Raw genomic sequence first — 72,089 nt, 5'->3', positions numbered from 1 at the left:
GAAAAACAATAATGAATTATCGAGTTTTTTAAAAATAAAAGTTATTGGTTTTTTTTTTGATGAAATAAATGTTTTTATTTGTAAAACTCCAAGTAATTTAGAGACGATGTGAACTTCATGCTGTCTGCTGAACGACTGACTATACACTTCTATAAGAAAATAAATTGAACCCTACTCTAACACATAAGTGATGATGAATAGAGTATGTCAGTCGCGTTAATCAATGAAAATAATTATAAATGCACAAGCACTATAATTATTATTCGTTTTCCGTAATTACGAATCATTATACAGTCCATGAATTAACAACTCTTATATCCACAATTCTTTTTAAGCTATTATATTTTTGCACGAAGTTCAGACAACGCTAAAAACAGTAGCACGCACAATGTAAAGAAGAACACATTTAATAATCTTAAATTTTATTTCTCAAATAAATAGTTATAATAAAAAAACAATGATTAAATTATTTTATTGTTAAATATATTGTTAAAACTTTGGATAAAACGTGTTTCAAATTTTTCTTTTTAAATATTTTTTAGTTTTAATAAAAAAATGAAATAAATGATAAAATTATGTTTGAATAAATATTTTTCAAAAAAAAATTTATTAGAAAATATAATTTCACATTAATTATACAATGGTTGCTGAATTTTCGTTTAAAATATTAACATTCTTAGGAGTGTGGAGGCCACAATCTTGGACTTCAAAATGGTCAATTCGCGTTTATAATACATGCAATTTTTTTATGTTAATTTTTGAATATTACTTTGCACTAACATTCTTAATAAGTTGTTTTCAAAATATTCACAATATGGAAAATCTTTTGCAAAACATATTTTTCTTCTCTTCAAATTTTATAATAGCATTTAAAGTGACGCATGTCACTATATTTCGTGAGGAAATAATTTCCTTTATAAATATGTTTTTGGATGAAAAGTGTTTACCTCGCAATAAGGATGAAATGGAAATTTACAAAATTCTTATTGACAAAGAAAGGTAAAATGTTTGTAATAAAAAATATTTACGACAGAATATTTATCTTTTAATTATTATTGAAGTAAAATTATAATCGAAGAATTTTTAATTATTGATGACTATTATAAATATTAATTTCTATAGTAATTTTTAGATTTAATTCGCGAATTTTTGTGATATCCGCGTTTCTTACAACTACTTTATATACGTCACTACCTCTAATATCATCAGGACCAGTGGTATCATTACCCTATATCAGTTGGATTCCTTTTGATATTAATTCTAGAAAAAAATTTTGGATTGCTTATTTGTATGAATGCATTGGGGTTTATTTAGCAACTCTTATATTTTCCGCTATGGAAACCCTTCCAGCTATTATGATGCAACAAATTTGTATACAATTGGAAATTCTAATGAGTCGTCTTCTTGAAATTCCAAAATTAAAACAAAAACAATATTTGTCTTCTACTGTTTATTATGATGAGTATCAGCTACTTAAGGATTGCATAGATTATCATGAATTTATTTTTTCGTAAGTTTAAAATAGTTCGTTGTAAAGAAAAATGTATTTATTACAAAAAAAATAGAAATAAAAATATTTTCTTTTAATGGGAAAAAGAAAACATGAAAATCAAATTTCATATAGAGTGTTTTATACTAAATTGACCAGATAGCACGGAAACTTGCAGCAAGCTTGCGGCAAGCTTACCGTGCAAGCTTGTCAAGCTTGTCTGCGCCATCGAAATGTCCCGCCCAGGGCAAGCTTGCCGTGAAAGCTTGCTGTAAGCTTTCCAGGAAAGGTTGCTGCAAGTATACTAAGCTTGCTACGTAAGGTTGCAGGAGAATTTTAACAAGCTTCTGGAAAGGTTGCTGTAATTTTAAAAAAATACATTTTAAATTAAAAAAAAAATTTATTTGTTTTCTAAATTTGAAAATCCTTGTGACGTTTATTATTATTAATTATGTTCTGTTTATTTTCAATAAGTATTTTCATATTTTAAATAAATTTCATAAAATATAACAATAATAACATTGATTAATTAACAAATAAAATAGAAAACAGAAAATTTCTATTTAAAAGCATTTTGAAAAAGCCCGCCGTTTTTCAACTGTTTTTCAACTCATAAAAACTGTCGAGGGTTAAGAGTAAGATTATTTTATTCTCTGATAGTTGGTCGAGTAGGTTCTCGGTTAGGGTCTTTGGTTAGTGTCTGTCGAACCCGGGTTCAATTCCGAGTCCCCTCAAATTTGTTTCAAAAATTTTCTCGTTAAGTTTCTAAATGAAAATAAACAGGACATAATTAATAATAATAAACTTCACAAGGATTTTTAAATTTTTGAAAACAAATAAATTTTTTTTTAATTTGAAATGTTGTTGAAATTCTCCTGCAACCTTACGTAGCAAGCTTACAGCAATCTTTCACGGCAAGCTTGCCGCAATCATTCTTAGTATGCTTGCAGCAATCTTGTAGCAATCTTTCATGGCAAGATTGCAGCAACCTTTCCTGGAAAGCTTACAGCAAGTTTTCACGGCAAGCTTGCCCTGGGTGGGACATTTCGCTAGCTCAGACAAGCTTGCAGCAAGCTTGCTGCAAGTTTCCGTGCTATCTGGATAAGGATATTGTTAAAATTTAATTTTCAGAATGGAGAAAAAGTTAAATAATATTTTTGGTTTTTTAATTGCCGTGCAATTTTTTGTTTCCACATTAAATTTGTGTACGTCTGGCTATTATATGACAAAAGTGAACGTTGATAACGCACATTTTTGGTTGGCGTTATTGATTTTAAGTACGTTTGTATTTCAAATCTTTTTGTATTGTTGGTTCGGGGAAGCGATGACTCAAAAAGTTTGTAACACTTAATACAATTTTTTTCTTTTTTAATGAATGAATAATAACATTTTGTACATTCTAACTAATGAGCATGTTTTTTATATTGCAGAGTTTAGCTGTTAGTGATGTAATATACAAAATGGATTGGAATTTGTTAGGCACACGAACAAGGCACACATTGTTAATAATAATGATGCGGGCAAAACGACCAATACAACTCACGGGATCGACAATAATTATAATGTCAATTGAAACTTTTTTGAAGGTATTATTTATAATAGTAGTAAATCATTAATTCCTAATAATAAATAGATGTTGATGTATATATCTACAATAAATAATTTTTTCTTAAAAATTATTAAGAAAATGTATACAATTTTTTATAATGAAAATTATGAATATAGTGAAATTTATTTTTATTTTAATGAAAATTATTTTCCCATGCATTTTAGATTTTAAAAAGTTCTTACTCAGCTTATAATTTAATAAGGAACTCAAGTTAAATTTTTGATTACTCTACGATGGATAATTTCATCAAAAGAGTCTTCAGTTTTGGATAATATGTCGACTACGAATATTTGATATTGATGAGTGGCCTTTATTAGTTTTTTAGGTGCTAAATGATATTAAATTTTATTATATATTCTATTTTATACATAATAATTATACTGTAAAATAGAATCTATCAACTCTTCTAGTCAAAAGGTGAACTTAAAAAAAAAACAAATTTTTAACGTTGCGACGGTAATACCGTCTTTTTTAGAACTGCAAATTTATTAAAACCTAAGTAGGATCAGATTTGGATAATCAAAAATTTGAATAATAGAAATTTCAAGTGTTTTTATATAATTAAAGTACACTGAAACAAAATATTCTTGATTTAAGAGGAATCCTCTTATTTTAATGCATTTTTCTCTCTAGAATATTGTGCAAAATGATTCCTCTTATTTTAAGAGGAATATTCTCTATTTAATAATATTCCTCTTAAAAGAAGAGAAAAATACTCTCCGACTAAGAGTAATATTCTTGATTTAAGAGGATTTTCGCAAGAGGAATTTTTCTCTATTTTCAAAAATATTTCTTTTCCGTGTACACGGAAAAAATGGAATTGCTTACTTAACTAATGTTTGCTATCAAATCTATCAAAATTAGTAACCACAGCTAAATTCTTTGCTATGACAACAAAAAAGTTTGCTATGATAAACAATATCAGTCTTAATTTTTAAAAATTTAATGCCACAGCAAACTTCTTTGACCTCACAGTAAATTTGTTCGCTGTCCCTATATTAGCTAACGTAATTTGATGTGACAGCAAATAATTCGCTGCCACAGAAAATTTTTTCTGTACGTGTAAAACAATGGAACAGTTAAACTATATATATACATGTGAAGTGATCTGAAGAAAGGGATCTTAGAAGAAAATTAATTTTAGGTTATGTTTACGACAGTTTTACTTGAACTAAAAGTTTATTTTTGTTTTTGTAAAACTGAAATAAATTTTTATTGAATATTTTGAATGTAATGAAGACCTATCATTAGTTTGCATTATGAGTTGAACGTCTTTGTCCATTTTTACTTAAAAATTTCAAAATCTAACCTATAATTTTTTGCTTCTAAGGTTCCATTCTTCAGATAAAGATAAAATAAAAAATAAATTAATTTTAAGATTCGAAAAGGCAAAAAAAGTTACGATAACAGAAGTTCGGATAAAGTGTCCCAGGTGGAATATTAACAGGAGTTTTGATAATTGAGGTTTCACTGTAAATTAATTTTATCATTGAGAACAATATGTCGAAGTTATATAACACCGTCCGACATGATTTTTGACACACAAAAAAATCAAACATTTTCGGAAACTAGGACCAAAAAAAAATACCCATTTCTGTCCGTTTTGCTTGAACAAATCGTTTGTGGGTTTTAGGGGTGAAAACAACCCCTAAATGAAAACTGACAAAATATCTTTTAAAAATTATTAATATTTTATAAAACTTGGTATCTGAGAGTTTTCGGGTATTTTTTTTTTTTTGGTCATTGTTCGACATATTGTTCTCAATGGTAAAATTAAGTTTTTAATGATTTTATAATTAAATATTTTTTTTTTGTATAATTTTCTAATTTTTATTAAATTTTCAGTTCTTAAGAGGGCGGTAGTACCTTCGAAATGTTAAACATTTTTTTTTAATATCACCTTATGATTCGGAAAAATTGATAGATTCTATTTTATAATATTATTAACCGAGTTACAATTTCATTATAATACATATTATATTATGTTATTTGGAATTATTTCGTTTTTGCTTCCTCGTAGGAAGCTTTATAGTGATGACAATTTTCGAACTTCTTAAAATCAATTATTTTAATAAATTTTTAACTAATATAGTTATATTTCGACATGAGGATAACAAATGTCCGGATGTGTGTGTATGGCACCGCTTCTTGTGTACAAATTATCTCAAACAAATGTTGACGGATCGCTATGAAATTTTGTATGCTAATTCTACTTACTAATACCAAAAATCGGACACAAGGATTTCCAAAAATATCCACGCAATTTTTTTTGGGACCATTTTTTCAAAAAGTCAAAAATACATTTTTTGATAAAAAAGCTTTTTATTATAAAAATTTCACTTTATTTATTTCGAAAACGTATTTTTTGCGTTAAAACGAATCTTCTAATCTATATTAAGTTCATATTTTACTTAAATTTATAAATGAAATAATAATTTTATTTTTTCAAAAAATTTAAATTTTTTGTTTTTGTAAAAAAAATTATTTTTTTTTTCTTAATAAAAAATTTCAAAAATTTTGTAAACGTAAATTGAATTAATATTTTCTGCGAGGAAGCATAATTTTCGTGAAATGAACATCACATTTATAAATGTCCGCCCCTTCTTGTTTAATTTTAGTACGAATTTAAAAAAAATAATAATTTACAGTGGGGATTACCGAGTATCAAATAATTCAAGTTCTTATTTATTAATTCTGTTCACAAAATGTAAATCATATTTTTAAATTTGAGATCACAAAAAATTGAAAATAATGGATCCAATATGCTGGATACGATAAACAAATATATTATTATTTTAAAACACATGTGAATATTTAAAACGATAAACTTATATAGCTTTAAGTTATATAGAATTTGAGTTTTAAAAGCTTAAAAAAATTTTTAATTAAAATTTAAAAATCACAAGTCCTATTAATTTTAAGCAAATAAATTTTGTAATACGAATATCTGATTTAAGGTTATTAAAATTTTAAGAAACTTAATATTTAACTTTTATTCCAATTTAACTAATTGTAAGTAAGTTTAATAAGAACGAAATGAACTCGGTGGAGGACAATAACAGATTGACTATACACTATTGTGGAAAAGAAAATCAACCTATATCCCTTTCCGTACAAATCGTTAAATATAATTACATATACCACTTTTTTCAGTTAAATGCAAGTTTCATTATGAATTCACAATTTCCACAGATATTACTTAAACCTGTAATTATGTATCATTATCATCTAAAACTAAAGAGACACTAATATTAAAAATTCTTTTTATAAAAATTTTTTGCAAGGAGAGTATAGCTGCAGCTATAGAGTTAGTATAAAGCACAACGTTTAGAAGGAAAGACAAAGTAAAGTCTAATCGAAATATTTTTCCTTTCCTTCGTGTACTAATTAAATTTAAGAATTTACAAGTTTTTCTTAAACAAAATGTTGAATTGGAAATTACATAAATTTTTATTTTAATACAATTTTTAGAATTTAAAATAAAATTAAATAAATAGGCAATTAAACAATTTTTTATTCTAAATAATACTTTATTTTATTGGGTGTATTAGAAATTTCATGATTTTCATAATTAAAATTTTGAAAACTCAACTGCTTAGATGAAATGTTATGCAACATTAATATAATACTCATTAAAGCTGTTTAATAAGTTGTGGAAAAATATTTTAAGAACAAAGTTTCGTGCATTTAAAATAATGCAAGATTTTGAAAATATTGAAATTGCCAAATTTTCTTTTAAGACAATGACTTATATTGGACTTTGGCGACCTAAAACCTTTAAATCAATATGGGCAATTAATGTTTATAATTTTTACACTATTATTGTGTTATTATATGAATTTTATTTTTCCATAACTTTTTTATTCAACCTTTATCAAAATAGACACAATTCAGCAATGGTTACAAATTATTTATTTTGCTTTACAAATACGTTTCTATTGGCATTTAAAATATCATATTTCACTTATCGTAAGCAAGATGTCAAAGTTTTAATGAACTTATTTCTACAAAAACAGCACCTCCCTCGTAATATTGAAGAAAATGTAATTTATAAAAAGTTTCAAGATAAAGAACGGTTAGTTGGTAATTGTATATGAATAAAAAAGTAATTACACAGTGGAACACTAAAAATTGGGTTAAGACTTGGACTATGATGGGATGAAAGTACAACCCCAGTAGAGTAAAATCCTTAAAGGGTTTTGAAAAGTTAGCGGCATTTTGGTTTCTATTGCAATTTTAAGTTTTCATAATTGAGTGATTTTTGGAAAAATCGCTCTAATCAGTATTTGGTCTGTAAATCATTCATTATTGACAATAGCTACTTACTTTCTTGAGTAAAATTGTAGCTTTTATTCTAATTAACAAATTTTATTAACAAACTATGCTTAAAAAATTACTTTCAGTTAATGATTTGGAGCAAATTATTCGATTTTTCTAAGTTTTTTGATGATAAGCCGCTAAATATTTCACTTTTAGGGTTCCGTACCCAAAGGGAGAACCCTATTAATGAGACTAGTAAAGCAAGGCATATGTGGCCCTAGCGGCCACACGAATTTATCTAGAGGGCTGAAATTTGTTACACATATGTATTTTGGCGTGTAGATTACAGAAAAATTATAACGAATCTCATAGGAATTGATTATCATAGCATTGTCAAGGAAAAACCATGAATTTTTACGAAAAATCCCTAAAAATGACTATGTACCCCCCCACCTGGTGGACACATTTTTTCTCAAATTTGGTACGCACTTATGTATTTTTAAGTGAAAATTACAGGAAAAATATAGAGAACACTATTTGACCAAGACAGTTCATATTTGGTATACATACGTATTTTTGCGTATAGGTTACAAAAAAATCCGGCAGCCCCCTACGGGGGCGGCCACATTCTCATCACGCGCTTCGCGCGTAGGGGCTCGCTTCGCTCGCAAGTTTGAGCGCGCCCTGGGGCGCGCGAAAGATGATTGTCCCACTTCGCGGTCCGATACTGGTACGCGCTTTACTTACTTTTTAACTACATTGTATGATTCAAAAATTTCTCAATTAAATTTAAAAATTGCATTAATTATTCTATTAGAAAGTAGTTGAATGACCGAAGAATCCATTTGGTAGAATGAGATTTTGTATTTGTTTCAGACTTTGTAGTTGTTTTAACTAAATTTTGAAGAAAAATGTGAGGAAGGAGGAAATTATTTTTATTAATTTTATTAAAAAGAGTTAAATTAATTACACGCAGAGTTAAAATAAGTACAAAAGTAATTACTTTAAAAGGGCAGTTTCATATAATCGACCTTTTTTGAAAACTTTATTAGAAACAATTTATAGTTTTTAATAAAATGCGTTAAATTAAATTATACAAATAGGTAAGGTATTAGAATAAATTTTTTATTGAGCAAAAAAAGAGAATGGCGGCAATGCAGCTGTTCCAACTTTGTTCCTTAATTTTGCGCCGTGGATTGTCCTGGTCTTTGTAATTAAAGAAAATCGACACACCAAATTATTTTAATAAAATAAGTTATTCCGTTTCTAACTAATTTCTATTGAGTAAAAGAAAAAATTAATTGAAAATTTTAAAATATTAAGAAAAAGAACTTTAAATTAAATGCATTTTTGAAGCAACAAATTTATTATATGAGTTTTGTCCCTCATGTTTTTATTCCTAAAAATTTTTTGTACAATTGATATAAGTTAAATTTTTGCTTTTTATTATAAATGAAATTTCATTTTCTTAAAGTACTTTGACTTTAAGGATAACATTCTCATCACGGCACTCGCGTTTCACGCTCGAAAATTAGAAACATACAATAGGAAAAGTAGGCTTGCATTAATCCATTAACGAAATTTTTACAGGTACTTTGAGGCTCTATCAAATGGCGTACTAAAAGAACCAAAAAATTTAAAATAAACAATTTACAAGCACTAAAAAATTTTTTTAGAATTTTTGTTCAGTTTTTATAATTTTTTCAAATCTTTATATCCTTTCAGAATACCTCTAAATGCTAAAAATATGACGTCAAAAATGTTTGAATACACCATTTTGAATTTTTAAAAACTAACTTCAGAATCGTAATGAGCGACCTAAAAAACCAAGGAGCAGAAAGATTTATTTAAACTTTCTAAAAAAAGATTGTTGAAAAATGAATTTTCTCTTAAAAATACTAATTTTTATACTTAGTTAATTTATAATCCTCTATAATTTTGACTGCTACACTTATTATTTTTGTTTCACTTCAGAATGTTTTCGTTATATCGGAAAAAATGTTTTATGGATACTGCTTTAAAAACTTTGAATCTAGAGAGGAAAGTTGCTAAAATAAAAGGTGGAAAAATAGATTAAAACTGTGCCGCAAAAAATTAATGAGTAAAATAATACATCAAAAATAATTAAAAATTTTTGTTACCTTAAATGTTATAGAACTCAAATAATACATACAAAACAATATAACTAACTCTAGTCATCAACATTTAATGGATAAATCGATCAAAACGAATACTTTCTCATTGATGATGAGAATATGAAAAATAAAAATTCTTTTTACGGTAAGAAGTAGAAATAAATGGATAGATTTATAAAAAAATAAAACGAGCGCTCTGTGATTTTCGGCCTACTTGTGACTGAAGTTATGTTGACTTTAATTCTATTACTTTAGTCTTTCAGGCAGTTACTACTTGGGTCTCTGGCTATCGTAGTCTTTTTTTCTTTCCTTGTAGAATTATCCAGTCACACCTTAATTTTTCAGAGCGCGTTAACGTCGATAACAGAATTGGACTTCATCCTCGGCTCCAACTCATTGTGCCTTTTGCACCAACTGAAGATGAATGTTGCAAAAGTAAAAAACTACTAGCTAAAGTGATTTGTGTCACTTTTAGTAGTTTTCTCGACAGATTGCGCGTTCGGTGCATTTTGCACTACGTAATTCAAATAATCGTTACAAAAAAAAGCTTTAGGGTGGAGTTACATGTAAATGCAGAATGCAAAACCGAAAAGAATGAGAGTGAAAAGGATAGTGATATATCCCTGTCCTTTTCACTCTCATTATTTTCGGTTTTGCATTCTGCATTTACATTAACATGTAAATTCAACCTTATCATTTATGATGAGAATGTAAAAAAACTAGTGTGTTAAAAAAGTTTGACAAAACGTAACATCGTGGAATAAAAGTACAAGAAGTGATATTTACATGCTCGGTGGTATTTATAACATCCTCTACTAAAAAACGCATTTTTTCTCAGATTTTCCATGCGTCAAAAGTTAGGCTTTTTTATGCAAGTATTACATAAATTATTTTTTTTATAAAAGAATATCATCGAAACCATATATAACACAGAAAATTAAAAGGCATTAAAATAAGTTGCAACGCTTATTATTTTAATCCAATTTTGCTTATTTTAATGCCTTTTAATTTTCTGTGAACAAAAATAAGTGAAGCTTTTGGAAAATAAATTCTGGTAAAGTGAATTTCTCATTTTTTTAAATTTAATTAAATGATAATTGATAACATTCTCATAAAGTTTTAAGGACATCATTTTAAAATCTTTATAACCCAATGGGAAATTGCCATTGGTTACGATTGGACAAATAATGGGCCAAGAATGGTTTCCAATCGTTTTTTTCTTGTCAAACTATTGGCACACAATATTGGACCGCGATTGGTAAAATCTTGGGATGATCACGATGTTGCCAATCATTGGTAGCCAATGTTGTTTCATCATTGGCTGCCAAGAAAAAAATCGGTTTCTAAAAAAAAAAAAGATTAAATTTATAATAAAATTAAATTTTCATGTTAATGAAATTAAAAATAGTAAATAATTTTTAAAAACAATTGAATTGAAAAATAAAATAATAATTAAAATTTGAAAGGTAAATTGCCAAGCAATTAGATTTTAATGTAATTGAAGTTAAACACAATTAAAATAGAAAATATTAAATTTATAAAATAGGTAATTGAATTTGCATAGAAATAAAATTAAAAGTAGTAATAAATTTTTATAAACATTTTAATTAAAAAAAAAGTAAATTTCAAAATACTTAGATTGTATTTCAAATGAATTTTAAACACAGTCAAATTAAAAAACTTGAATTTTAAAAATCAATAAATTTAATTAGTTTCAAAAAATTTTTAAATAATTAATTTTAAAATAAAATTTTTTTAAAACTAATTAAATTAAAAAGATATAATTTTTTAAATAACTGTGCTGTGATTTGATTTATGAAAAAATGAAATTTAAAATCAATAAATTTTTGATTCGTTTAATTAGATATTTAAATAAAAAGACTTTTTCAGCCCAAAAAAATTTTTGTCGGAAATATTTTAGGGCAATTTTAAATGTTGAAAAAATATTTTATGTATACATATAATAAAAAAATAATTAATATGTAAGTATATATTATATATATATATATATATATATTTGTGTTATTTTTTCGTTCATTTAATTAAATTAATTTTTTTTAATGTATTGTAATAAAAATTTATTACATCTTTCTTACAATGTTTCTAATGATATTTGAAAATTCCCGCGCTGCGCAAAAACATACGCGCATGGAAATAATTCCGACAAGTAACGTATAGGGTGTGCGGTAGTCGTTTCTGCTCACTAACAAGATGTTTCCTTAACACTATAAGAATAGCCTCCCTTGTCGTCAAGGATTCAGTTCAATTTTGTTCGCACTTTGCAAATATTCTTCCCTTTTTATTGGTTGAAGATATTTTAACTATCTTTTTTTGTAATGTGTGAAATTTATTTTTTTCTCGAACTATTGGTACCCAATACTGAACCACGATTAAAAAAATCTTGGGATGATCACGATGTTGCCAATCATTGGTAGCCAATGTTGTTTCATCATTGGCTGCCAAGAAAAAAATCGGTTTCTGAAAAGCTCGGTTATTAATTGGCTACCAAGATTGGACCATTATTGAAAACCAACGATCGGCTTCCAATAATGGTCCAATCTTGGTAGCCAATTAATAACCAAGCTTTTTAGAAACCGATTTTTTTCTTGGCAGCCAATGATGAAACAACATTGGCTACCAATGATTGGCAACATCGTGATCATCCCAAGATTTTACCAATCGCGGTCCAATATTGTGTGCCATCATTGCAACAATATTGGAACGAATGGCTCCCATTATTGGGCCATTATTAAACCAATCGTTTATTTCCCATTGGGAATTATTATCTTTTTAAAAAGTAGGTTCTTTTACTTTCAGTTCGGGTTTTTTTGTGTTATTAAAATTAAAAAATTAAGAATTTGAACCAACTTACCTGGAATAAAGTTCTTCAACTTTTTGTTTCTAAATTGAAATGTGAATTATATTATGTATCATGTAATCGCTATTTCAAAAATTTAAAATAGGATAGAAAGCATGAGTAATTTTGGTTAGGTAATAGGTATAACAGTACTGAGCAAATGGTATAAGGCCTAAGCAGAATAGATTCTTGAACGGGAACGCAATCGTAAACGGAAACGTAAGAATGAGTAAGAGAAGGATAGCAAATATATTTATTCTTCTCTCACCCATTCTTACGTTTCCATTCACGATTGCGTTCCCGTTCAAGAATATATTCTGCTTTGGCTCATAGGCCCAAGAACTTTGTTTTTCATTTTGTTTTGTGCTGCAATGAACACATCTTCTTTGTCAAGCGATTGGTTGGAGTATATGATTGGACTACCCTAATGAAAATTCTCATGTAGGATCTTATATTGGATCTCACATAAATTTATATATTAAAATCCACATAAAATTCTATGTGTCATGTAAGAAACAATATAGGATATTGGGTAAGAATTCCTGAAGTGGCCCCCTAATATTTTTTGTGTAATAGAAAAAAGTGATACCCACATATTTTGGTAGTCCATGATGTCACTAAAAAACCCCTGAAACGATTTTTCAAAATTCGCATTTTTTTAAAAGTTATAAACAATTAAACTTTTTTGCAACGTTTTGGAAAAAATTCTGTATCTTGAAATTGGCCGAACCGATTTTAATAAAAATTGGTTTGGAGAAAGATTAAGATACGTACTTTTGATAAATAAATAAATTATGAATAAAAAGTATAATTTGTTTAAACAAATTATATTGTTAATTTTTAACTTTATAAATTAACAATGTTCTCAGTCGATTTTTCCAATTTTTTTTATAGAATCATAAAAAGGGGCTTTTCACGATTCCATGACAAAAATAAAAAAGTGGGATTCTCAAAAACTTTAGAAGATACAGAATTTTTAGTCTTAACGCGCGCGAGTTTTCTGAGCAGCTCACGCATACGGCGCGGCATCTCCCGCGCGCCCCGCGCCAACCAAGACTCCATGAGAGTTCCCGATTATAATATTTTATTAACTCAATTAAACTAAACAGTTGTTTATATGTATTTTATTATTCATATCATTTTTGTTTATATTTAATAATTTTTATTATTTATAAAATTTCTGTTTATAATAAGTTTCTGATTATTTAATTTTAATGATAAATTTTCAACGATTTTTAATTGCTTTGTTTATGTATCAATGAATAATAAAATATATTATTGCGAATCCGTGTTTTATTTTTCTAGACCGCATTGTTTAACGTTTGCTGTCAAAATTTTAACAAATTTCACGTTTATGCGCACTGAATGAAAATTTGCGCGTTTTCACGTGAAAACAAAAGAATCGCGACAATCGTCTGGTCATTCACCTAACATGATAATTTCGTTTTTAGATCATAGTATTTTCTTTACGTATACATAAATGTAAGTCCGTGTTTGTTGTTTCGAATAGTATTTTTCACGTTGTATATTAAAAATTTTACTTTTTCGCGTATGTGCTATAAAAACAAATCTTAAAATATGCCAAAAGCAAATACTTGCTGCAACCCGTTGAAAAAAAACGAACATAAAGCAGTTTATAAAAATCTTGTGAAAGTGCCTAATTCGTGGAATTATAGATTTAAAAATTTAATAGGACAGTTCATTTGTTTTTCGTGCAAAGCAGCCATCAACACATTTAACAAAAACAATTAAAAAACGTTGAAAATTTATCATTAAAATTAAATAATCAGAAACTTATTATAAACAGAAATTTTATAAATAATAAAAATTATTAAATATAAACAAAAATGATATGAATAATAAAATACATATAAACAACTGTTTAGTTTAATTGAGTTAATAAAATATTATAATCGGGAACTCTCATGGAGTCTTGGTTGGCGCGGGGCGCGCGGGAGATGCCGCGCCGTATGCGTGAGCTGCTCAGAAAACTCGCGCGCGTTAAGACTAAAAATTCTGTATCTTCTAAAGTTTTTGAGAATCCCACTTTTTTATTTTTGTCATGGAATCGTGAAAAGCCCCTTTTTATGATTCTATAAAAAAAATTGGAAAAATCGACTGAGAACATTGTTAATTTATAAAGTTAAAAATTAACAATATAATTTGTTTAAACAAATTATACTTTTTATTCATAATTTATTTATTTATCAAAAGTACGTATCTTAATCTTTCTCCAAACCAATTTTTATTAAAATCGGTTCGGCCAATTTCAAGATACAGAATTTTTTCCAAAACGTTGCAAAAAAGTTTAATTGTTTATAACTTTTAAAAAAATGCGAATTTTGAAAAATCGTTTCAGGGGTTTTTTAGTGACATCATGGACTACCAAAATATGTGAGTATCACTTTTTTCTATTACACAAAAAATATTAGGGGGCCACTTCAGGAATTCTTACCCTATTATGAAAAATCATATAGGAACTTGAGACATAATTTGAAGTGGGATTCATTGTAAAATCTTATAAACGTATTCTTAGGTAATAAATTATGTAAATTCCTATGTGAAATCCTACAATTTTTTCCTTTCAATTTCTTATGTCAATTTCCTTCGTGTTTTCTCATTGAAAAACATACCAAAATTTATTGCTCAATCCTTAACCAGAAATTTTCCTATATCAAACCATACATCAAATCTTTTTTCGATTCTTGAATGAATAATTATTACAAAAAATCTGACATGAAATCATATTAAAAATCCTCACGTGGGATCATATATATGACTGATTTGAACGTAAGAAAATCATATTCATGTAGATTCTGAAATATCTATATTTAAGATTTTACATAGAATTATATAAAGGAAACAATATAAGATATCATATAGGAATTTTCAGTTGGCAGACGGCAGTTTATAAAAATTAAAAATCAAATAATATTACTGCAATTCATCAAAAAAGAAAAAAAAATGTGCTTTGCACACCTTCTGAATTAGAGTCTCAGCTTTTATAGTATTCAAGACTGATCTCAACTGTGAGAAAAAAAATTATCACCATCTGGCGGCGTAAGAGTGGAACTATGATACCAGCATTTATACTCGCATTTTATAGGTTTTGCTGGCATGTATTGTTTTATGCTACTACGATCTTTAAATTTAATCATAGATTCGTCTATGCTTTGGAACTTGCTTTGTTTCCAGTATTTCTTAAATTTTTCATTTAGTAGATTTAGAAAAGGTTGTATTTTATACAATTTATCATAAATTGGATCACCTCTCAGTGGGCACACTTGTTCCAAAGACATCTTGAAGATGTCTTTTTAAGGATGTCTTTTAGACTTTGATTAAAGACGTCTTTTGGACGTCTTAAAGGCGTTTTTAATTTGGCCTCGTATGGTATAACTTAACAATGTAAATATAATGTCTCAAAAACCGCCGAGTAAGGAGTTTCAAGTGTTTCCGATGAATTTTTAAAAAACTCATCTGCCCTATTAAATCCGCCATTTTGAATTTTTAATAACTAACTTAAGAAAAGTAATAAGAATTTTAAAAACCCAAAATGTAGAAATATTCATTTGCTAAAAAGTTTGTTCAAAAATGAATTTTCTCCAAAAAAATATCAAATTTTATACTTTGTTAACTTATAATTGTTTATAATTTTGCCTAAAACATTTATAATCATCATCATGTCTATTATTATAACCATTTTTGTTTCACTTCGCAATGATTTCTTTATAGTAGAAAAAATGTTGCATGGATAACACTGGGTTACAAAAAATGGTCAAGTCGCATTTATTTAAATTTTTTGTGCTTATTGAAAGTTAAGGTGTCACTGAACAAGAATATACGAAAAAAAAATTCCATTCGGTCAGTTCCGTAAAAAACGAGATTAAAGTGTCAAAAAATAGCTTTTTAGCATATTTTGAAGAACTGTAAAATGGAATCGCAACATGATAAAAATCTTCACGAGGGCTTAAATGAAAGCTTAAACATTTAACTTTAAGATCCAAAACTAAAAACTGAATGATAATCGCGCGGAAACTTGTTTATCATGTATTCGCTATCTCAAATAGTCAAAATAGCTGGGATAGAGAGCACTTGGTAAAAACCGATTTCCGTAACTGGATTTATTTTGAACTTGACACTTGGAAGTTCATAACGTATCTATTGACATATCTGAAAAATATTAGTGTTACCGAAAACTCCTGAGGACAAGAAGCAAAAAAATTCAATCCTTTTTCGAATATTTAGAACACCATTTTGATTTTTTTTAAATCAAACTTTCGATACGTCAATAAAAACGTAATGAACTTCCAAGTGACAAGATCCAAATATATCCGGTTACGGAAATCGATTTTTACCAAGTGCTCTCTATCCTAGCTATTTTGACTATTTGAAATAGCGATAACATGAAACATAAGTTTCCGCGCGATTATCGTTCAGTTATCGAACTTAAAGATAAAGGTTTAAGCTTTCATACAAGCCCGCATGGAGATTTTTATTATGTCAAGTTTCCAATTTACAGTACTTCAAAAAGTGCTAAAAAAGGGATTTTTTGACACTTTAATCTCGTTTTTTACGGAACTGACCGAATGAAAATAATTTAAAACTATTGTTACTTTCAATGTTATAAAACACAAATGATACATAAAAAAAACTACCTACAATCATAAAATTTAATAAAGTAAATCAAAATTCATTTTACGTCAAGAAATGGAAAAAAATGTCAGGACTTATAAAAAAAAAAAAAAAAAAAATTTGAGTTGATTTTTATTATTTTATGTTATTTAGATGTTATTCTAATAAGTATCTAAGTCAGAAAAAAATATATTTGATTTGTATTTTTGAATATTTTCTTCTATTTGCCATTGCTTCATCCACTATAAATTCAATTTTTTGTATTTTTTGATGTTAAAAAATTCGTAACTTTTTTATTGTAGCCTCTATTGAAAAGTGTTAAAGAAAAAAAATGTGTCTTTTTAGGAGTATTTTTAGGGAAAAATAGTAGAAAATTTAAAAAAAGAAAAATTGAAAAATTGAATTTTTTGAAAATTCAAAATTTGAATAATTTTTGAATTTTTGGGCGGATAAGTCTGTCCGACGAACTCAGGCTTCATTTTTACATGTTGAAAGAGTATACCAAATTTCAAAGCGATTCGTTAAGATTTGTTCAAGTTATCGTGGGGACAAAAAAGTGTCTACAGACAGACGACAGACTACAGACGACAGACGACAGACAGACGGACAGGTTTTCAAAACCTATTTTTTTGGCATCAGGAGGTCTCAAAACGTGGAGATTTACATGAATTAGAAGTTGGTCAAAATCAACCAAAACGAATACTTTCTCATTTATGATGAGAATGTAAAAACAAATTTTCAAAAATGTTAAAAAAAAAAAATGCTGAGTTGATTTTTATTATTTTATGTTATTTAGATGTTATTCTAATAAGTATCTAAGTCAGAAAAAAATATATTTGATTTGTATTTTTGAATATTTTCTTCTATTTGCCATTGCTTCATCCACTATAAATTCAATTTTTTGTATTTTTTGATGTTAAAAAATTCGTAACTTTTTTATTGTAGCCTCTATTGAAAAGTGTTAAAGAAAAAAAATGTGTCTTTTTAGGAGTATTTTTAGGGAAAAATAGTAGAAAATTTAAAAAAAGAAAAATTGAAAAATTTGAATTTTTTCAAAATTCAAAATTTGAATAACTTTTTTGTTTTAATTTCTATCGAAAAGTGTTGAAGGAAAAAAATGTTTATTTTTGGTAGTATTTTTATGGAAAATTAAGAAAAAAATTTTTTTTTTAAATTTGAGAAAAATTGAATTTTTTGAAAATTCAAAATTTGAATAATTTTTGAATTTTTGGGCGGATAAGTCTGTCCGACGAACTCAGGCTTCATTTTTACATGTTGAAAGAGTATACCAAATTTCAAAGCGATTCGTTAAGATTTGTTCAAGTTATCGTGGGGACAAAAAAGTGTCTACAGACAGACGACAGACAGACGGACAGGTTTTCAAAACCTATTTTTTTGGCATCAGGAGGTCTCAAAACGTGGAGATTTACATGAATTAGAAGTTGGTCAAAATCAACCAAAACGAATACTTTCTCATTTATGATGAGAATGTAAAAAATATAGCGAACAAGAGTGGAGTTGATGATCATATTGTTTTTAAGGAAAATTCATAGTTTTAGAAAAAATCATGGATTTTTCGAATAAATAAAGAAGAAAATTTTATCTTAAAGGATTCAAATTTATACACACTGAGAAAAAAGGTTTGAGCTGACAACCAAATATTTCATTTAATATATGTGCAACTAAAATTTTTTGGTTGACACAACTAAACTTTAGTTGACAACAACCAAAGTTTGTTTCAGATGACTAAATAAGAAAATGAAAAAGAATTTGGTAGTCTCAACCAAACTTTGGTTGATGTCAACTAAAGTTTAGTTGTGTCAACCAAAAAATTTTAGTTGTACATATATTAAATGAAATATTTGGTTGTCAGCTCAAACCTTTTTTCTCAGTGCATTTTTACGTATTTTTACGTGTAGATTACAAAAAAAATATAGCGAGAACGATTGGAGTTAAACTGATAATTTTCAATAAAAATCATGAATTTTCTTCAAAAAACGAAAAAAAAATTATCTAAAGGGCTTCAAATTCACACTTTAACCCCCTTAAATTTTAGGTTTAAGGGTCGGTTTTAATGCGAGTGTAACTCGCACTTGTCCGATTTTTTTTAATTTGAATCTTCACTGAAATGTTATTTAATTAAAATTTAAATACCCATTCTTTTGAATATTTAAACAAAAAAAATTTTACTCAGGTCAGATTAGTGGTTATAAATTCCGTTTTGAGAACTAAAATATCAAAGTTTTCATGTTTTTGGCCTATTAGAAGAAAAATTGCATTATATATTTTTATTTAACTTTATCACTTGACATTAAAGTCAACTTTTTATTTTAATAACGTATATAATTAAAGTGACGTTATTTCGAAACTGATTTTTTAAGTTCTTTTGTTTTAGATTAAAATTATTTTTATTCTCCGCTTGGTGGCGATCTTTATTATTTCCGCTGAACGTTAATGATTTGTGTTTACATTTTGCAACATAACCTTACAAAATTACTTTTATAAAAAAATAGAACACGATTTACGAACCAAAAACTGATTAGAGCGATTTCTCAAAAAATCACAGAATTATCAAAACTTAAATTTGCAATAAAAACCAAACGGTCGCTAACTAAAACCCTTTGGGGATTTTACTCTACTGGGGTAGTTCTTTCATCCCATAATAGTCAAGTCTTAACAAAAAAAAATTTTCTAAAATTGTTCCACTGTGTTATTGACAATGAAATTTAAAAAAAATGAAATATTAATTACAACAATTAATTATTTCTTTTAATCTTATAAGCCTAATTTTGCAGACTGATTGAACGTATTTTTGTGACTTCTAGTATATTTACAGTGACATTATATTTATTTTTGCCAACAATAAATAGCAAACCAATTTCCTTACCAATGAATAGATGGACTCCGTATTCCATTAACTCAAGAAAAATATTTTGGTTTACCTACATAAATGATATCATAATTTGTAATGTTATGGGTTTAACATACGCATCATTGGAATCGATTTTAACAATTTCTATGCAACAAATAAACACCCATCTTGATCTTCTCATTAATCGTTTATTGAAATTGCAGAATATTAGACAAAACAATATTGAGAAAATAGATATTTATCAACAGGAGTGTAACATCGTAAAAGATTGCGTTAATTATCATGTTTGTATTTTTTCGTAAGTTTATTAATACTTATTTAATTTTTTTTTATTACTTATTATAAATTTAAGGATATTGTTTCTGTTCGTTTCCCCTGGAACTGAAAATATTTCAAAGAGACCTTTTACTGCGGCCCTGCAAGCAGAAATAATGGTATTTTTTTCCAAAAAAAGGATTTACTACTATTTACTGAATAATTATAATAAAGTTTTGTGAATTAAAGTAAAAAATGTGATTTTTTTAGTGTTAAAAATGATTTATAATAAATTTTAGTTATTTATTGAAACGGTTTTCGAGAGCGCGAAAAAATCAGTTTTATAAGTACATAAGAAATCATTTTATGCAAAAAATACTCACGGTTTTGTTAAAAATGAGAGGTCAAGAGCAAATTATCAAATTATGAACGTTTTCTTTTGTTCATTTTATAATATTCCGAAATGAAGGCGTAATATTTGGCCTAAAAGTTGTATATTTTAACAAAATTTCCCACCCAGCACCAATAATTTCCTGAAGCTTCACTGAATGTTTTTAGGTTAATTTGGGAAAGTTCCATCTCCGCGTTCAGAAAAGATGGTTTAAATCATAAAATGTCCGCATGTGAGCAAATGTTTAAGGCGAAACTTGACTGAATATGTAAATTACATTTTCGTGGAAGGTTCAAAATGAAACTTGACTGAATATGTAAATTACGTTTTCGTTGAAGGTTCATAATGAAAGTAGACTTAATATATGAACCACTTTTACACTGGGAAGAAATGTTTTTTTAAAAAATTTAATTACTGTTGAAATCATAGTCTTTACATATAAAAAGGGATAAAATAAAATAAATAAAAATAATATAAAATAAAAAAATACATTCTATATAAATGTTTTTATATGTAATATATTTGTGCCAATAAATGGATGATAATAATTAAATGTTTACCCACACAGCATCCAAAATTCCCTGAAACTTGAAAAAACCTCACACGGCGAGGTTAGGAAACTTCAGTGGCAAGGTTCATACAAGTTTGTGTCGATGTTTAAATGTCCGCATGAAAAGAATATTTACACAAAACTTTGAGGGAATATTACACTATAAATATTCTCGTGCAATGTTCAGTCAATGTTGTGTCAATATTCACCTATACTTATTATATTCGTAAACGAAATTATAACTAGGCGAAAATGTAATGTCAATATTGACACAACATTGACTGAACATTGCACGTGAATATTTATAGTGTAATATTCCCTCAAAGTTTCGTGTAAATATTCATTTCATGTGGACATTTAAACATCGACACAAACTTGTATATGAACCTTGCCCTAAATTTTCCTAACCTCGCCGTGTGAGGATTTGTCAAGTTTCAGGGAATTTTGGGTGCTGTGTGGGTACTTATAAAACTGATTTTTTCGCGCTCTCGAAAACCATTTTAATAAATAACTAAAATTTATTATAAATATTTTCAGTTCTAGGGGAAACGAACAGAAACAATATCAATTCTCTAACGTCCTTAAGTTTATTCTTTAATATTAATAAATTGTTAAATAATTACTGGTTTTTGGATATTACGTTTTTAATTGCAGAATGGAAGAGAAATTAAATGACCTTTTTAGTCTCCAGATATTTTTACAGTTTTTTGTCTCTATATTAACTATATGCTCCGTTTGCTTTTCTTTATCAAAAGCAAAAGTAAGTAATGGATATTTTTGGTTGTTAATAATGATGGTGGTTTGTTTTACTTTACAAATATATATTTATTGCTTTATGGGTGAAGAACTGACAAGAAAGGTAAAATGTATGTTTTATAATCAGAATATTTTAGATAGGTTTATAGATCAAAGAAAATTATTCTTATTATTGCAGAGTTTAACTATTTCCGATGAAATATATAAAATGGATTGGACTTCATTAAATTTACAAACGAAAGAAAAATTAATATTGATTATGATAAGGTCAAACCGACCCATACAATTTACTGGCGCTTCAATAATTTTATTATCTATAGACACATTTTTAAAAGTAAGAATTGTAAATTTATCACTCGGTCGTATTCAAATGATAAAATATAAAAGTATTGCGCTCACTTCGAGTCAAGAAAAAATAAAAATTATTTTACATGTTTTAGCATCACAGATTTTTTTAGAAATTATAAACTTATTCAAAAAATGGTTGTTTTTCAATTTTTTTTAATAAAAATACATTTTTACACAAAAATTTCATTAAACTGTATACCTAGATAGCACGTAAGCTTGCGTCATGTTTGCCGCGCAATATTCACAACTTTGTACGAAAAACTTGCCGCAATCTTCAAATGTCCCACCTGACCCAAGCTTGCATAGTAAGCTTACCGAAAGATTGCAGTGCAAGGTTACTGCAAGACTGAACAATAAGATTATCGCAAGATTGCTCAGTAAGCTTGCACGGTAAGCTTGTAGCAAGGTTGGTGCAAGGTTCCATTGCAAGAACGCTTCGTACATAATTGCAATATTTTGGGTGTCTCAACCCTGAATCACGCGTCGTTTAACGTCATATCACACACAAAATAAACACGTGATACAAACACCAAATTACGGACTACATTTTCATTTAACATCTTAATGAACAATTTTAGTCAACTTACTTTGTCTTTGACACATTTTTTCTGCACTTAATTGTCTTCTTTTAAAACAACAAAAAAGTTTTTTGTTAATATTTAATAAAATATTAATGAAATAAATATTTAATGAATAACCTAAAATAAAGTAATATTTATGATAAATGTTGTAATTTTAATCTTCAAAACATAAGTTATTTATTAAATTCTTAATGAAAAACGTACCTTTCATTTACTTTCACTAATATTTATTATTTCACAATATTTATTTTATTATTTATTTATTACACAATATTTTATCAAAACCACTTCGTGATCAAAACACTTTTGCTGTCAACTACAGTTGTTTACGCGATAGCAGACGACATATTTTGATTCCGATTTATCTCAGTAGAGGCGCTACAAGAGCATTATTCGAAAATCTTAGTAACTCTAGGACACGCATTTGGGGTTGCTTTGAATGCATGGCGTTACGTCTCCTTATACTACTTCGTGATTCGCACACTTCACTGCAACACATGCGTGAAAAGTTCGCTGACATTGCTAACAAGTACTTACATACATAGACAGATGGCGCTAGTCTGATAAAACAAAATAAACGTTATGGCTCAAATCAGACCACTGTCCAACCCTGACTACTCTCCCTTACTAATTGAGACTAGGTTTCATGATTTTTCCAAAAAAAAATTTAGTAAGCCATTTTCGAAATATGAATTTTTCAAAATTTCAGAATTTTAATTACTTTAATTTTGAATATTCAACTCTTCCTAAAAATGTATCAAAATAAAAAAAATGCCTAAATTTGTATTTTTAAACGTATTTTTCAAAAAAAAATTGAAATTTTTTTTAAAACGATATTACTATCAAATTTTTAAGTTTTAAAAATAAAAAGTCATTTTTCTCAATTGACGAACTGATCAATTTTTTAAAAAAAATTTTCAAAAAAAACTACTTCCTTTTACGAAAATTTTAAGCCTAGTCAGATTGTGGGCAAACAATTTTTTCAATATTTTCGGAATTTTTTAAAATTTTCGAAATTTTGAATTTTATAAAAATATCTCTGGTTTTTTAAACTACGTACATTTATTTATTTTGGTGCGCTGATTACGAAAATGATAGTGTCAATACCTGAAAATTTAATTTTATGCATTTCTTTAATTTTGCATATGATCATATTATATATTATGTTATATAATATATTAGTAATATTTATAGTACATAATAATATGCCCCAAATTATGATGTATGCGCCTTGTATAATACGGACCTATGTTTTGGTTAAGGGGGCGCTGTTAGTCAACTGGCGGGTTCTCCGGTCCCGAACAACCGGCGGTAAGCGGGGTTCTACTGTATATGATTTTCTTAATCAGTGCAGAAAAACCTCTGATTTGGCTTGGAATACGTAATAAATAAATTCATTTTTCAAGGTAGAATATTTTCTACAAAGAAAAATTGTTAAAAACGCAATAATAAGAGGACAAATAACAAAAAGATACCTTTATATTTTATTATTTTTAAAAATAATTTATCTTTTAAATATAAGTGAAAGATAAATTAAATATTCTCTTCTTTTAATAGCATAAAAATTCTACAATTAATTTTTAATAAATAAAAAATCACCTTATTTAATTTTAAAATTTACAATTTTTCTATTTTCAGATTGTAAAAGCATCTTACTCGTCTTTTCATTTACTAAGACAAACCAATTAAACAACAGTAATACTAGATCAATAAATAAAAATTGATGTTAAATAATTAAAGTAAAAATATATGCTTAGGCTCAGATCGAAAATACTATTTAACATGTTCATTTTTATTTTAATTCGCTTAATCTGTCAAGTAGTTTCAAAAATGTAAATAAAATAACAGGAATCATAGTCTAACATTATCTGACAATGTTGTAAACTATTCAAAATTTATTGAAACTATAATATAATAAGAATGCCGATGTATGAAGAAAACTATATTTTTACCTTTAATTTTTGTTAATTCTGAATTTGTTTCTAAAAATTGTTCATGATTTTGTTGAATAAATTTTGATGAGAGTCAATCTATTATATTTCGACCAAAGTCATTGCCGACTAATTTTAAAAATTATGATACTATGCCACAGGTGTTTGGAAAGAAAAAAAAGTTTGCCTACGATGCCAAGAAAAATCATTGTTACCTAGTGGTTCCTTAGCACCCCCTGAAACGAGAAAACTTAACCCGAAAATTGTAGCTGTTCATTTAGAGAAGTTTCGAAATTTTTTCAAAAAACTTCTTTTCTAAGGGTCAGAGATAAGTTTTAAATTATGTTAATAATTTTTATTTATTTGGGTGTGTTTGTAGGATCTCATTTTCTAGGTACAAGTGATTAAAAATTTTTTTAATAAAAAAGAACTCGATTTCGTAACTTTTCTTTTATGTAGGTGACGATTTTGGATGATTTAATTAGTAAATAAATAAATCATGTTAATGAATTTATATGTATAGAGCGATATTCCACCACGAAGTGTTGTTAGGTTTTCTCAAAAACTACCTGTAGGAGAGGGAAGGAGTTGGATTTTTTGAAAAATTTAAACAGTGAATTTTGATTTTTTTGAGAAGTTAAAAATGTGTATTTTTACTACAAAAAATATTGAGATGTCCTTGTTTGTTTCCTATTTAACGTTATCAAAAGATAAAATATTTTGTATACAAATACAGTTATCGTAATTCTGACGTTACCAATTGAAAGCTACCGTAATTCCGCATCCAATGAGTCCTATATGAAGAATTTTGGATTAGTAGATTGTTAATAAATAATCGCATAACATTGCAATTGTTTATAAAAATCCCTCTAATTCAAAATAGTTCATATTAGTCTCGTTGGATGCGGAATTACGTCAGCTTTCAATTAGTAACGTTAAATTGCGATAACATTATTTGTTTAAAAAATATTGCATTTTTTATTAACATTAAATAATTCATTAATTAATATCTCGAAAATAACAAAAAAGGACATTTCAATATTTTTTGTATTGAAAATACACATTTTTAACTTTCCAAAAAATCAAAATTCACTGTTAATTAAATTATTAAAAATTGTCACCTATATAAAACTGTTACGTCTCAAATAGAGAAATAACTAAAGAAATAACATTTTATTTTATTTGTGGCCGCTGGGTGATTCAGTGAATACCTGTTTCATTTACAGAGCAGAAGGCTCTGAGCTAAGGGTACAGGAAAGAAAGAGAATAGTGATTTTTAATGACAAGGTTACAAATTTATTTAGACAAACATTTAGAGTTATAAAATTGATCTTTGAGAGAGAGTATCCTGAAGCAACCATTCTTGAAATAAGGGGAAGTCAGCATTCCACTGCAACAAGGAATGTAAAGGTTACTACAAATTTTTATAAGGAATTAGGAAGGATTTAGATAAAAAGTATTACAACTTACCTTGAAAATTTAGATGTAAGATGTATGAAAAAGGACCACTGCTGTGTCCTAATTATGATAGGAACTTCTGGTACCAGATATAGTTTGAGAGCTCACAGGAAGGTTGACGGGCCTTGGTGATGACCACAGGTCCGGAGTTCAGTTGATTGAATCAGCTCTTCTGGACGTAGAAACTTTTAACACTTGACACAGAGATTCTTCTAAGTCGAACTTGAGTATGAAATCGAGCAGAGTAACAACGCTTGTACTAGATTTCGTATGTGAACTGGTACCAAATATGAAGTAGAAGTAACGTGTATGATGAAAAGTTCTGAACTGAACTCTCCGTAAAAATGTAGTCCTTTTATACTGAATTTTCGTAAGAGAATAGATATAATTGTGCTATATATTTTTCACCCTTATTTTGGAAGCCGAAGTTGAGTCCTTCTATACTAAATATTCGTAAGAGAATAGTGCTATATATTTTTCACCCTTATTTTGGAAGCCAAAGTTGAGTCCTTCTATACTGAATATTCGTAAGAGAATAGTGCTATATATTTTTCACCCTTATTTTAGAAGCCGAAGTTGAGTCCTTCTCTCTCAGTTAAACGTTAAAGAAGAGGGTTGTACCGTTCTAATACAGAATAGAAAGAGTACAACTACGGTTATTCGCAACTGTAGAAGAGCGTCTGTGCTCTTCTAATGCGGTGATACCACAGGTGTTCGTTACATGGGGAAAATTAAAAGATTTCTCGCTTTTATTTCTATGTTTTAGAAATACAGTACATAGACGTAGGAAGATACAAAACGCAAGGGTCATTTATACATAAAAGAAAGATGTTCAGTCGCGCGACAATGGGGCGGGAGTTTTCATAAGAGAAAGGCATTTAAATGCGTAACAAAAGCACGGGTGTTTGTCGCAGAGACATACAATTCGGTATTGATTAAAAGAATTCTTATAATTATGAATGTAAAAGTTACGGTGACGTGACAAAAACAAAAGTTACGAATTCTAGTTTTTTTAATAAAAAATTTTTTAATGGCTTGTATCTAGAAAATGAGGTCCTACAAACACATTGACGTAAATAAAAATCATTAACAGAATTTAAAACTTATTTCTGACCCTTAAAAAACAATTTTTTTGGAAAAATTTCAAAATCACCCCTAGGAAGGGGTGAAACTTCTCTAAATGAACAGCTACGATTTTTGGGTTAAGTTTTCTCGTTTCAGGGGGTGCTAAGGAACCACCCGGTAACAATGATTTTTCTTGGCATCGTAGACAAACTTTTTTTACTTTCTAGACACCTGTGTATGCAAGAATGATCTCAAAAGTTATCAAGATTAAAAAATGAAAAGAGTTTTAATAAAATATTTATTCGCATGTGCATTTTTCCATCCAGTATTCTTAAATATTAAAAAATTTCTTCAGGATATTCTTGATAAATATTTGGGATTAGATCGTTTACAAACAAAATTCAATATTTTGATACAATATTTAAAAAAAACTTACCAAACTTAACGAAAAACAAAATTTGAAATTAATAATAAAAGGAGTATGCATCTTACAAAGGATGCATCTTGTTTCTTATAGTTTAATTTTTACATTTTGAAACAATTTTAAAAAATTTTCGTTTTCGTTTTTCTTAAAAAAAATTTTTTGATCAAGAAACGTTACAAAAAACTTTTTAGATAAAAAATAATACTACAAACATGAATAAATCTTTTGTACTAATTTGTATTTTTTATGAATTCGTTAAAATGCACTTATACCTTAATGTACAACGAATATGAATAAATGTTAATTAATAACACATCTTTTATTTAGCTAACCTAATTATGTAAAATTTTACCTTTTATTGCGGTCAAATATAGCCCACTATGCGGCAGAAGGAAGTTTAAATAAAAATGTAATGTTCCCTCAAAATTCCTTTTCATTATAATTTGTAGATGTGTTGGGAGTATTTTAATGTAGATTTTACTTTACATTCTGAAATCAACATCTTTTTTTCACTTCAGGATATATTTGACATGCTCGTGAAAAAGGTAAATTTAATTAACAATTTTTCTTCATGAAAAGACTTTTAAAAAGAAACTTTGATATACGGAAAGACTTTGTGCATCACTTTGTGTTAAACTCGCCACGAGATTTTAGTAAACTTTTTACCAAACTCGGAAAAAAAGGAAAGATATGAATAATTCGTAGTCTGACTATTAAAATCAGAAAAAAGCTACTGACGTACAATAATTGATTGTTGAGAATTTTAAAATTTAATAGTCAGTCGATCAAAAAATAAAATCTGAAGTTTCACTAAAAAAACATATGTACATAGCTTTTAATAGCGTGACTACGTATGTATATCGACAATCGACAAGTAATGTAGAAATCCAATTTACCTATGAACGAGAGATCACATATATAAACGCATCTTAACCTAAAATACAGATAGGGTAAACGCTCGCTTTAACCGACGCAACGCAAATACAATTCATATCAACGATATCAAGAGGGCAGTTTATTTTTCTTATGTACTAATCTCACCATTTCATTTTCACTTACGAGAAAATTTTTATTATGTTTAAACTTATTTCAAGTGCAATAAAAAAATTTCAAAAAAATAAATTATTTAATATTATTAATAAGGTCAATTTTAGGAAATGTCAGAACTAATATTTTATGCAAACAGTATTATTAAAAGTGTTCGTTGTGTAGACATTTTTCTATCTATGCCGGAATTATTCAACTCGATGGCTGGGTGTAAAAACATGATACATCGAATTGGCGTTGAAAAACATGATACGTCGGATTAGCGTTGGAAAACATGACATATCGTCGTTTGATTTGAAGACATGCAAACTAACGCATAACGAAGTATCACAAAAATAACAGATTAGGTACTCTCTAACTAATTTGAAATTTATTTGAAAATATACAATTATGGAATGTACGCCAAGAAAGAATCAATTTCTATTTACATATACGTTTCTTTGAAATAAGAAGGTGAAATTTATGCATAATAAGCGCAGCTTACAATTTGCTGAAGATATATTAGCAAGTAGATTACAAAAATCTTTTTGGGGGAGAAAATATAGATAAAACTTAATTGCATGGGATTGAAAATTGTCAAAATTGAAGGGTTCTGTGATTGGATAGATTTGACTAACAAGCGGCCATTTCATGCTTTCCTTGGACTAATGATCAAGATGCGAGTCTTTAACTCATTATGTAATCCGAGTCTCTTAAAATATAAACATTCTACACAGCACCGAAACTTGACATAAGCTTGTTTCTCAATGTTAGGAATATTTAGTTGCAATATTCAGAAAAGTTAGTGTTGTTATATTCAATATTGAAAACTAATCATAGAATTTTTAGAATTCACTATGTAAGTAGTTATTTTTTATTTAATGTTAAATTATCAAGAATTGATGTTTGAAACGTATCAATAAAAAGTGACAAAAAATAATAGTATTTTTTAAAATATCAAAACGGCCAATTCAAAAGACAAGTCATTGGCATCAATAAGTTTGGCTCTATGCCTAAAGAATTAGCAGAATATTTGAATTTGCCGAATCCGAAAAAGTAAACAGGCCACTCTTTTTGATAAAGCTCAACAACATTGCTTGCGGATTCTGGAGCAAATCTTGTCACCTTGAAACGTCATGGTGGTTGGAAGACAACTAGCGTCGCCAAAGGATATATTGATCAATCAATTAATAACAAAAAAGAAAGCAATAACCTCAGAACAAAAAATATTAATATTTAATCTAAGTTCCATGAAGATACTACTAGCAACATAATTTCGATCATTTTACCTAAAAAATCGAATGATCACGCCGAATCATCCTCTTCGAGTTCAAAAGAAGTTCATCAAGTTAACACTTCAATTTCCAGTGGACAGATTAACAATTTGCCGAGTTTAGAAGAAATTTCACAAAATTGTAATAAACAGAGCTCGACAATCAATATAAGAGCTTATGTTCAAATTTTACAGTAAATGTTTTTAAAAATTAATATTTTTTTTAATTTAGAAAAAAATTCTATTTATTAATTAACTTTTTATGAATATTAAATAACAGTGTTATTTTCCAGCTAAATAAATAAAGTAAGATATTTAGTAAAGTGTAATTTTGATTTTTAAACATTTTATGTAGAAATTTTTCTATAATTATTTGACTTCCTACTTTTTTTTATCTCAATGAATTCTTCATAATAGGTACTTAACTTTAGAGGTGGGTGTTGAAAAAAATATTGTATGATACACTTGCGTAAATCTGATAAATAACTTATTATGAATAATTATGAAATAATTATGAATAATAACTATTTGTTATAGAAAAGCACGTGCATCCAGTGGTATAATATTAAAATAATTTTATCAGGAAATTCTGGATTAATATATATTTTTTTATTTCACATAAAAAGTTATAAATAAAAATATAATAAAATAAATAAAAATATTCAATCTCCTCCAGAAAGTGAAAAAACTGTTCCAGAATTTTGTCATCAAAATACCTTTGTTATTCCATATTATGGAAAATTATCTTTACAAATCAAATCACTTCTAAGAAAATATCAAATTCACACTATTTTTAGAACTCCATTCAAATTTGAATCAATATGTAAAATAGGTAAAGACACTTTAAATAACCTTCAAAAAACAAATGTAGTTTATAAAATTAAATGTAAAGACACAAACTGCAAAGCTTGTTACGTTGGCCAAACAAAAAGATTATTACAGATCAGGGTTGATGAACATAAAAACAATTTACAAAGAAATGAATATTATCACACAGCACTTTCTAAACACAAGATAGACAACAAGGGTCATGAATTTGATTGGGAGCATGTGGAAGTTTTACATGTAGAAGAAAATCAGAGAAAGAGAGAATTCATGGAGATGATGTTTATTAAAAAAGAAAAAAATGCAATCAATTTAAAAACTGATATTTTAAAATTAGATAGAGATTTTGATTGTTTACAGAAGTTTTTATAATTAACCTTTATAATAATATGACTAGTATGTAATTTGATAGTTTTTAAATTTGAAATCACCGCACAATGAATGTTAGGTATAAACCACGTGGTGCACTATGTACTTTGGAAATACTCATTAAATTGTATCTTTTCTGTTTGCGAATTATTTTAACATTTTTCTGCCAAAATGTAAAATTTGTAAAAAAGGGAGACATGTATCCTACTGGATATTTGTGCTCCTTAATTTTTAAGTATCTTTAAATTTTAATTCATAATATGTTGGTAAGTTTTTTGTTTTGTTTTCTATAGCTAACACGTTATTTTTCTACCTCGCAAAAATTTGAGGTTAATCTTCATACAATCAAATTTGTTTTTTCGCAGAAAATTGTTATTTAACCTGAAGAGGACGACAACGTTGTCGTCGAAACGTCGTAAAGACAAAAACTTTTTATGTGAAATAAAAAAATATATATTAATCCAGAATTTCCTGATGAAATTATTTTAACTATTTGTTATGTATCGGTCTAACCATTTTTTGAGAATCATAGAAAATTTAACAAACATTTTTCTAAATTTTAAGTGAACATTCATTAAAGGTTTATGAATACTTTCTAAAAAGTAACAAACAAAAACTTTTAACCTTCAAACAATTTTATGTCCCGTCTCAAATTGACAGACTAGTCTCTTAATAACAATAATAATTTTTTTTAAACTATCCATAGAAGTCACAAAGGTGTGTTATAAATTCATTATATCAATATAAAAAAAAAAACTTTTAATTCAAACTTTTTTAGAATCTTTCCTGAATATTTCTGAGAAAGGTTTCTATAGTTTTATAGTTCCAAGTTTAACACAAATTTTTCTGAACATTGTAACTAAATATTTAAAACTTTTTCTACTACAAGTTTCAGAAAAGTCTCGTTGCTGTGTGGTATTAAACTATCCTATACTCATAAGAGATGAATAGAGACCACGATCATTTTCTTTTGCGACGATCTTTTTAGGATTAATATGAAAGTCGAGATCATTGACAAGTAGATTGTTTCTTTTGCATTTTATCAAATAAGGCGGATCGAACAACATAAACGCATCCATCTATAAGAATAATATACAAATTTATTATGGTTACTTTAAAGTATATGTAAATATTTAAAACAATGGACTTACATCTCAAAATATCACCAATTCCTTTTAGTCAAATCATATAAGAAAATATTCATTGCGGATTGATTGCTCCTTTCTCCATCGAATATTGTCATAAGAAATTGTAAGAAAGCGCTTACGGCACACTAGCGCGTTCCCTAGCGATATTGTAGAAAATTGTTCATATTCTATGCACAGAACCTGGTAACTCGCTAACGTGTCGCAAGCACTTTCTTAAAACTTCAATATTTTCCAAAGTTTTCAATGAATCAGTTATTTTTTTTTTGCTTAGGGACTTTTGGAAAATCTGTATACAGATACCTTGGCTTCCGTACGCAAAGGTTATGTGGGGTTGGTAAAAAAAGGAGAACACTAAACAAAATAAACTGGCGAACTACTACCAGCCCCGACCCACTAAAACCCGTCAACCCTTCTTGGGAGCCCTTTATCCACCCTCGGTACTGTCGTGAAGACTTTTGCCTTCGAGGGTGGCGTTTCTACTCTGTCGTGAAGCGACTTCGTCCAGTCCTGCGGACATCATGCGTTATCAATTTTAAAAATAAAACGAAAACCAATGTCAAAGATAGCGGAATTAACAGCACACCTGAAAATAAAACAATAAAAAGTCAATAAATAAAATAAAAAGTAAAATAAACAAAGTCAGAAATAAAATTGTAAAAAGACAGATGAACACATAAAATATAATAGAAAACTGTAAAAAGACTAAAATAAAATAAAGATAAAATTGTAAAAAGACAATAAAAGACAAAATAAATAATTAGATGAGCAAATAAATAAATAGAATGTGGAGACTGTCACACAGAAAAAACTTGAACTTGATAGCGTATGCTACTCATTTTGATATGCAGCAAAAATGAGTCAGGTTTGTGGCGCCACTGTCTATGTCGTTTAGCATTGACTCATTTTTGCTGCATATCAAAATGAGACTAAGTTGTTTCTGTGCAATTACGCCTTCCTGCGGCCATCGAGATCCTTTCTCATCATAACCGAGATGATAAAGGTCTCGATGAACCGCCAGTTTTCCAGGGACTGGTTTATTAGCGCTACCATGTTCTCCGGTACAACTGTAGCGTTTACACCGGTGAACATGGCCTGCCTCTCCAAGTTCCATCTACTGCAGGCAAAGAGAGTGTGCTCTGCGTTGTCCACAGGGAACTGACAGTAAGCACACTCCTCGCTTTCTATTTTTTTAAAGCGCTGTAGGTACAAATTAAAACATCCGTGACCTGTCAGCGCTTGTGTCAATTCCGTTAATAATTTTAAAAGATACGATGATTTATGTTTTAAAACTTAATGAAATTTGTTAATATAGATTTCTTAGTTTTTGGTATTGATTATTTAAAATATTAGTTTTTTAAAAAAATGTTAAATGAAAAAAACGCGCCTTTTCATTTCCTACAAGTACGAGGTAGTACTTATAATAAAATGATACGATATGATAAATGATATGATAAAATTATGCCAAAGTTATCATAATTTATATTTAATATTCTAAAATTTGTTACAATGAAAAAATTTTTTACCATCTCACCAATAGAAGTGAACTCGATGCTGTTTCTTGAACGACTGATTGTACATTTTCATCGCTCATCGGGAAATAAATGAAACGCGTATATCCCTACCAGGAACGTAAATCAATATAAGAATCATTAGAAATTTATCAGCACCATATTTATTATACGCTTGCTGTAATTGTTTTATGTGTAAACTATTATAAGTTATGAAGAACAACATTATAAATTCACTGTAAGATAATATTTTCGCAGGAAAATTGAGCAATGTTAGAAACAGTATTGTTCCTAAGCTTTAGGGAAAAGTACATCAATAGACTGTCAAGAGTTACAATAGAATAAAGAACATTGATTATACTGTGTTCTTTATTACATTGTTGAAACATTTGATAAACAAATTTCAAAATTTTTATTCTTAATACTTAATATTTATATTAAAAATAATTTCAATAGTATAAATAATCACAGAAATTTTGTATGAAAATATAATTTGATATATACTGCACAATGGTTGCTGAGTTTTCGTTTAAAATATTAACATATCTTGGATTTTGGAGACCACCATCTTGGACATGTAAATGGTCCATTCGCATTTACAATATTTGTAGTTTTATTTTGTTGAATTTCGAACAATACTTTACAATTACCTTCTTAATTGGTCTCATTGATAATATTTACAATACAGAAAATTTTGTACAAGGCATATTTTTCTCCTCTTCAGTTTTTCTGATAACTTTTAAAGTAACATATATCAATGTATATCGAGAGGAAGTAATTTTCTTTACTAATATGTTTTTGGATGAAAAATGTTCACCACGCAATAAAGACGAAATCAAAATTTACAAAACACTTAACAAAAACGAAAGGTAAAATTTAATTAACAATATAATTAAAATTTATTTTTAAATTAAAAAAAAAATTAAATGGTGAGAAATTTGAATTCAATTAACATTTAAAAGTCATTCGTCATAGGTTAACTATTTACAATAAACGGAAAAAATGTTTTTGTTAATGAAAACAAAATTCTTTCTTCAATTGCAACTGTTAAATTGAAAAGAATTATTCCTTTAAACCAAAGAAATTTTGAAATATAAAACTTTTAATTTGGCCATATGACGAAGCTAGAATTTTATTAATTTAAAAAACAAATTTCTTTTATTTTGACAAGATTTCTTTGCTTTAAATTGAAGCAAAGATAAAAGGTTCCCTCTATATATTTCCCTCTCGGCACTTACTCGATTCAAATAGGATTTTTTTAAATGAAAGAAATATTTCTTTTTTTTAAACAATCTACAATCAAAGAAATGGAATTTTTTAAAACAACAAAAACTTTTTTCTTGATGTAAAATTTTTTAAATTTGACATCTCTCGAGTAAAAAGTTTCAAGCATTTCAATTAATGCGGATTAATATAAAACGTAATATGAAGGAATTATTGGATCAAATTTTATATGCTTCATTTTTAATTTTAGAAATTAGATTTGAAATCACCTCAAACAACAATTTTTATAAAGTTTTATAAAAATCCGCATAAATTAAAAATTTGTTATCCACTATTTTGTATCAGCTATTTTTAATTATGGAAAGGGACAACTTTGTTACTATTAGACTTATCAATGTGAGCATTTTTTTGGTTAAATTTCAAACATTTTGAGAGGTCTTAAAACACATAGATGAAAAATTCGCAAAGTTATAAAGATTTAAAATTAGAAGTGCCATAAACCTACTTTAAGAAAAAAGAGTTTAAAAGTTCAAGTCTACCATTAGCTCTTAAAAATCTGCGATTAATACCTAAAATAATATCGCCAAAGTTCTCCTTTTTTATGTCGACAAACACACATAACAAAACCAGAATTTTATTAATTTAAAGATAAAATTTTATCTTTATAAAGATAAAATTTCTTTGATTTAAAAATCATTTCTTTGCTTGATAATTGTTAACCTTAAGTATATAATTTTCAGATTCTATATAAACATTTTAGTGACTCTTGTTATGATTACAGTCACTTTGTTCACGTTACTGCCATTAACATCAAGAACAGGAGTTTCACTACCATTTAGAAATTGGAATCCTTTTCCTATTAATTCCAAATCCCAATTTTGGGCAGTGTATTTCTTTGAATGTATAGCAGCTTATTTATCATCTCTTGTATTTGCTTCTGTGGAAACCCTTCCAACTATTATGATGCAACAAATTTGTATTCAGTTGGAAATACTAATGAGTCGACTTCTTAAAATTTCAATGTTAAAGAATGAAAAATATATATTTTGTAATATTTATCAAAAAGAAGAAGAAGATGATGATGACCAGCTGCTAAAGAATTGCATAAATTATCACGAATTAATTTTTCTGTATGTTTATTAAAAGTTTTGTATTATAAAATAACGATGTGCATTTTAAAAAATTTTTTAAACACTTGCACTTATTTTTTGCACAACCTGTCTTGCAGTTGCATTATTCTCTTTTGGACTTAAGTGGATGCAAGTTTACAAATTTTGTTAAATCGATTGTCCCATTAAAAAAAGCAATAAGATTCAGAGGCAATGTTGGAAATACAATGTTAAAGTACAATAACGTGAACAAACTTTTGACATCAACTTTTTCGATTATTTTGAAACTAACCTTTGTTAATTATCGTTGCGAATTTTATATCACGCATAATGGAAATTTCAAATGATAAAACCCGTTTCAATAAAATTTTAAACAATTTAATATCTGAAACACGCAACGACAATAGTGGTTTTTTTTCTTCTGATGAATATGAATCGTGTGTTGAAAAAGTTGAAAAAGACTTCAAATGAATGCAGATTTTTACAAGAGTAACGGTTTATAATGGTTTACCAAGACCATTTCGCTTGTCCCATTCAAATAAGCAATAAGATTCAACAGATCATATTTAGAAACGACTTATTAAATATGACTTATTAGTGTGAATAATACTTTTATTTAACCTAAATATTTGTGAAAATCGTCGAATTTGGAATTTTTCATTGCTTAAAACAGTGGGTTCTCTAGATTCATTATAAATGTCTTGATTAGTTTCTACATCTTTTTCCACATTTTTTTATTTTCTTCCTCTTTTCTTCTTAATAATTTGATCATCAGCGTTTTTTTTAGTATTTCGCTTTATTTGTTTGTTTTCTTTCTTCTTTGCTTGATTCAATTTCTTCAATTCCTTTTCTGCTACGTACTTTTTTCTTTTCTTTTTCGCTCCAATTTCTGTTTTTCGAATTTTTTCGTTTCATTCAGCTTCCATTCTGATGACATTACTGCGTACGTTTTACGATCTGTGAAATTTTTTTCTTTTCGTTTCGGTGTTGGCAGTAAATCATAAGAAAACTATTTAATTTTTTAGAACAATCTCTACTATGAGTAAGAGATAAATCAAGTGCATCATCATTTTCAGTTGGATCCACTAAGTAATTTTTGTTATTTAAATCAAATATTTCTTCAATTTCGAAGTTTTCGTCTACAGCCATCACGTTATCATTTATTCTGTCAGGATCAGCGTCATTGCTTTTTTCTCATTTCTTCTATGTCCACATCAATTTCTTTTTCAAGGAAGTTATTAATTTTACAAACTTGACCTTGAAAATCATTCTCTTGTGTACTACTCACTATGATAATAGGAATATCTTCCAAGTTTTGAAATTCGACGACTAAATGATCTAGAATACAAGTTTCGTTTGGTAATTTAATTTCTTTTTGTGGAGATGTCAGATGCTGTACTTCATACTGTAAAGAACACTGTCTGTAAAAAATTTCTGCTTCTGAGGTTTGGTTTGGATTATGTAAAGATTCGTTTTCTCTAAATTTGTTAAATAATTTGAATAGAGCTAAAAATTCTGCAGATTTTTCGTTGATTAATCCATCTTAAAATGTGAAATAATTAAGATCATTTAATAAATCATTCCCAACTAAGTTCTTGAATTCTTCAAATCAAATTGATTTTTTATCTATTGAGCTGCTGACAAGAGCTGATCCATTTATTGTTTTAGAAACACCGAGACATTTACTGTAATCTACAGCATTTGGATCCCAAGGATATAAGCCACAAGTTTTGAATCCACTTTTTATTGCAGAACTATTTGAAGAAAATCTACTGACAGCCTTTTCCAGAATAGAAGCCATTTTATCTAAAGTTAGATTAACTGTGAGGTTATTTTGTCTCCACTTTAAAACACAACTTTTCCACGAACTTTTCAAAGGTTTAAATTCTTCAACATCAGTCGCGTTGAGATTGGGTACAAGTAAATGATGATTATTTCTAACTTAGAACAGAGTTTACTCACTTCCATAGTGAGATGGCTGCTGTGTTTATCAAGAAATAGTATCACAGGAAATGTTATTTTTTCTTTGATAAGATAGGGAAAACGTGTTGAATCTTCCAATAGATGCAAATATCCTTCTTGTGATAAGTACTCATAAATTTCGTTAAACCATTTTCGTATATCACTCTCGCCAACCATGCACTAGCACTGCAGTCACGCCTTCAGGAAATCTTTCAGTAAGAATAGGATGTCTTCTCAAAAAAATTTTGTACCAGCCATCGTCTGGAATATTATCCTTGAGAGGTGTATTTAATTCGGTTTGGTTTTGAAAAAATTCTTGATACTAGCCTGTAAATTTTCCTTTCTTCTAGGAAATCCTTTTCGACTGCATTCAATACTGCCGTGCTGATGAAGAAAGTCGGTAATCGACATTTTTATCGAAAATGAGTTTTTTATATCACTGGATTCGTTATGAAAAAAGGAATCTAGCTGTAGTAATATTTTTTATTAATGTTAATTAATTAGTGTTTAATTACAGTGATTTCGCGAAATCATTTTGACAGAGTCCGTACTTGCAAGCAAAAATAGTGAGTAAGTGCTATTACTGCTCGAAAATGATGACGTATTTACGAACTTTACTGGAAGCAGAGTCCGCAAGGGCAAGTACTGCCAGTAAATGTGGTCTGACTTGACTAGAAATACTGATGCCATGGGCCGTAAGAGCAAGTACGGACTCTTTGCCTCAAGTATTTCTGGCGATAAAGGACTAACTTTCCTGATGGAAAAAGTCCGTACTTGCATTTCTACAAATAACATTACATTAACTTAAGTAATTTAATTATTTATTATTAATCTAAAATAAATAAACATTTAAATGAAAATACTAATTTTAATTAATTTAATAATAATAATTTTTAATTAATTTAATTTAAATAATATTTTAATAACAATAATTAAACAATAATATTATTATTAATATTATTTTTTTTTTTTTTTTTTTTTTGCTTAGGGACTATTGGGAAAATCTGTATACAGATACCTTGGCTTCCGCATGCCAAGGTTATGTGGGGTTGGTAAAAAAAAAGGAGAACAATAAACAAAATAAGCTGGCGAACTACTACCAGCCCCGACCCACTAAAACCCGTCAACCCTTCTTGGGAGCCCTTTGATCCACCCTCGGTACCGTCGTGAAGACTTTTGCCTTCGAGGGTGGCGCTCCAACTCTGTCGCAAAAGCGACTTCGTCCATTCCTGCGGACTTCCTGCGTTATCAATTTTAAAACAAAATCAATGTCAAGCGGAATCAACAGCACACCAGAAAAGAAAACAATAAAAAGTCAATAAATAAAATAAAAGTAAATAAAACAAAAGTCAAAAATAAAATTGTAAAAAGACAAATGAACAAACAAAATATAACATAAAACTGTAAAAAGACTAAAATAAATAAATAAATAAACATAAAATTGTAAAAAGACAATAAAAGACAAAATAAATAAATAAATGAACAGAAAATTGTAAAAAGACAATAAAAGGACAAAATAAATAATAAAATGAACAAATAAATAAAAATAAAAACTGCATACTGTCAATTTCGCCTATCTGCGGCCATCGAGATCCTTTCTCATCATAACAGAGATGATAAAGGTCTCGATGAGCCGCCAGTTTTCCTGGGACTGGATCATCAGCGCTACCATGTTCTCCGGTGTAACTGTAGTGTTTACACCGGTGAACATGGCCTGCCTCTCCAAGTCCCATTGACTGCAGGCAAAGAGGGTGTGCTCTGCGTTGTCCACAGGGAACTGGCAGTAAGCACACGCCTCACTCTCTTTCTTCTTAAAGCGCTGCAGGTACGAATTGAAACATCCGTGACCTGTCAGCGCTTGTGTCAAATAGTAGGAGACCTCTCCATGGCTCCTACTTAACCAAGTGGCGAGTGTCGGTATAAGGCGATAAGTCCATCGACCTTTTACCTCCCCGTCCCATCTTCGTTGCCATTTTTCGACGAGCCTGTGCCTCGCTTCGAAGCGGATGCGGTCCTTGCTGGGTCGATCTTCCTCTTCAGAGGAATTCGCCTCTTTGAGAAGGAGGATAATTTCCTCCCTCTCAAGCGCCAAAAGATCTGCTGGCGGGACACTTGCAAGGACCTGCACAGCGCTCGTAGATACTGTCCGATAAGCAGAGGCAATACGTGAAGTAATGCATCTCTGCGCGGACAGCATCTTTTTACAGATGGTTGAACATCTGTTTGTTCTCAGGGAGGGGGCCCACGCTGGCGCTGCGTAAAGCAGCTTAGCGTGGGCGACACTCGCCACCAGTCTCCTTTTCTTCTCACGGGGGCCTCCAACATTTGGCATCACCCGTGCTAAATTAGCCGCACATTCGATCGCCTTGTTTGACGCCGTAGCCATGTGGTGATGGAAGTTTAACCTTCCATCCAATTCCACACCAAGGTACTTTATCTGTCTCCTCCACTTGACCTCGAATTCGTCTATCACGATTCGTGGGGATTTATAACCACGTCTGTCTGTGACCAGCAATGCTTCGGTCTTTTCCAGGGCCATTTGAAGACCTCTGGTTTCCAGCCAGCATTTTGCTAGCCGCAGACATTCGTTCACCAATGTCCCCAGAGCTTCCGCCGAGTCGGCAGTGCACACGATCAACGCGTCGTCCGCAAAGCCGACGATCACCGCACCTTCGGGCAGGTCCATTCTCAGGAAGTCATCATAAGATACATTCCATAAAAATGGTCCTACCCTCGAGCCTTGAGGGGCCATTATTAAAATAAAAAATCAACATCATTTAAAATAATTTAATAAATTCAACAAAATGACTGATAATAATATATTTGTTTATAATTAAATATTATATTTTAGTGACAATTGAATTTTATTTTGTCTAATATTTTCTGAATTTCTTTCAGTTCAATAAATTAATAATAATTAAGAAATTAAAGAAAAACTATTATTAATTTATTTGTAAATTATTATTTATTACACTTCTGTACTTTTTTAAATAAGAACAAACAAAAATTGTAAAAAATATAAAAGCCTAATACTTTTTTCCATAGTCACAAGATAGAATATACGTAATAGGCTGCAAGTACGGACTCTATGGTCGTGACGTCATCGAGCCGTAGGAGCACTTACGGACTCTGTGGCAGTATTTTCAGGATTTCAAAATTAATTTTTGGCAGTAATCGACATTTTGTTTATAAAAAATGAAAATTTTGACATTTTTTTTGCGCCATTAAATAGAGCATGCCAAAATTAGTTAAGTACCGTTGTAATTATTTTAATAACTTTTATATATTAATTATGCTAGTTAAAAACGCGTTTCTTTAAATATCTCGAAAACACTCTAAATGCAAGTACGGACTTTCTTCATCAGCACGGCAGAATAATCCACGTAATGTAGATCTTGGGATATTGTAATTTACGGAAGCAGCATGGAATGACATTCCTTTACGAATTGCATCTGTGGATTTTTCTACATTTTTCTCAGAATAAGTTTTTATAAATGAAATACCTTTTTTGCTGAAACAAATTTTTCTCTATATAGAAACATGTTATATATGAGATCCTGATCGATTGCCCGGATGTATGTATGTATGTGTGGATCCTTTTTTGTTTAGACGATAACTTTAACAGGTTTTAATGAATTTAGATAAAATTTGGTGGACTCATTTATCATATTAATATCTCAAAACTGACCAAAGGATTTTTTAACTTCCATTAATTCTTTACATTTAACACAAATGTATAGGTACTCAAATGCTTATATTATTATTGTAATGATAGTTAGAAATCGGCCGGTAAATATTTGTACTAAATATTATCGCGCGTAGATAAACATGTTACCGACCGCGAAGCACAAAGACGTAGTACCAGATTTCGCCGCGCGGGCTATATAAGCTGCGCTCTCGCTGAGGACCGTCACTCTCGTGCTACACGGAGTCCGGATGGGTCTTACACACTTAACTAGGAGTTTTACTCCGAAAATCTTTGTAGAGAGTATTACTCTTGTTCGTCGGGTTTTACCCGTCGAACAATATATCGGTTTTATGTGTAAATAGTGTATTGTAACGAATTGTAAAGTAATGCATCGAGATGTAAAGTAACGTAATGTATAGTAAAGAAATATTGTAAAGTAACGTATCAAGATGTAAAGTAACGTAACAAATGTATAGTAAAGAAATATTGTATTTGAATGCTCACATTACAGGAAAAATTAAGCAAAATTGGAATTTTTCCAACGGCCTTCACACTTTAAACCCCTCAAATTTTAGGATTCACATTATTTTCAAATTTATGCGTAGATTATGTTCTATGTTTATGTCTATGAATATGTCTATGTTTTCAAACTAGGCCTTCAAACTTTAAACCCTTCAAATTTTAGGTTTAAGGGTATGGAACCCTCGGTTTTAATGCGAGTGTAACTCGCACTTGTCCGATTTTTATATATTAAATTGTTTGAAATTTTATTGAAACGGGTTTTATCATTGGAAATTTCAATTATGCGTCATATAAAATTCGCAACGATAATTAACAAAGGTTAGTTTCAAACTAATCGAAAATATTTGTCTTCACACTACAGAGTAAATAATTGTCGAAAGTTTGTTCACGTTATTGTGTGATTAATTTTGTTTATTTTATGACATATGAAGCTATTACATTGCATTTTCAACAATGGCCCAAGTTGGATCGGGCAATGTCGACAATGACCGTAACATACACATTGTTTTGGATAATGGAAAAAATTAAAATCCCTGTGAATATTTTTTCGTCTTTTTTAATTTTAACAGCAAGTCCACAATGTCAATTTTTTCAACAACTTCTCTCGTAAAATACTGAATGGATTAAGCTGAAATTTTTTAAATAAGTCTAAAATTGTCTCAATTGTCTAAAAAGTCTATAATTGTAAATCGAGATTTATGAATGATTTGTCTAAATATTTAAATACTGTCGATTAAATTGCAGCCTTGCACTATTAATTTTTACTTCTTTTTGTTCTTTACTATTATCATTTTTATGTATTATAACGGGTATTTTGTAAACACGTGTATAATTAAATAAATAAATAAAAAATATATATAAAGAAAGACCAGTGAGATGTGAAATATTTTTGAAAATAATTAGAAGTTATTAGAAAATCCAAAAAGTGACTTCACTTCCAACCTCATATTTTCTAAAAATTTATAAATGTTTTATAATAATTATTTCAATAAATATTAACAGTTTTGCTTCTCACTGCCCTTCTTTATTATATATTACACTTCTCTACAAAATTCTGGACCTAACAATCACTTGCTACTAAGAAATTAAAAATAGACTAATTTTAAATTAATCTAATCAATTTTTCAACTATTCGGACATACTGAATGCTTGATTTTGAATTTCATGACGTTTTGTCCCATTTAAAAATTAAAAATTATTGCATATTGATCTGGTTATATATTCAATTTTTATAAAGTAACTAAATAGAAAAAAATTTCATTTTCAGGATGGAAAAGCAGTTAAATAAGTTATTTGGATTTTTGATTTTTATGCAATTTTTTATTTCCATACTTAATTTGTGTACATCTTGTTTTTATATAACAAAATTGCAGTATGATAATACATTTTTCTTATCCACAATTTGTATGTCAATTTCATTTCTTTTTCAAATTTTTTTATATTGTTGGTTTGGCGAGTCGATGTCTCGAAGGGTTTGTAAAATTTCTAGCTTAATTCGCTGAGTTAGTGAAAATAAAGGACATGTCGAAAATAATTTTTTTGCAACACTAACCTCTAAAGTTAAATTTTACACACCGAAAATTGTGTGTAAAGAAGCTCTTTTTCAAACGGTGTGTAAAGTGATTCACTTTACGCACTGAAATTTACTTTACGCACTGAAATATTACTTTACACACTGAAATTTACTTTACGCACCGAAATTTCTCTCACATAATTTAAGGATTGTTTTAGACCAAACAAAACCACAAAATTAAACAACGAACTTTACTATTAAATTTATAAACTCCTGCTTAATGATATGTTTCCTGATCTTCGATTGATTTTTTCAATTCTATACAATCGAAATTATTCTAATAGAGAGTTGTAATTCTTCATAATAGGTACTTAACTTTAGAGGTGGGTGTTGAAAAAAAATATATATAATATATATATTTATATCCTAAAATTCTATTTTAAAAAATTTATTTTCCGCGAGTTCTATTTTTGAAAAAAATTGCGTCATGACCTTTTTTCCCACTAACTCATCGAATTCATTTGAAAGTTGATATAAAATCACGCATTCTCATTCTCTGTATTTAAATTGAGTATTAGGATTTGTTCTTATTTTATGAAAATTGGAATTTTTTTTATATCACCAGTCAGAATTTATTTTACATTTAACGTGACAATTCAAAATAAATTTTTGAATATAATGTAAATTAAAAAAAAAATTACTGATTTCAAAAATTGACAATAATTCCTTTTATGACATAAGAAAATCTAAATTTTGCAAATAAATATTACTCCAATAAGGATTTACATTTTTTGTAGAGTTTGGCTGTTGCTGATATAATATACCAAATGGATTGGAACGTATTGAGTAAACAGACTAAACAAACACTATTAATAATAATGATGCGAGCTAGTCATCCAATAAAACTCACCGGATCATCTTTAATTATAGTGTCAATTGAAACTTTTTTAAAGGTATTTTTAAAATTTTAGTTATTAAAATTTCTTTTAAAATATAAAAACAAAAACTTATGAAAGTTATAATTTTTAAAATACGTAATTTTTCAATAAAATATCCCATTTTAATTATATTAATGACGAATTTATATTTTATATTTAGATTTTAAAAGTTTCTTATTCTGCTTTTAATTTGATAAGGAATGTAAGTTAATTGATCTGATAATGGCTGTAAAAGGAAAATATCCAAATAATTATTTGGCTGTGCTTAATTAACACTAAAATATCATATTTTTGAATGTTCTTAAACATTTCTTAACTGTACTTAATTGTTTTAACTCCACATAACTTTTATTATACTTAAGAACAAGTGAACCCTATGGTGTCTGTTGAGCGACTGACTATATATACTTTTATAGGAAATTTAATCCATTACATAAGTCATACTGAATAGAGCATGTCAGTCGCTTTAATCAATATATATATTATTTCCAACTCACTAGAACAAATCACTTATTATTCATCTTCTGTAATTGTTTCTTATGTATTATGTGATATTGACAAGATTAAAATCAAAAGTTCTCCGTAAGATATTATTTTTGCACGACATTATATTCCTTCTCTACAACATAAAAAAATGCTAAAAACAGAACAGAAGCACATTAGCCTATACCTCTCAAACGAATAGTTAAAATAAACAAAAATGACTAAATAAATTTTATTATTTTGTCATACGAAAATATAATTCATTTGCAATCCTATGATTAATTAACTTTAGAGATTAATAATAAAATAGAAATAAAACATAAAATTTTGGATTTAAATTCCGATTCAAAATAAATTAAAAAATTACTTATATTAATGGTTGCTGAATTTTCATTTAAAATATTAACATACTTAGGTGTTTGGAGACCACAATCACTTACATCAAAATGGTCCATTCGTATTTACAATATTTGTACATTTATTATGTTGTCTTTTGAACAATATTTTGCACTTACTTTGATAATTTATCTTTTTCAAAATATTCATAATACAGAAATTGTTTTACAAAGTATATTTACTTTTTCTTCAATATTTATGATAGCTTTTAAAGTAACATATATCAATGTATACCGAGAGGAAGTGATTTCCTTTATAAACATGTTTATGAATAAAAAGTGTTTACCTCGAAATAAGGATGAAGTTAAAATTTATAAAACACTTCACGAGAAAGAAAGGTAAAATTTAAGTTAAATAATTATTTTAATTTATTTAATTAATATATTACAATATAAAAATTTATAATCTAAAAAGCCCCGTTTTTTTATTATTACAAACGTTAATATGTAAATCTGAATAAAACGACACTATAAAATCCGCTATAAGTAAAAAGATCTCACTTGGAAAGGTTCCCCTGAAAGTGCCCCCTGGAGGTTCTATCAGAATTCCGCCGGAACTTCCAACGTAATTTCGTCGGAGTTCCAAAGAATTCCCGATGGGATTCCGACAGAATTACGTTGGAAGTTCCGGCGGAATTCTGATAGAACCTCCAGGGGGCACTTTCCGGGGAATCTTTCCAAGTGGAAGATGTATTGAAAAACTGTATAAGTTTAAATAAAAATATCTAAGTTGCTTATGGAAGAAATATACATTTATTAATTTCTTCTTAAAATTTTACTTTAAAATAATTAAATTTGTTAATAATTTTAATAAATAAATATTAATTTTTAATAATTTGCAGATTACATTCACGAATTTTTGTGTTTTCGCTTTTTTTTGCGGCCTTTTGTTATACGTTACAACCACTAACATCGAAAATAGTAAATTCATTACCAATTATGGGTTACCTTCCTTTTGCTATTAATTCAAGAAGGCGATTTTGGATAGCCTATTTTTATCAATGCATTTCAGGTTATTTGTCAGTTATTTTATTTGCTTCAATAGAAATGCTTCCAATCAATATAATGCAACAAATTTGTATTCAATTGGAATTTCTAATGAATCGACTTCTTGCAATTCCAAATTTAAGGAACACCAAATATTCACGTTTAAATATTTATAAAGAGGAGTACAATCTTTTAAAGGAGTGTATAAATCATCACGAATTTATTTTTTCGTAAGTTCAAGGTAAAAAAAAGTATTTAAATTTGGAAAGAGAATAATAAATTTGCCTACTTTAAACAGAATAAACAAGTAGATGGTCCTGAAGCAAAAAATTTGCTTCCTTGTTTTAATGCAAGGAATACAATTATTTTATGTATAAACTTGAATTTAAATAAATACAAAATTTTTTAGCTGAAATTTGAATTTTTGTTGTTTCAAAAGAAGACAATTAAGTGCAGAAAAATTATATCAAAGACAAAGTAAGTTGTCTAAAATTGTTCATTAAGATGTTACATGAAAATATGGAACGTAATTTAGTGTTTTTATCACGCGTTTATTTTGTGTGTGATGTGACGCTAAACGATGCGTGATTCAGGGTTGAGTCACCCAAAATTTTGCAATTATGAAGCATTCTTCTAATGAAAATTCATTTGAACCGCTCACTGATGTGTTTATATGGTACCATCTCGCGAGGGCGCATCCGAGCCGTCCCGAGGTGGATCCGCAGGGATGGAAATGGGAAATTTGAGTGTGTAGGAAGCATAAAGTGTAGAGCGAGTCCGAGCTGTAGGCCTGAGACAGACGTAAAACAAGTATATCGCCTTAGCGACTAAATATGACCCTTAAATTGACTAATAATTCCCACATAGCACCGAAGATTTAATAAATATTAATTAAATATTTATTTTCAATGTTCGCAGTATTTAGAATAAAGGTTAAGTAAAGCTTATGTAAATATTTAAATGTCCGCACTTGAGCAAATATTTAGTGCGAACCTTGAGTGAAGCTTGAAATTAAATATTCGTTAAAGGTTCGGCTCGAAACTTGAGTGAAGCTTTAAATTAAATTATATCTTTAATTTGAATCAGTTTAATAAATAAATTGATTTAAGAAATTTTAGTTTTCAAAAATGAAAAAAAAATAATTTCTTAAATTTAGGGACTCATACTTGATTAAGCAATTTTTTAGAGACTTTAAATAACGAAATGGCCGAAGTTCTATCTGCCAGTGATCTGTCACACTCCGGCGACCACCAAGTTGGTTTAATCGGAGAGCGGCTTCTAGAGGCACTTGGCAGATAGGCCTCAGCCTGTTTTAGGTTGCAAATAATGGACTCGATGAAGGAGTCGTATCGCTCCCTAATATTAGGATTTCTAATGGGCGGAAGAGAATCAATGAAATGATCCGAGAGGATGGAGAAGTAGGACCAGTCCACCTTGTCTAATTTAAGCCTATGTGAGCTATTGCAGGCGGACTGAATATCTAGATCAATAGTAAGTGAAACAAGAAAATGATCACTGCCAAAATGGTCAGGAAGGTTTTCAGAGAACGAGAAGCCCGTCATGACAGGGAACAAGAGAATAAGATCAAGAACACTTTCCGCTCCGTTAGCTGGAGATCTATAGGTGGGAATATCCTCGTTCATAACAATTAGATTTCTTGCTTCAATAAATTCCATTAGAGATTTTTCTCTTGGGTTGAGCCGATAAGGAGGGAAAATGGCAAGTGGGCATTAAAATCCTTAAAAAAACAGGTTACCATCTACCGGGACAAGAGAAATAAGTTCGATCCAGTGCTCTGCAGAAAGTTTCGCTGAGGAAGATATGTAGACAGAGATAAAAAAGAGCGGACCTCTACTAGTATTTATTCTAATACCCACTGCCTCCATCACATCAGCCCATGAGCCCTGGAAATCCAACATTTTCACGAGAATATCCCTCTTGACCAGGATCATCGTACCTTCTCCCCATTTCCGTGACGGAGTGGGCGATCGCATCTAAAGGAACGAAATCCCTTAACATCCCATCTTTGTTTGTGGCCCGAAAGCCAAGATTCTGTAATCGATAAAATGTCCATATTTAGGTCAAACAAAAGAGTTTCTATATTAATTTGCTTATTCTGAACACTGCGAACGTTCGCAGGGGTATTATTAGCTTCGAGGACCGCACCCACGATCTCTGTGGTATCCCTTATGTTACTCCAAGACGTCAAAGGCTCATTGACATCATCTGTCTGATACTCTTCCTCAATTGACTCATCCAGGAAGTGCATCGTCGTATCGCTGTCCAAATCTGATCGAATCGTACTATTTTTGATGAGAGAGGGATGTTCACTAGGTGAAAGAAAAATGTCCGGATTGTGAGCAGAATCACTAAGTTTAAATACGGAATTTATAGGTTGAACAAATGAGAAGTGGGGATCTAATGATTGATTGATAGTATTAGATGGTGTAAGTGTATGAAGTGTTGAAACAGTGAGAATGGATGAACCTGTAGCTGAAAGTAATTTTTTTTAAGTACATAAGCTTCATCACCTCGAACTCATTTCTATAAACTGTGCAGGTGCTGGAAAAAGCCTTGTGATTGCCTTCTGCAATGCACGCAGAAGTCCGACGAAGCTGGCTTCGTACAACCCTCTGACTGATGTAGTTCGCCACAATGTTCGCAAGTGGATGTAGTTGCTTTACATTGTGAGGAAACATGGCCACATCTTTGACAATTATAACATAGTTTTGGGATGGGAATAGAGGGAGTAACAAACGTGTGAGAACTCCAAGAATATATAAAACGCAGAACCGTGGTCGATCTAAGGACCAGATCAATTATGTCAAGCAGACTTTTATCAGCCCTGGAGCGTCTTCTTTTTGCGGATACGATGATACTAAGGGTTTCTGCATCCAGATTTACGATGATATCTGTTACCGAAAGTTGTAAACTCGCCCTGATAAAACCTTTTTTATATGCCACTGAATCTGGAATAATAGTTTTATATCAAGAAGACATAAGAAAGTGAGAAGAGAGAATCGCATTGACGTCCATCAAATTAACGCAGAATATCTTTATTTGATTACTCCCCGTAACATGAATACGTCATTCGCCTCTAGCGACCTCTGCTATTAGTTTGCCTATCGCAAGAGGTCCATATTTACCGAGATTTTGGTTAGGGGTTGTGGATTCCATCAAGACAAGGTAAAGGACCATCAGTATCTTCACTGTGCTGGGTAAACATATAAGAGACATCTGCAGCCCAGTACAGATCAGGGTTATTGAGATCCTCATCTAGTTTTTTAGTATTCCGTTTGGTAGGCCTGTTGCCAGTTTCGAATCTGTAAGATGCGCGCTCTTCGAGTTGACCAGATGTGGGGATATCATTCCTACTTCTTTTCCTGACATCTCCACTATTAGGCTTGCTCGGTGAAGTGTGATTAGGGGAGAGGGACAAATTACGTTTGCTTGAGTTATCAATTTCGTTGATGTTGCTCTCCAAGCGAGCGAGCCTGATATTCGGATGATCGGACAAAGGTGCAAGTGTCGAAATCAAAGACTGAGACGCAGAAGCCGAGTTTAATGATTCGGACGAACCTATCCTAGAAGAGTTGCGTCCGTCGAGTAAAGGTCTGAATTTCTCCAATACTAACTAAGCTTTGGCGCGGGATAGGTCCGGCCCGGGATTACTTGGGGAAGACATGTAAAAATTGAAACCTAAAATTGGGATAAATTAAAATAGAGGAAAAAAAGAAGTTGCAAGTGCGAAATTATCGCAAGTCTACGGGCTAACCAGTCCCAAAAATTGGGTATAAGGGGAAAATCATTTAGCAGAAAGTGTAAAACATGGAAAAAGATTTGTTCTTTGATGTTTCTCTTTTAATTATTTGCCCATTTATTTATTTAACTAATTATTCAATAGTCAACAATGTATACTATGTAAGTCTCAAAACAGTGATAGGCCCCAAACTTGCATCCGGATAGAATTTAATTCTATCCCATTTGCCAGTTATTTATTATTAAATAATCAGTAATGAATTTATAAATTATTACATCCGTAAGTTTAATTATTTAAACAAATGATCAATTAGTTCAACTTTAGTAGGATCCGAAAGAAACAAATCAATCAGTGAACAAGATGCATCTTACTGTGATCTCTCATTGAATGTAAAAATTGAATGGTAAATCGAGAGAGTGAAGGATGGACCCAGTATCGATCATACAACAGAAAAAACAGGCTTATAGATAGTATAGTGCTTAACAGCTACGCTGAGTCGAGACTGGGACCAACAGGTATTCAAACTCTTTCAACTTAAATTAGAAAACCATTTTTATTCAATTAAAATGATTTATTTTAAATATTAGTTTAAAAATTGAATTTCCAATAATAATACAGTTTTAACTTTAAATTATATAAGACCGAGAAATCAAAAAAAAATTTTTTAAAACTAAAGCTCTCGACATCCAATCATATACCTGTACTGCCATATAATATAATAAAATAAAAATAAAAAGCAAAAAAAACACCAACCTTAAGGCATTTAAATAATTGCAAAAGTGTAAATTTAAAATAAAGCGTAAATTAAGCCCCTGGTAAATGCGAAAGAAAGGTGAAGTTATACGGAAACGGGAGAAAGCAAGAAGACAAACATACCGTGCGCTTAGCTGTTCGTAAAAGTAGGTGAATATGACGTCAGAACTTTGATGGTAAGAAGACTAGAACCAGGAGAAACAACTACGTTCAAAGCGTACAATGATGAAAGGAACATAAGGTGTGGGATACGGTAGGAGTAACTTAACTTGGGTTAGAGTGCGAATGACGAATTTGGGTGTTTTGCGCATACTAACACAAACAAACCACGTGCTGCATATAACGTATTTACATTGCATATGTGTTAGTATGCGCAGAATACTCAAATTCGTCTTTCGCAATTTAACCCAACTAAGAAGACCGTCCCACCGTTAACCAAGCTATTGGTTCCCTCCCCACTATTATAGTTCGTTCTCCTGGTTCTACTCTTCTTGGTTGATGGCCTGACGATGTACTGGAACCACTTTGTTTAACCCATGTAATTGAGTATCCGTGAATATAGGTAAAGGTGACGTTTGAAATTCAGTAACCTTTTGATGTGCCTGGACCACTTCCTTTAAGTTTAGCAACCTATTTTGGGTTAAAGATAGGATTGAGATGCAACAGAGACCACACTTATTTAGATTGTCGTATACAAGACCCGATTTAATATACAAGACGTGTAGAAAATCAGGGATAAAAAAACACTAAATGCACAGATTCGAAACACGCACTAGTTGTTGAAGACATAACTTGAAAAATGAGATCCCAAAACTTTTTCGCTACTTCGCGTTGGGTTATTTTTTAAATTCGTATTTTTACTAAAAAATAGTTTTGAGACATTGTGCACCTATTACAATAAACATTTTTATGCACAGACTTACTTGACATAAAAAACCAGGAAGTGGTCCACTTATGACTACATTCCCCTATTGATATTAAAGTAATAACGCTTAATCCAAGCTCGATCTACTGGCGATAAGATATTTAACCACATATCATAGGGAGGAAGTATATTGTATACTGAACAAGAATTTTGTTGTGAAACAAATTTAAATGATTCTGGGTCAATCAAACTTTTAGAATCATTATAAGTTAAATCACGATCCCGTGAATATCTTTCGTAAGTAGCAAGAATCAATTCTTCACTGAGAATGAACTATTGAGGAGACATCGCTCTAAAGATCCAAAGACAGCAACGTTCAAAAAGAAATATTCTTTAATTGATTCACCCAATTAAGCCTGGGTGTCGATTATGTAATTTGATTTGATTCTGACGTCAAAATCAAATTCATTCTGATGTCAAAGTTTTAATTTGATTTTAACTTCAAATTTAAATTTATTTCGTCGTCACAGTCAAATTTAATTCAAGAATTTCATTTGTTGATTTGATTGTGATGTAAAATTCAAATTTATTTTTTGATTTGATTTTGGCGTCAAAATAAATTTGAATTTGAGGTCAAAATTGATACCAGTCACAAGGGGTAAAAGGCTCAAAGGAGGGAAAAACGTAAACAAATTATCAAAATTACGTTTGTGGACGCGCGAAAGAGTTTGTTTTGTATTAGAGTATAAGAGAGTGACGTCACGTGAAGTGCTCTCTCTCTGTCGGAGAGAGTGAAACGAGAGCGTGTGAGATGACGTCACCTGGTGGTTCCGGCATCCGTACCATAACCGACTCGCTGAGAGTGACTCCCGGTATCGGTGGGCCGTAAACGCTTTGCGGCTCTTTACGTAACGTAAACGCTCGATAAGAGTGACTCCCCGTATCAGATAGGTGGGCCAGAGACCCTACACGTAACGTAAACGTCCGTAGAGAGAGACTCCCCGTACGATTTACATTAGTGAGAGTGTAAAAAAGGGTTGGAGCCTGAAAATAGAAATTGATTAGTACGCCTACGGTAGTAGGGTGAAAAAAAGTAGGAAAGTTCAGTTGAAAGAACCTTTATTTGAAAGTACGCAAGACACCTACACGCCGCTAGGCGGCAAATCTCTGCTGGGTGGTGCTCTAACACATAGACCTTATATACCCTCAGCAAGTCATCTCGACTGCGAGTGAAATAATACCTACATATTTACTACAGAACAGCGCTCGTAGCGATAAACAATAAGAACTAAATTGAAAACTTATAAGTAATACACACACATATATATACTAGGGGGCTACGCCCCCTGCGCGCTTCGCGCGTTGACCCCCATTCTCTAAAATTTTCGAGACAAATTCTGAACGGTAGGTGAATTGCATGGTAGGCGAGTACAGCGAATTCCAGCGTAGTGTCGAAATTACCCCCTCCCCTACTTTCCCCCACCCTAAATTTAGAGGTTAAGATCGTTTCAAGACTCTGAATATAGCCGCAAGTCCCCCCTCCCTTCTCTTCTCTTCTTCTTTTTCAAAATGAACCATCTATTTCAAAAAATTATATTATATTATAATGTATAATAATTTTTAATATGTTATTGGTATTTAGCCAATTTCATTGAATTTATTTTATTTAAATAATTTTTGATAATTTCTAATTTTAATAAATTTACTGATTAAAATTTTAATTTTAATAATATTTATCTAGATTTCAATGAATTTGTTTCCAAGATACAATACGGGGAAGTAACTAATTTCGTATCTTAGAACCTAAATAAAAAATGATTAGTTTTGTTTATGTAAAGATTATATAAAAAAAGATAACTTAGTTTTTATTGCCTAAAAACCAATAAATTATTAAAAAGTCTTGAAACGAACATAACCTTTAAATTCAAGTCATTTTTGGCGGGAACTCTACCTCCACTTGCGGCTTGAAATTTATTTATTCTTGGAAGTTACATAACCTCAAAATATATGTCATTTTTGGCGGGAAATACGGAGAGAGATTAGGGAAGGGGGAAGGACTTACTGCTTTATTCAGAGTCTTAAAACAAACATAACCTCAAAATGTAGGTCTTTTTTGGCGGAGGAGAGGAGAGGGGGGGACTCCCCACCTAGGTCGAAATTTCTGAAACAGCGGCGGCTGCGGCAAAATCTTTTTATAATATAAAAAGATAGATATACATATATAGATATATACACACACAAATATTATAAATAAATTATAAATTATTATAACAATAATATTTATAATTAACAATCAATAAAATTACAATTATTATAATAACAACAATTATAATTATTAATTAGTTAATAACAAAGGGCCTGACATGTAGAGAGTGGAAGAGAAAAGCGGGAAATAGGAGAGAGGCGCGGCGGTAGAGTTTAGTTGGGAAAGGGTAGCAGACCCGTTAACAATGACTCAGCCAAGGACAATAAATTCATGAAGAATGAGCAATTTTGACTATCTTCATGAATTCTAGTCACCCCTATCAGTGACATGTATCAATATCAAATCAAAAAATGGATTTTTCCGATTAAATTTGACGTCAGAATCAAATCAAATTACATAATCGACACCCTGTTAGAAAGATTGCGCTTACTCAAAAATACTAATGTTTCTAAACAGAACTCCACAATGTGAAGTATTTAAAAATTCTATGCGCAAGATGTAAGCTACTTGTCTTCAATCTCATAATATAGTATGTGGAAATCTGTGAAAAAAGTCAACTTCACTTAATTTTATGGTAAATTAAAGAAAAACTTTATATAGAGTTAAGATTACTGTTTTTGTAGCGTATCATTGTTGTAATCAACAGAAATCTACTTTTACTTGTGAAAAGGCAAACTTCATTTTTTAAGATAGAGACTTCGTCCTACCAATGTTTGAATGTCATATAAGTCACTTCAATGCTCATTCTGCATCGATGTAATGTTGATATATTAACTAATAACTGATTCAGAGACTATCATGGCAAGTTCTTTATAGAAAAAACATAGTCTTATTTTTGTTGCATCTCAAGATGAGCCAATGCTAAACGTCATAGACAGTGATGCCACCAACCTGGCTCATTTGTGTTGCACTTCAAAATAAGTAGTGTACGCTATTCATTTTGAGAGTAGGTTTTTTCTGATTATATATATAGGAACCTTTACAAAAAGATTCTATGGTACAACCCACACAGGATCATGTGGTCCTTTACAAGAATTTTCAACAAGGACGTCAACGATGCAAAATTAGTTATAGGAGTAAGACATCCAAAGAAAGATCTCCTGATTGAAATTAGAAGCAAATCCAATTAGAAGATTTTCACAATGGAGATCACGTACCAAGATGTTCGAAAACATAGGTTAGAGTTAGATAGAAAGAAGGGCATCACTATTCGGATTTTTTAATATGTATATCTAGTTATTTTAACAAATGCTTCGCACCTCACTGGTCTTTCTTATCATATTTTAGACTTCTCTACAAAATTCCAGCTCAATTCATTCATTATTTTACGAGAAAAGTGGTCGAAAAAATTAACATCGCATATTGTGAATAAGAAAAATGAATGCAGTGGTAATTAGGAAGAAATTAGATGATAGGGTAAAGGAAATCGGTTTTTAAAAAATGATAACTGATTTGAAATGGGAAATGAGGAACCTCGTTTTAATATTTTCCTATGTCAATTCCTGTCTCAATTTTCCATGGGGATTAATATAAGAAACCATATGATTTCCGATATAGGAGTGGGGTTTTACATAGTTTTTGACATAGGATCCCATGTGGTGATTAAACTTAATAAAGTTGAGAAAATTTCCAAACTGTTTTGGACTACATAAAAAACAAATAGAGAAAAAATTTATTTAATTTGCAGATTGGAGAAACAGTTAAACAGAATTTTTGGTGTTTTGATCTCCATGCAATTTTTTGTATCCATGTTAAATTTGTGCACATCTGGTTATTATATGACAAAAGTGAATGTGGATAATCCAAATTTTTGGTCAGCCCTAATCATTTTAACTAATTATATTTCTCACATTTTTCTTTATTGTATTTTTGGAGAAATCATGACTCGTAAGGTAAGTATGTAAATTAGTGTTTCATTAAAATTATTGGGAATTCATTTTGATTATTCAAAATACATATACATATATATTTATATTTCAGAGTTTGTATGTTGTTGATGTAATATACAAAATGGACTGGAACTTGCTGTCAATAGAAACAAAACAAACATTGTTAATACTAATGATACGAGCTAGTCGGCCAATGAAACTAACGGGATCGTCATTAATTATAATGTCTGTTGAAACATTTTTAAAGGTACTTGTCTAAAATTTCATACTTACAGTATTTATAATTTCATTCATTTTGTAGGTATATATGTTTATAATTTATATATACAGGATAGCAACCAATCTATTACAATGACTATTAATATTCTCTATGTATTTAGATTCTGAAAACTTCATATTCTGCTTATAATTTATTAAGAAATACAAATAAATAATATCACCACTTTGCACTGACATAAACAATTTATTGGAAAATTAATTAAACTCCGAATAATGAAGAAAATATAAAATATAATGCAACATGCAAGTAATAAAATATTCAATACGAAAAATAAAATCTTTGAATTTTAGTTATTAAGATATAGGTATTAATATTTTTAATTATAAAATAAAAACACTACATTAAAAAATTAATAAATATTTTTTTAATTGCAGGTTTTCAGCAAAAAAGAGTTTAAGGCAAATTTTTTTATTTCAATAAAATTTAGTATGTGTTTTAAAGATATTAATATTTCTAAAATTAAACACAAGAATTTCTAATTTTATTTTAAAAATTTTTTCAACAAAAACTATTATATCAAACAACTGAAACATGCAATTGTAGCAACAAATAAATAATATATAAACTAATATTACTAATAAATTTTATAAATTAAATGGTAAATATAATAATCCAGTTGATTGTATTTTGCTAATTAATTAATGATTTTTAAATAATTTTTTTATACTGGCACATTGACAAAGATTTTTATACTTACCCAATGACTAAAATTTTTATTTTGTTTAATTAGTTATTATAAAAAATTTGAAAATTTTTTGACTTGATTGTATTTAAGTATATATCACATCAAGTATGATTAATAGAGGAGGGGGTTCAAATTTTCAAAAATTTCTGTTACATATTTTTTGTACAACCTCTTAATATATCTACATTATTATTTTTCATTGTTGTATCAATTTTTAAAAAGTTTGTAAACCAAAAAAAATTATTTCTTTTATTTATAAACGTTTCCAACTTGAAACACATAAAAATTGTTTAAAAAAATAATTCCAAGCACTATTATCATTTTAAACACAAAATTCATTTAACAATTTCTTAGTTTTTTATAATAATTATTTCAACAAATTATCAACACTTTCGCACATCACATCCGGACGAGAAATTAATATTGTATACCTAACACGTGACCAAACGCAGTCACATGTCAGTATCGCATAACGTTAGCAAAATATTTTTTTTGGCACATTGATAAAGAATTTTATATTCACATTAATAGAGATTTTTATATTTATATTTACAAAAACAATTTTTTTTTATTATTTTTTACATTCACATAAAGTACATCATTCTATGAACAATTAAAAACAAAATTTTTTACTTACGAGAAAATGGATTTGGATAAAAGGTATTTGGGAAATTCGATCCTAATATAAATGAAAAATGGGTGAATACAAAAAACTTACTTGAGAGATAACAATATACCACCTTTTTATACAGAAGAAATTATTTTAAAGAAAAACTTGAAATAATCCTAAAAAAATTATTTCTAAATATTTTTTTTCTTTTTCTTATATATGTCATACATTTTTGTTTAATTAAATATTTCGAATTAAAAACGTTTCCTATATCTGTAAATAAAGTGTAAATGATGTTAACTCTGAGATGTCTGACGAGCGACTGACTATATTCTTTTATAGGAAATCCCCACTCTACTACATAAGTTATAGAAAATCGCGTTAATCAATATTAAGAGTGATTATAAATTCACAAGCTGAACAATTAGAATTATTCGTTTTCCATAAGTATAGATAATTATAGTTTGTAAATTGACGAGACAAATATAAAAAATTCTCTTTTAGCTATTATTTTTTCGCATGAAATTCAGACAATGCTAAAGACAGTAAAATATAGAATGTAGAGATAAACACATTTAAAACTGTTCTTAAATTTTATTTTTCAACTAAATATTGAAGTAAAGAACATTGATAATACACGGGAAAAAATAGTTCGCGAAACTTTCGTAAACCATTTATTCACTTTTGGACGGTCCCCATGTTTGAAAATCTTTCCTTAACTTTTTCCAAAATTCACAAATGTTCATCACTCCCTTTATGACAATCAATGTCTGCGTACGTGCACAAAAAAAAGTTTGTGGAATCTTGAAAAAAGCTAATGAAAGATTTCCAAACTTTGGGCCTGTCCAAAAGTGAACAACTAGTTTACGAAAGTTTCACGAACTATTTTTTTCCGTGTATAGAGTTTATTATTGAATAATTCTTAAAATAGTGAAAAATATATTTTTAAGAATTATTAAATTAAGAAATTAAAAAAAATTCTATGTAGCTGAATAAAATATATTTTCAAAGGTAGAATGGTTGCTGATTTTTCGTTTAAAATATTAACATACTTAGGAATATGGAAACCACAAACTTGGACATCAAAATGGTCTATTCGCGTTTATAATATTTGTACATTTTTTATCTTGGCTTTTGTACAAATCTATGCACTCTCTTTTATGATAGTTTTTATTCAAAATACTCACAGTACGGAAATTCTTTTACAAAACATGTTTCTTTGTACTTCAATATTTCTAATAGCTTTTAAAGTAACATACATCAATATATATCGAAAGGATATTATTACCTTTACAAACCTGTTTTTAAATGACAAGTGTTTACCTCGCAATAAAAAAGAAATTGAAATTAATAAAATAAGTATCAACAAAGTAAGGTAAAGTATAACTAAGACAGCACGTAAGTTTGCAGCAAGCTTGTATAAAGATTTCTGTGCAAGTTTATGCTATTGCAAGTCCCACCTATGGCAAGCTTGTAGTCTAAAATTGAGGCAATCTTATCGCCAAGTAGGTAAATCTACAGCTAATTTGCTTCAAGTTTTTTTGAAACTTGCAGCAAGTTGGCAGCAACATTGACGATTAAAATTGCCTAAAGCTTGCGCGGCAAACTTGCAGGGCATAATCTTGCCGCAAGCTTAAGTGTTGACTGGGAATTAATTGAATTGTTAATTAATAAGAGTTATATCCTTCTATAGTTTAGTTATTATTTATATAATATGTGATCTTGGGAAGGTAAAATTTTAAATAAAATTCGAAAGTGTCGTTGTAGAAGCGATGTTTCGTTGGCTAAAGTTTACCAACCTCACCAGGCTAAATATTTATTGAATATAGAAAATTACACTTCAAAGTATATAAAAGTCCAAGAAAACTATTTTCATGTGATTTAACAACAAATAACATACCTAAATTAGTTACAATATAGAACATATGCTAACACGTCAAGATAAATTAAACATTGTCAGAAGATACAAAAAATAATTTTTCCAATTTCATCATTTGTCTCTGATATTGTCATGGATGATCTGTAGTGGAATTACGAATGGCAACAGCGCTACGAAAATTTGGCTACGTAGCGATTTAAAGCTACATTCACTTAAAAAAATTTTTAGTTAATGGGTGACTCAAAAAAAATTGTATCAGTTTCACAGATTTAGGTTAGCACAATTGTTTCGCTGGTAAAATTCAAAGATAGAAATTATATTATGAATACTTTTTGAAGCGGAAAGTATGAAGTTAAAAATTATGGATTCAGGTTAAATTTATTCGTATAATCATAATGTTTAATCAAATGCTTCTTATCCTAATGAATGGAAGAATACCAGAGTGGTATGTCCGTAGTATGTAAACTTTTTGAACGCATGATCCTTAAAAAAGGAGGTCGCTCTACTAATAATTGCGTATCATTGTTCGTTATGGACATCCAACAGGGATTTCTGAGGAGGGAGCATACTTTGGCGCTTGCGGTTTACTTAAAAGGAGCGTTCAGCAATGTCCTTCCAAAGGCTATTTATGATAGGCTTCATAACTGCATGTTCCTTTTAGAATCACTAACTTTGTTTCCTTTATAGTTTCTTCCAAAAACTTGTTCTTTTCTCTTGATAGTGATGAATTTAAAGTATCGGGAGTGGAAGTTCCCCAAGGGGGTGTCTTATCTCCTTTACTCTTTAACTTAGCGGTGAGTAAAATCTTTACTGTGATACCACATCAAGTCAAATGGTTAATGTACGCTTACGACTTACTTTTATATGTTAGATCGAAGGACGTCTCGAAGGCTATTAGGATTTGGAGTGACATAATTGAAGCTTGGACCCCTTGGCTATTTAATATAGGTCTTTCTATTGCTCCTGGTAAATCTCAATTAACTGTTTTTTCGAAGTCTAATGATAAATTCTTGAATGCAGATATTATGATGAGAGAGGTTAGAATTGATCTTCAGGAGGATCTTATCTATCTAGGTATCCATCTGGATCGACGTCTGACTTGAAACAGGCATATTAAAGAAATTGCACTTAAAGCAACGAAAGCAATCAACATTTTAAGAACAATGGCTAAAATTTCATGGGGAGCTCACCCTCTCTCTATGCTCATAGTGTATAGGTGTATGATAAGATCACATTTAGAGTGGGGTTGTCAATTTTTTTCCTTAGCCAGTAAGACCAATTTGGCTATATTAGATAGGATTCAGTTTGCGGCATTAAGGGTTATCCTTGGCTGTATGAGATCTACTCCTACTAGTATTTTATTATCAGAAACTGACGAGCCTCCTTTATCTCTTAGAAGAGCATTTCTGAGTAGGAATCATTTGATTAGAAATTTTTCATGGTCTACTAATCCTCTTATACCTAAATTGAAAATATTGCGCGAGAGATCGGAAGCTTTGGCACGTAGAGGCGAAAAGAAACTTCTACTCAAATCTTCGTTGCTCAATTCACACAGAGACATCTCTGAGATTCTCAGTAAGTGTGGTCTCCGAAAGAAACCCTCTTCTTTCGACCTTACCTGGGACGAGCTCACTAAACCGCTCTTGATCGACTTGGATTCTGGTTGTGAACTTAGAGGTGCTATTGACTCGAACTCTGTGTTTGAGGAATTGTGTCATTTTATGTTTCGGGATTATGTTAGAATTTTTACGGATGGATCATACGATCCTGTCTATAACCGATCTGGCTCAAGTTTTGTCATTCCTCTTATTAACATTGAATTTGGAGTCAGACTCAGCGGTTTGATGTCTAGTGATTCCTGTGAGCATTACGCAATTTTATCCTTCTTAAAACAGGCTTCGAGAAGTAACTTTGACAATACCCTTATAGTAACAGATTCTCGTAGTTCTTTGTGTGACATTCGCGATTGCTTTAGTAGTCCGAATCCTCACCCTTTGATTGTTAAAATTATCAAAACCATAACTGATCTTACTAATAGGAGAGGTTGTGTGTGTTTTTTTATTGGATTCCAGCCCACACAGGCATCAAAGGAAATGAAAAAGCCGATAGATGTGCCAAAAACTCCCTGAACTATCCTTAAGGCAACTTTTTGGGGGCTCCTCCTGGGGATCTCTTCAAGATCGTTAAAAGAGATTATATTCAATGGCAGAGTTACCTCTGGCCTTTTTCCGATAATCGTTCCGTACGTAATCAGTATTTTAATAGGGTAAATTATAAGTCTGCACGGCCTTGATTTCAGAGCATCAATGGCCCTAGGAAATATATTAATATCATTAATAGATTGAGATCGTCACATATACGTACTGGCGAACATTTTGCTAGACTGGGATGGACGCTCTCATTGGGCTGTGAATGAGGTATTGAATTTAAAGATCTCCACCATCTTTTGAGCTTCTGCCCACGTCTCTCTCAAGGCAGGCCAGCTTATTTCCATTTTTAAATCAGAGACTTACTCACTTCCATCCTGATAATTTTGTTTTAGATGATTTAATATTTAATTCTGACTTAAATTCCACTAATGAAATTGGGAAGTTTTTCGCCCAAGTTAATGGTTCCATATAATAGTATATTTTAACTAACTTTTATTTAGTTTCAGTTCGACTATAACTTTCACAAATTTAATCATGTTAAATTAAAGTTAATAACCTAGAGGGAGGGTGGGAGTAAGGGAGAGAAAATAAGTAAATAAGATGTGAGAAGGAGAAGGAAGGGGGGGGATGTAAAATAAATGGATAAATAATAAAGGTAACGAGTGAAAATAAAAAGAAGAAATTAATAGAGGGGGGTACGAGGGAGAGCGGAAGAAAGAGGGAAAGATTTTTAGTAAAAATAGAAACATATGTAACTTTATACATAAATTGTTAAATTTTAAAGCAAATAAAATTACTCTTTAAATTTTTAATTTAGCTGTTAATTTTGATTTATTAGTAGTTAAGCAGTTTTTTCTTTTTTTAATAGTACAATTTGATCCCATAAAATTGAATTTCTCCTTTCAATTCAAATTTCTCGCGCAGTTCTCTATCCTCTCATACGGAAGTGCTGCAATACAGTAACTGCCTATAACGGCGCATGAGTTACTAACCTACTGGTCAACTTGATATTAAACAGCCAACATCTTTCCTGTTGAGCAACAACCTTGCTATATAACTATTCTGTTTGGATGAATCATCTCTACGCAACTACGTATATTTACAGAAATATTATTTAGTACTGGATATTTGTTTCTACAAGAGGACATTTAAACAAGAAGAAGAAGAAACTTCATATAACAACAAATCTTTTTACTATTAACAGAAAGGAAGACATTTTTACCTTAAACAAAACATTCTTTCCTTTACTTACAATTAGGCACATGGACTCGTGTCCATGAAAAAATAACAATGTTTAATTTATCTTGACGTGTTAGCATATGTTCTATGTTGTAACTAATTTAGGTATGTTATTTGTTGTTAAATCACATCAAAATAGTTTTCTTGGACTTCTATATACTTTGAAGTGTAATTTTCTATATTTAATAAATTTTTAGCCTGATGAGGTTGGCAAACCTTTGCCAACGAAACGTCGCTGCTATAAACACACACTTTTGAATTTTATTTAAAATTTTACATTCTTAAAATCATATATTATATGAACAATAATTGAATTGTTGTTATAATTTGAGAAATTTCGAATTTTTTTCGATCGCTTATACCAATATTTAATTTTACAACATATGACAAATATTTTTTGACTTTCAGAATTACTTTATAACAGTACCTATAAATATTTTCCAAAAACCTTGTATTCATTTGCGATTAATTTAAAAATTCTAAAATAAAAACTGATTTTAAAGAAATTGACAAAATTTTGACAGCTATCAAACGTTTTTTTTGGACATTAAATTCTTAATAAAAGATGAAAATTTAATTTATTTAATATTTATAACTATTAGTAATAAGCAATTTTCAGATTCAATTCTCGAACTCTTGTGATTTTCGCTTTTCTTACATCAACGTTATACTCATCATTGCCTCTAATGTCAACAGGACCTGTAATTTCGTTACCATATATCAATTGGATTCCTTTTACTATTAGAACGAGAAAACAATTTTGGTCAGTTTATTTTTTTGAATGTTTTTCAGCCATTTTAGCAACACTTTTGTTTGCTTCAATGGAAATCCTCCCCGTCAATATAATGCAAGAAATTTGTATTCAACTGGACTTTTTAATTAATCGGCTTCTTGAAATTCAAAAATTAAATCAGGGCAAATATTTGTCCTCAAATTTTTATCAAAGTGAATACAAGATTATAAAAGATTGTATACTTCATCATGAGTTTATATTTTCGTAAGTATTTATATAAAGTGGGAAGAAAATTAATTGCTTTAAATAATTCGCTACTTGGCTATTATCATATATAATAATAATAATTATTATTATATTATATATTATATTATATGGGGCATTTCTATGGGAAATTTTCAGTAAAAATTTTTTTTTGTCTGAAACATTTTTTTCGAAATCTATATGAAAAATAAGGAAATACGTATTTTTTTATTTTTTTATTTGATGAAAATGAAGGAAGTTATGATTTTTTGAAATTTAACGTCATCGAAGAAAGTGTGTTTTTGGAACATTTTTTAATCTATTGTACTAAGAAATTAAAAATTATGCTATATATGAAATTTGTTCATTTTTTCTGAAATTTTTCAAATATGTGCTCAAAAATAACGTACCTATAATAGAAGCAGCAAAAAAGTTGAAATTAAACTTATAAAGTGAGTTTTCTCAAAACAGACACTTTCGATTTGGGAATACAGATATTATCTTTTAATTTATAGTACAAAGTTTTTGCTAAAAAATTTGTAGGGCTATTTATTAATGAAACAATAGGACGAAATGGAATGTCTTTTTTATGAATTTTTGGGAGACCATAGAATCTTGATAAAACAGTAGCAGTTAACGTTAATGCATTGTTGTGATATTTGTATTTTAAAAATTCATTATCATTTAAATATTGTAGAATTTTACTAGTATTATTTTGAAGTTTTTTAAGTGGGTTGCTATTGAGAAGTTTATAAGAAGAAGTGTCGAAAAGTAATTTAGAAACACCGTTGAGATAAAAGGATTTGTAAAGACAAACTATACTATTACCCTTATCGCAGCTTGTAAACATTATTTCCGGGTTCTCTCTTAAAAAATTGTGGAGTTAAATTGGAGTTAAATTTTATATTATTGGAAACCTTGTTTCTAATCTCATCTTTAATGTTATTATTAATATTTAATTTACCAACAGTATCCTCAATATTTTTCATTATGTCTAAAACATCTGATTTGTCGGTTGTTTTTTTTATCGAAACATCGTTTTTTTAATTTTATGCAACATAGGTTATCAAAATTCAGATTTATATAAAATCTAAAATAAAGAGGAAAAAATAAAAATGAATTTTTTAAAATACAAGTTTTCAACTTGCACAATGGTAGGGGAGAGTCGGGTAAGTTATTAGACCAAAAAAAACGATAGAGTAAAAAAAATTACTTAATTTAATGTTTAAGTATAAAAACTTGTTTATAGTAAAAAGACAACATTTAAGAATAAGAAAATAAATTGAATTATTTATTAATAAAAACATTCAATAAATTATTATAATTGAAGTGTCAGTGAAAAATTAATGAATTCGTCTGAGGTGCGAGTAAGTTCGACTACTTACACGACAATAATAGTTTAAACATTTTAAAAAAAATTATTTTTTTACAACTTGTTTTTATATAATATTGAAAATATAGTTTTCATAAAATATTATGTTTCACAATTATAATAAAATTATTTATCCATATATCTGTAAATGATAAGTATAATCAATAACAAAATGATTATCATAAAACTTTATTGAAATCATTGTTACCACATAATACTTCATCCGTTAAAACAGTGCAATTTTATATTAATTTTTGATAAAATTATTAATAAATACGAACTTAACCGACTCTCCCCTATTATTGAGAATAAATTATAAATTTTGAATAATTTATTAAAACGAATTTTAAAGACAGTTTATCATTTATTTCCAAAATTATTTTAAGATTTATAATGAATATATATATATAAAACTCAACTTTCAGAATGGAAAAACAATTAAACAAGACTTTTGGTTTTATAGTCTCAATACAATTTTTTATATCTACAGTAAATTTGTGCTCGTCTGGATATTACATGACAAAAGTGAACGTTGATAATCCAAGTTTTTGGACAGCCTTAGTAATTTTAAGTACATTCACTTTGCAGATTTTTTTGTATTGTTATGTTGGAGAAGCTATGACTCAAAAGGTATATCAAATTTATAATAATTTTTTTAATGATAAAAAACATTTTGCACATTTTAAATAAAAAACAACATATGTACATCTGTTATGTTATAGAGTATGTCTGTTACTGATGTAATATATAACATAGACTGGAGTTTATTGGATAAGAAAACAAAACAATCATTATTAATAATAATGATGCGAGCAAGTCAACCAATAAAACTATGTGGATCATCATTAATTATAATGTCAATTGAAACTTTTTTAAAGGTATCAATTTAAATTTTTTTATATTCATTAATTCATCCATTCTTCATAAGTATGCTATCAACTTTATGAGTTAATTCAGAAAAAAATTAAATGATTACTTACCTGTAAGAGAAATTCGGACAAAAATGCTAAATTCAATTTGGCAGGTCCAAACAAATTTTAGCAATTAAGAGCATGTGATAGTTGTGATTCCACATGTAAAACTTTCCCGTAGGTTTTCTCCCAAAGTATTTGACAGAATGAGATAAAATTTTATGGGGAACTCAAAAAAAGTATAAGAATTTGTTGTTATATGACAGGGTATATTAATATTTTGTTAAAAATAAATTTATTCTTAAAAAATTACATATATATTTGCAGAAATGACAAAAATCTTATTTAAATAAATTTCAGGAAATTTCTGGATAAAAATTTTGATTTATTATCATGAAAAACAAATCAAACGTTTCGACACCAACGTTGGTGTTCTCTTCAGTGATTAAAACAAAGATAACTGTTGAAACAAAATTTTCAAATGATAACCTCAAAAATTTTAAAACTAAAATACATAAAAATTAAACAGAAACTACTTATTATACCCAGATAGCATGGAAACTTGCTGCAAGCTTGTCTGAGCTAGCGAAATGTCCCACTCAGGGCAATCTTGCCCTGAAAGCTTGCTGTAGGCTTTCCAGAAAAGGTTGCTGCAATCTTGCCATGAAATATTGCTGCAAGCATACTAAGAATGATTGCGGCAAGCTTGCCGTGAAGGATTGCTGTAAGCTTGCTATGTAAGGTTGCAGGAGAATTTCAACAAGCTTCTGGAAAGTTTGCTGCAATTTTTAAAAAATACATTTTAAATTAAAAAAAAATTTATTTGTTTTCTAAATTTGAAAATCTTTGTGACGTTTATTATTATTAATTATGTCCTGTTTATTTTCATTTGGAAAGTTAACGAGAAAATTTTCGAAACAAATTTAAGGGGACTGGGAATTGAACCCGGGTTCGACAGACACTAACCACGGCAAGCTTGCCCTGGGTGGGACATTTCGCTAGCTCAGACAAGCTTGCAGCAAACTTGAGCGGCAAGCTAGACAAGCTTGCACGGTAAGCTTGCCGCAAGCTTGCTGCAAGTTTCCGTGCTATCTGGGTATTTATAAATTTTGATAATGAAAAATAGCAAAAAAAAACATGTTCCCACTAAGGGAACATGTTAAAATAATTAACTACATGATTGTAAGTTTTTCTGACAAATATATTAATGAAAGATTAAATAAAATTAATTGCTTTGTAAAGAATAATAATATACAGATCCAAAATAAAGAATTTAATAACAATAATACAATAGTAATTTCCCATTATGATCAATTGTCTCAACAAATAGAATCAATAATTAAAAAATATAATTTACATACAATTTTTAGAATACCTTTTATATCAGAAATATTTTTTAACATTGGCAAAGATAAATTAACGAATTTGGAAAAGAAAAATGTTGTTTATAAATTAAAATGTAATAATTATGATGCGATTTATGTGGGAGAAACTGAAAGGCTTTTAAATGTTAGAGTAAATGAACATAAGTCTAATTTTATAAGATGTGAATATTATCATAATGAATTGTCAAAGCACAAAAAAGAGAATAATAACCATAATTAATGAAAATTAATGGAAATGTTGTTTATAAAAAAAGATAGAAACTGTGCTGTCAACTTAACCTTCGCCGGACTGGATACTTTTTATATACACGGTTGACATGATCCCACCCAGGGTGGGCCAAATGTTTTCTTCTTTGTATATTGCAATAAAAACTTAGAATCATTCAGTTTTTTTCCAAAATTGTTATTTGTTACCAAATAATATATTTTATTAAAGTTTTGTTGATTTTTTATTTGTTTAAACAATTTATTATTAATAATTTATAACTTTTTCAAATATACATACGACAGTAGAAGAATTTTAAAAATTTGTTACCTTTTCTTCGTAGTTATTAATTCAAAGGTTATAAATAAAATAAAATATATAATTCAATTTGCAACAACTATTATTATAAATTGTTTAAACAAATAATTGTTGCTATTTATTAACATTCTTCATAATATTCCTAGAAAATTGCAATTTTTTTCTAATTTTGCAACTTAACAAACACAACATAATAACACAAAGATTTTATATGAATTTACTATTTAACCAATTGTTTAAACAAATAATTGTTGCTATTTATTAACTTTCTTTATAATGTTCCAAGAAAGTTGCAATTTTTTTCTAATTTTGCAACTTAACAAGCTCAACATAATAAACATGAAGATTTTATATGAATTTAGTATTCAAACGATTGTTTAAACAATTTATTGTTGTTATTTATTAACTTTCTTGTAGTGTACCTAGAAAGATGCAGTTTTTTTCCTAATTTTGCAATTTATCAAACCGAATATAATATAGCCAGACAGATTTGACATAAATTTACTAATTTAACAATTGTTTAAACAATTGTTGAATTTACAATTTTACATCAAATCTATCTTTTATTATATTCGGCTTGATGAGTTGCAAAATTAGAAAAAAACGGCAACTTTCCAGGTGCCATACAAAAAAAGTTAATAAATAACAACAATAAATTGTTTAAACAATTGTTGAATTAATAATTTTACATCAAATCTATCTTTTATTATATTCGGCTTGATAAATTGCAAAATTAGAAAAAAACTGCATCTTTCTAGGTGCAGAACAAAGAAAGTTAATAAATAATAACAATAAATTGTTTAAACAAATGAAAAATGCAATATAATATTTTTTATATCTATTATTTGACATCATAAAACACTCACAGTGAAAAGTCTGCATGATTTCAAGTCTTTTTGTAAAATAGAATTAAAAAAATATCTGAATCATCCCGGTTATCTCCGTACATACATTGATAAAAGTTATAAATAATCAAGAAGAAATTTTTTTTAAAAATTTGTTTTTACATTTTTTGAAAGTTCTTAAGATTTTGTTCAGTGACTTAAAATCGCGATTCAATTAAGGCAAAACTTTAGAAGATATGTCAATTTCAATTTGTCTGGCCCACCCTGGGTGGGCATCTTGTCAAGCGAAGGTTAAAGACTGACATTTTCAATTTAAATAAAAAACTTGAATGTTAAGTCGAATTTCTTTAGTGAAAATGCAATCTACAAGTAACATTTTTCTAAATTTGTGAAAACTAATTGTTTATTAATATAATAATTTTTAATTGTAATTTTTTTAGGCCTTTTATGTGTATCTCGTACGTGAGAAAAATTTTTTTCGATTGCTCTGTATTTTAAATGTTCGCGGTCTTCGTAAAAACGTAATTTACATGTAAACCAATATTAGACTTAAGAATTATGAATAAGGTTTGCTATTACCATAGTCTGTCTTACCTTCTATATACGTTTTGAAGCAAAATTTTTTAAATTAAAGACAATTATGTAGTTAATTATTTTATATTTATTTTGATATTTTTCATTATCAAAATTTATAAATATAGTAAGTAGTTTCTTTTTAATTTTTATGTATTTTAGTTTAAAAATTTTTGAGGTTATCATTTGAAAATTTTGTTTCAACAGTTATATTTGTTTTAATCACTGAAGAGGACACCAACGTTGGTGTCGAAACGTTTGATTTGTTTTTCATGATAATAAATCAAAATTTTTATCCAGAAATTTCCTGAAATTTATTTAAATATTATCATATCTGGATGACAACTTAAACTGAAAAATCTTATTGCCCTCATATTTAATTTTCTTCAGATATGCAATTTTTTAAAACTAAATTTATTTTTAACAAAATATTAATACATAACAACGTTTCTTTATAATAATTTTTTGAATTCTCTATAAAACTTTAACTTTATGTATTATGCGAAAAAATAGACGGAGGCATTGAAAGTGTGGTATCCCAACAGTCACATGACCCTAAAACTTTAAAGTTGATAATAACTGAAAATTTTTCTACTATCAAAAAAAGTAGATATTTTTTTCAAATTGATTTTTTTTTAATTTCCACGTTTGAAAGAAATAAAATTACTTTTTTATTTTTGGTTATAAAAAACTGAAAATCTATCAATGACAATATTCTATATATAGATTTTAAAAACTTCTTATTCTGCTTATAATATAATGAGGAAATCAAATTAAAATGTCATCATCCATTTTAGTCGTATAATGGAAAATTTATCAAAATAATGAAAACAAAATTAAAAACGAAATTATGAAATGTAATGTAAAATTAGATATATACAAAAAAACTGTGTGTACAAATTGTCATATTTATATTGATAAAATAAAGGTATGGATGTGAAAAAATGAGAATAATTTGAAATGGTACTACTTTAATAGTCAAAAATTTAATTATAAAATTATTATAAATTATTTTAAAAATTATAAATTAATAAATATTAAAAATAAAATAATATTAAGAATTGAATTTAAAATTAGAGAAATAAAATTTCTGAAATAATAAAAAAAGAGAAGATATTCATAGGTAACACCATGAGAAAGTAAACAGGAAAAATAATACACTAAGAAAACTGGAGGTTCAAAAGTGTATGTTTTCCTTTATTATTAAAGAGAGTTTAATAGTCTTTATAGTATGATTTTTGAATAGATAAAAGAAATCTCTTTTTATATTCTGTTTTATTATATTTAGAGGGTTAAATTTTGGGATTAGGTTGACATATTTATTCGTTCCGCGTACGTTAAGGTATCACATCGGTAAAACCGTTTTCTATAAATTTTCTTGAAAATTTTACCATATGTTCTTATTATCATTCTTGACAAATTTGCAAAATATGAAGAATTTTCGCCGTACGAAACCAGAGATATTAGCAATCAAAGTTGCTTATTTTGCATGGGAGACGGGACTAATGTATGGGGGAGAAGTACATTTTCATAAATATCATCAGAAGTTTTCTATAAATTTTTTTCAAAAACTAATGTTGAATTCAGGAATAAATTTGGAACTAAAATATACAAAGAAATTTATAATTTACCGTACCGTTTATTCGTAATTATAAATTAAAAATTCTATTTCATGACGTCATTTGCAATATATAGCACACCCGCCACTTTGATGTGGCAACATCGCAGGATGGTAACATTAGTTAGAGAGAGACAGTAGTCCACAGTAGTCAAAGCGAGACTTATAGCGACGTTGTCAAACCTCCTACTCCTTCCAATCGCTGCTAGTGTGGGGTATACGTGTACGAGTGTATTTGTAGAAGTACGTACAGTATGGGCTGAGAGTATAGGGAGTTGAGGGCGAAAGTATAGTGCGGGAAGTAGTAATGCGAGCTACAAACTTTTGACTCCGATTAGTGCCGATGTGATACCTTAAGGAAGGGATTTCTCAAGATTAATAATTTGTCCCTCTGCCATAAACTCATTTTCCCTCCAAGCGAAATGTCTTAAATATCTGTGAATTGTGTATTTCAATATTTAGATTGTTTTCCAATAGCTAACTCTCAAATATAAACTCTTTATCCCTCCTAATGTTCACTTCAAATCTCCAGTTTTCTCAGTGTAGAAAGAGAAGAAAGATATAAAATTCAAAAAAGAAGAATTATTGAATTTAAATTTAAAGATTTTATAATAGAATAAAAAATTATTCGGAATTAAGATCGATTATGAAGATACCTTCTGTTCAAAGTAGATTTTTGAAGCTTGATTTGCAGTTTCTTTATAAGGTCCTTAATGGTGAAGTAGATTGTCCGACATTACTGTCCGGAATCTCGCTGTCAGTTCCATACATCTCGTTGAGAAATAGATCTTCTTTTAAAGTACCCTTTTATCGGACAAAACTTGGTAACAACTCACCTCTCACACGCCGTGAAGCAAATCATGCTCAAAGTATCGATTTCTTCAACAATTCAAAAAGCAGATTTTTGCAAGAGCTCTCGGATAACATAAGTCAAATGAATTAAATGTAATGATCACGCTCGTGTATTGTAATTTCTCTTTAGATAAT

At 29.0% G+C, this 72,089-nt stretch overlaps 4 protein-coding genes across 4 annotated transcripts; all 4 read left to right on the top strand.

Moving 5' to 3' along the window:
- The first annotated feature begins 922 nt into the window (after nucleotides 1-922).
- Nucleotides 923-3,436, top strand: LOC127276806 (odorant receptor 94a-like). Its single transcript, XM_051297461.1, has 5 exons — nucleotides 923-999; nucleotides 1,133-1,510; nucleotides 2,621-2,825; nucleotides 2,920-3,075; nucleotides 3,263-3,436. The coding sequence occupies exons 1-5, from the start codon at nucleotides 923-925 to the stop codon at nucleotides 3,311-3,313; spliced, it is 867 nt and encodes a 288-aa protein (XP_051153418.1). The 3' UTR covers nucleotides 3,314-3,436.
- Nucleotides 3,437-42,720: 39,284 nt separating this feature from the next.
- LOC127276805 (odorant receptor 67c-like) lies at nucleotides 42,721-44,929 on the top strand. Its single transcript, XM_051297460.1, has 4 exons — nucleotides 42,721-42,757; nucleotides 43,516-43,739; nucleotides 44,578-44,733; nucleotides 44,879-44,929. Exons 1-4 carry the CDS (start codon nucleotides 42,721-42,723, stop codon nucleotides 44,927-44,929), a joined length of 468 nt encoding a protein of 155 aa, XP_051153417.1.
- Nucleotides 44,930-45,322: 393 nt separating this feature from the next.
- On the top strand, nucleotides 45,323-56,620 carry LOC127276832 (odorant receptor 67c-like). Its single transcript, XM_051297501.1, has 5 exons — nucleotides 45,323-45,935; nucleotides 46,439-46,813; nucleotides 55,855-56,059; nucleotides 56,148-56,303; nucleotides 56,437-56,620. The coding sequence occupies exons 1-5, from the start codon at nucleotides 45,577-45,579 to the stop codon at nucleotides 56,488-56,490; spliced, it is 1,149 nt and encodes a 382-aa protein (XP_051153458.1). The 5' UTR covers nucleotides 45,323-45,576; the 3' UTR covers nucleotides 56,491-56,620.
- A 9,053-nt stretch (nucleotides 56,621-65,673) lies between these two features.
- Nucleotides 65,674-70,261, top strand: LOC127276804 (odorant receptor 2a-like). Its single transcript, XM_051297459.1, has 3 exons — nucleotides 65,674-65,877; nucleotides 65,970-66,125; nucleotides 70,211-70,261. The coding sequence occupies exons 1-3, from the start codon at nucleotides 65,674-65,676 to the stop codon at nucleotides 70,259-70,261; spliced, it is 411 nt and encodes a 136-aa protein (XP_051153416.1).
- The last annotated feature ends 1,828 nt before the right edge of the window (nucleotides 70,262-72,089 follow it).

Source organism: Leptopilina boulardi, unplaced genomic scaffold (assembly GCF_019393585.1).
Source record: "Leptopilina boulardi isolate dan_hultmark-lab unplaced genomic scaffold, ZJU_Lbou_2.1 LbouV2_154, whole genome shotgun sequence".
Taxonomy (NCBI): domain Eukaryota; kingdom Metazoa; phylum Arthropoda; class Insecta; order Hymenoptera; family Figitidae; genus Leptopilina; species Leptopilina boulardi.
The sequence above is the reverse complement of the archived record's forward strand: the minus strand, read 5'-3'. Positions and strand labels throughout refer to the sequence as shown.

Bases quoted from the DNA above. Each gene is read 5' to 3' on its own strand.
- LOC127276806 (XM_051297461.1), top strand. From the start codon at position 923: ATGTTTTTGGATGAAAAGTGTTTACCTCGCAATAAGGATGAAATGGAA. The intron at 1,000-1,132 runs GTAAAATGTTTG...AGTAATTTTTAG, and splicing joins ATTCTTATTGACAAAGAAAG to ATTTAATTCGCGAATTTTTG. The intron at 2,826-2,919 runs GTTTGTAACACT...TTTATATTGCAG, and splicing joins GGGAAGCGATGACTCAAAAA to AGTTTAGCTGTTAGTGATGT.
- LOC127276805 (XM_051297460.1), top strand. From the start codon at position 42,721: ATGGCCCAAGTTGGATCGGGCAATGTCGACAATGACC. The intron at 43,740-44,577 runs GTTTGTAAAATT...CATTTTTTGTAG, and splicing joins GCGAGTCGATGTCTCGAAGG to AGTTTGGCTGTTGCTGATAT. The intron at 44,734-44,878 runs GTATTTTTAAAA...TTTTATATTTAG, and splicing joins CAATTGAAACTTTTTTAAAG to ATTTTAAAAGTTTCTTATTC.
- LOC127276832 (XM_051297501.1), top strand. From the start codon at position 45,577: ATGGTTGCTGAATTTTCATTTAAAATATTAACATACTTAGGTGTTTGG. The intron at 46,814-55,854 runs GTAAGTTCAAGG...TTTAATTTGCAG, and splicing joins CATCACGAATTTATTTTTTC to ATTGGAGAAACAGTTAAACA. The intron at 56,304-56,436 runs GTACTTGTCTAA...CTATGTATTTAG, and splicing joins CTGTTGAAACATTTTTAAAG to ATTCTGAAAACTTCATATTC.
- LOC127276804 (XM_051297459.1), top strand. From the start codon at position 65,674: ATGGAAAAACAATTAAACAAGACTTTTGGTTTTATAGTCTCAATACAA. The intron at 65,878-65,969 runs GTATATCAAATT...GTTATGTTATAG, and splicing joins GAGAAGCTATGACTCAAAAG to AGTATGTCTGTTACTGATGT. The intron at 66,126-70,210 runs GTATCAATTTAA...TTCTATATATAG, and splicing joins CAATTGAAACTTTTTTAAAG to ATTTTAAAAACTTCTTATTC.